At 38.4% G+C, this 70,495-nt stretch overlaps 3 protein-coding genes across 3 annotated transcripts; 2 read left to right on the plus strand and 1 right to left on the minus strand.

The window, feature by feature from the left end:
- Nucleotides 1-44,520: 44,520 nt before the first annotated feature.
- Nucleotides 44,521-47,816, plus strand: LOC143594597 (la-related protein 1C-like). The gene is made up of 6 exons (XM_077073863.1): nt 44,521-44,995; nt 45,218-45,803; nt 45,874-46,018; nt 46,118-46,208; nt 47,117-47,188; nt 47,256-47,816. The coding sequence occupies exons 1-6, from the start codon at nt 44,564-44,566 to the stop codon at nt 47,520-47,522; spliced, it is 1,593 nt and encodes a 530-aa protein (XP_076929978.1). The 5' UTR covers nt 44,521-44,563; the 3' UTR covers nt 47,523-47,816.
- Nucleotides 47,817-48,939: 1,123 nt separating this feature from the next.
- On the minus strand, nt 48,940-51,638 carry LOC143594595 (protein MID1-COMPLEMENTING ACTIVITY 1-like). Its single transcript, XM_077073861.1, has 5 exons — nt 51,164-51,638; nt 49,811-50,246; nt 49,665-49,736; nt 49,453-49,559; nt 48,940-49,366 (listed from the first exon to the last, which is right to left on the minus strand). The coding sequence occupies exons 1-5, from the start codon at nt 51,572-51,574 to the stop codon at nt 49,127-49,129; spliced, it is 1,266 nt and encodes a 421-aa protein (XP_076929976.1). The 5' UTR covers nt 51,575-51,638; the 3' UTR covers nt 48,940-49,126.
- Nucleotides 51,639-67,104: 15,466 nt separating this feature from the next.
- Nucleotides 67,105-69,320, plus strand: LOC143594596 (F-box protein At4g35930-like). Its single transcript, XM_077073862.1, has 5 exons — nt 67,105-67,119; nt 67,646-68,105; nt 68,197-68,271; nt 68,376-68,485; nt 68,572-69,320. The coding sequence occupies exons 2-5, from the start codon at nt 67,713-67,715 to the stop codon at nt 68,837-68,839; spliced, it is 846 nt and encodes a 281-aa protein (XP_076929977.1). The 5' UTR covers nt 67,105-67,119; nt 67,646-67,712; the 3' UTR covers nt 68,840-69,320.
- Nucleotides 69,321-70,495: the final 1,175 nt, after the last annotated feature.

The raw sequence follows: 70,495 nt of genomic DNA on the forward strand, positions 1-70,495 counted from the left end.
TCCTCAGTCGAGCTTTCATCACTCACTTCTTTCTTTTTCGGTTCTTTTTCTTTCTTACTTTTTTTCTTTTCCGTTTCCTTTTTCGATTCTTTCTTTGATTCTCTTTTCGAAGTAGCAGATTCACTTTTACTTCGACTTGTTCTTTTGTTGGAATGCGAGGCAGTACGACTTTGATCATGCTTCAATATTTCATAGATTGGATTCACAGCCTCTTTTATTAGATCGCGATACCAAGCACATAGTTTTGTGGTATGGCTTGTATATTTTCCGTAGTTACTTTTTCTTGCATGATTTCTTCGATTGTCTTTCCTTTATTGTTTACTTGTGTTTCTTGATTACTATTTGCTTTAGACATGCTGTTACATGAATAAAACAAAATTTCAGAAAAGACACACTTTATATTACATTTATTTATCTTACAAGAAAAATATCATAACAACTACTACATAGCTATGAGTTCTAATCCTTAATCCATTTTGTAACAAGATTTTTCATCTTGTCACACTTCTTGACAATCTTTCTCCCTATTCTCTTTTTGTCCACTTTCTCGTTTCTCAACTCATCCATCACCGAATTTGGCGGGTTCGGATATCCCGTTGGTGCGGATGCGGCTGGAAAGAGATAAGCATTCTCTTGTGGATAGAGATGCGGGTTAGCAACGTATGCATGCATTTCTTCATCAGGGATGTTGTTGGTGTAAAACTCCTCGATGAGATTTGCCTCCTCCCGAATCTCTTTTGCTTGCTGGGAGATCGATGGTATTGATCTCTTATAATATGGAAAATAAGGATATTGATTCTCCTCATCTTCTTCCTTGGAATCCTCCACTTCCTCGGGATCTTCCTCAGATTCATAAGGATTCTTGATTGGCGATTGAACTGATCTCTTTTTGTATGGTAAGATGACCCTCATCTTTGGCTTTCGACTTGGTTCAGCTATAGTCGGTGGGATTTGGTATTGATAACCCAATGGTGGTGATCCGAATTGCCATCTCCTTTGATCAGAGTGACAATTCATCCAGCTTGATGATTCCGATTCAGTTTCTTGTTTGATTTTACTCTGTACCTCCTGTTCCTCGGAAGGATGGTATATTGGAATGTCGGAGGAGTAATACTGGGGAACGCTGTCCTCGGTATTGTCGGAGATTTCGATTGGACATTGTTGACTTCCTGGGAGATACACAGGTTGGCTCCCGTACGGTAACACCGGATTGATTGGTTGATCACGATTGAAAAGGCTAGTGTAGTAACTATTGCTACTTTCCATATCGGATGGTTCGTGAATGATTTTCGGTACTGATCGTATGGCTACTCGGTGTCAACGACCAAAGTAGTTAATATAAGACATCTGCATTTTAGTTAGATTATGGATAGGAGGTTTACCAATCCTATCTTATCCCTACGAATAGTAATAATGATGATAATAATAATGGTTAAAGCCTAGGTACTAATGTTTAATACCTAATTCGCTGAAACCGATGGCTCTGATACCAACCTATCACACCCCGACTTAGGGCCTAGGCGTGTGACCACAAGTTGGTACCTGTTTTGTAAATATATCAGAGTTTATGGTTAATTTTGGCGGAAGACTTTAGGTTGAATATAATATTAATTTACATTGAAAATTTACTCGGGAATTAAATACCCGAGTATTGGTTTACAAAAGATATGTTTTTATATTACAAGGATTTTATATAAAAAACGGAGCCATCTTGTACGCACTTCTATCTTCAATAAGACTCCAATCCTTGCTAATGCTACTTATGCTTAATTACCTGCAATGGGTTGGAAAAATACGTCATCTATATGCTGGTGAACACGTATGACTCAATAAAACATTTGAATGACAATATAATACAAATATAGTTTTCTCTACAAGTTCAGCAGAAGCATTTCTACTTCTGGTCTATGTGCCACTGCCCTACACACACAATTGTTCTCGAGCCACATAGACCTTTTCCGGGAGATAATGATGATAATAATAATGGATAAAGCCTAGGTACTAAAGTTTAATACCTAATTCGCTGAAACCGATGGCTCTGATACCAACCTGTCACACCCCGACTTAGGGCCTTGGCGTGTAACCACAAGTTGGTACCTGTTTTGTAAATATATCAGAGTTTATGGTTAATTTTGGCGGAAGACTTTAGGTTGAATATAATATTAATTTACATTGAAAATTTACTCGGGAATTAAATACCTGAGTATTGGTTTACAAAAGATATGTTTTTATATTACAAGGATTTTATATCAAAAACGGAGCCATATTGTACGCACTTCTATCTTCAATAAGACTCCAATCCTTGCTAATGCTACTTATGCTTAATTACCTGCAATGGGTTGGAAAAATACGTCAGCCATATGCTGGTGAACACATATGACTCAATAAAACATTTGAATGACAATATAATACAAATATATTTTTCTCTACAAGCTCAGCAGAAGCATTTCTACTTCTAGTCTATGTACCACTACCCTACACAAACAATTGTTCCCGAGCCACATAGCCCTTTTCCAGGAGACTAGTTATGACCATTAGCCCGCGGCCACGTGGCCTTAGAATGATTAGGCTGAACGGTTATGTTTGGATCCAGACACATGTGTATTCGGTCTGAGTTGACTTTATTTTCTATCTTGTATTATAAAGTTTTAGAGATTACTCGATCTCATGTAGACATTGTTTGACTCATTAAGACAAACACCCGTTCGTCTTATTCAGTATAAATATATTTTGACTGATTAAAAAGGTTTGAACGTATTCACCTGTACCGTCGGTGTTTGAAAACCTTGACTGATTGATTGATCGACTATGAATGATATTAACCTATACATAAATAGGTTCGTATGAATGTTTTGAATGATGTTAAGCTATGATTGTAAGCTTAACCTTGAAATCGTTTATCTTTGATTGTGAATGAAAACACTTAGTTTTATGTGACGTTTGATATAGCATGCTTTGGCCTAATAGGTTCTATCATGTTAGTAAGTTTCTCCAGGTAAGTAAACGGGTCCCTCGGTTGATTGGGATTTATGCGAATTACTTTTTCTTAGGCAAGAAACTTACTACTAATGATACCCCCCTTCCAGTTACTACATGCCTGTCAAAATATATCTTTCGTTTAACATTACTTCATCATGAAGTAACGTTTATGAAAACATGATTGTGAATGAATGTTTGTAAAATACGATCAAGGTTAAAGGCCATAGCCTCGATTGATAGTCTAAGCTATAATTCAAATAACTTAAACATAACTCCTACCTTAGATTGGATGCTTAGAATTGTTGGGTTTTATACAAGGTTATCAAAGTTTCAAGTTAACCATTTTAACATGAAAACGCAACGGAAGCTTAGATTTTGAAACTTGTTAATGAACATACCATTATGTTAAAACTAAAACCCGAAGCCAAGGATCAAAATTACAAGAACAAGATGCTCACAAAATGTAAATTGTACCTTCTTATACCTTATGAGAAGATGTAGGTGGATGAAGAAGATGATGTCTTCAAATGGCAAGGTTGCAAAGGAGAAACCCTCAAGCTTTTGATACCCAAGCTTTTAAACAACAACACCAACTTGTTGCTAGGATTAGAACACTTGAATCAAGCTCACAAAACACCCCTTTTCTTTGGCCAAAGTGGCCGTGAGTTTTGGAGAGGAAGAGAGAGTTTTTTTTTGCTTGTTTTCAACACTTGAAATTCAAAATGGAAGATACCCAAATGCATGTCTTGTGAATGGAGGATGATAAAGTGGTCAACAAAGCTTTTGATTGGACCAAAACCTCCACCCACATGGGGTGGCCGGTTTTATTATTTATTTATTTTTTTTTTTTTTTTTTTGTGTTTTGATTTAACCATTTAAAACATCTCCATTTATTTTATAAAACTCATTTTTATAAAATGTACATACATTTATATAATTATTTAACCAATTAAATAATTAATTTATATATAAACAAATTATCCAGATAATTTATTTAAATCCTCAAGTGTGTTTGTTTAGAAAACCAATTTTCTAAACATGTAGTGTTCGGTATTCGTTTAAATGATCAAATCATTAAAAGAATACATTTGGTGTTGTCTAGCTTGTTATTGGGTATGACCCGACTTGGATCAAACACAGTTAGCCACATTAGTATAAGTATGTGTCTCGGGCATACGTAATTCCAACAATCTCCCACTTGCACGAGATACATAGAAAATTAATGCAAGTGGTAAATACCGCCTAACAACAGTTCACCACCCCTAACGTGTTTGACGAAGTGCCATTCAATAACATCATCCCTTCAAGTTCCTTACTTGATATGATTTAGGTGAATCTATCATTATATCCCTTTGTTACTAGATGTCATGTTGGATCTAAGAGACATAGGCGATCATTCTCTTTACAATTCAACTTTATCAGGCCTTAGACATCTAAACTCTCAACACATAAGAGGAACAAAATCCATCTTGACTGTATACGCCTCTCACTATCACTTTCATACTCCACCTGAGCTCATCCTTATGTACCATCTTTTACGAATAGCGAAGGGGAGAGTCAAAGTGTAATACTCGGTGAAAATCAAGACCCAATATACATCTCAGGTCTAAGGATAATATGAAATTCTCCTTTACTCAAGATTACTAATGATCAAGTCAATCGACTCCATGTAGTAATATTGAGAGCGGGTCAGTCCAATATTTGTATCCCACAAATATCTATGAACTTTGGCAGCAAACCTATGCTCCATATTCATTCCTTATGAATATCCACCAATCCTAGTTCATAATAGTCTTGCTTCATATTTGTTCCCACAAATGTGATCGACTACGGACTTTTAGAATAAGATAACTTATTCATGGATTTAAACATGCAAAATTAGAATTTAACTCAAGATTCCATAATCATATAAAAGAGTTAAATTACAAAAGTCTTTTAAACGTAAATACAAAATAGATCAAATCCAATTACTAGAATATCGAAGTCCTAAGCCACTCGCATGACGCTCATGTTTCGGTCTTTCTAGGAGCTTCGTGAATGGATCCGCAAGATTTTGATCAGTTCCAACTTTGCGAATACATATCTTTCCTTTTTCAACTTCATCCCTTATGTAGTTGAATCTCCGCTCTATGTGCCTTGTCTTTTGGTGCGAACGAGGTTCCTTGATTTGTGCAATCGCACCCTCGTTGTCACAAAAGATTTCTAGGGGGTCTTGAATGGTAGAGACCACCCCTAGATCAGTAATGAATTTCTTCAACCATGCAGCTTCCTGAGCTGCCAATGAAGCGGCGATGTATTCTGATTCTGTAGTGGACAATGCTACCACTTCCTGTTTTGAGCTCTTCCAAGAGACAGCTCCTCCATTAAGAGTGAACACATACCCAGATTGTGATCGAGAATCATCTCGATCAGTTTGGAAGCTCGCATCCGTGTAACCTTTTATAGCGAGTTCCTCCTCACCAGATCCATATATCAGAAACATATCCTTAGTTCTCCTAAGGTATTTCAATATGCTCTTAACAGCCATCCAATGACTGTTTCCTGGATTCTGTTGGTATCTGCTTGTCATGCTCAAAGCGCATGACACATCCGGTCTAGTACATATCATCGCATACATGATGGATCCTATAGCAGAAGCATATGGGATTTGTTTCATCATCTCTTGCTCACCCTTTGAGCTTGGACATTGAGCTGAACTCAATATGGTCCCTCTTTGAATAGGTACAAAACCTTTCTTGGAGTTTTCCATCTTGAACCTTTTCAAGATCTTATCAATGTATGTACTTTGGTTCAAACCTATCAAGCGCCTTGACCTATCCCTATAGATCTTTATTCCCAAAATATAGGCAGCTTCACCAAGATCCTTGATGGAAAATCTACTTCCAAGCCAAGCCTTAACGCTTTCCATGGTTGGAATGTCATTTCCAAATAGTAGAATGTCATCGACATACAATACTAAGAAGGTAATTATACTCCCACTAGCCTTTTTATACACACAAGCCTCATCAGCGTTCTTGATGAATCCAAAATTTTTGATTTCTTCATCAAAACGATGATTCCAAGTTCTAGATGCTTGTTTCAATCCATAGATTGATTTCTTTAACTTGCATACTTTATTAGGATGTTTCGGATCGACAAAACCTTCAGGCTGAACCATATAGACATCTTCCTCAAGATATCCATTTAGGAAAGCGGTCTTGACATCCATTTGCCAGATTTCATAATCATAATGTGCAGCTATGGCAAATAATATCCTAATAGACTTTAGCATTGCCACAGGCGAAAAAGTTTCATCATAATCAACCCCTTGAGTTTGAGTGAAACCTTTAGCTACAAGTCTCGCTTTATAAGTATCCAAGTTTCCATGCATATCCGTTTTTCTTTTGAAAACCCACTTACTTCCAACAGCTTTGGAGTTGAGTGGTGGTTCAACCAATTCCCAAACTTGGTTGTCATACATGGATTGCATCTCAACGTTCATGGCTTCAAGCCATTTGTCACAATCATTCTTGGACATTGCATCACGGTATGTGGTTGGTTCATCCGAATCTACCACGTAGCAACCTTCTACAAAAAATCCATACCTTTCAGGTGGATTGCTAACTCTACCAGATCTGCGAACGTTTTGTGTGTTTTGATCAACCACTTGATCACTTTCAACAACCTCTTGTTGAGTGCTAGTATCAACCAATTGTGTATCATCTTGTGATTCTTGATCCTCATCAAATTTCACTGTTCTACTATTAGTTCCTTCCTCAAGGAACTTAGTTTCCAAGAACTTACCCTTTCGAGCAATAATAACATTTTGCTCACTAGGGTCGTAAAAGTAATATCCTATATCATCTTTAGGATAACCTATAAAGATACATTTAGTGGATCGGACTTCTAATTTGTTTGGGGTGTATTGCTTTACATAAGCTTCACAACCCCAAACTTTTAAGAATGATAGCGATGGAGCCTTTCCATGCCATATTTCAAAAGGTGTCTTCTCCACTTTCTTGGTTGGAGCCATATTCAATATGCGAACAGCGGAAAGTAAAGCATAGCCCCAAAATGATAGAGGTAAAGTGCTTCTAGCCATCATCGATCGAACCATATCTAATAGGGTACGATTTCTCCTTTCAGACACACCATTATGTTGTGGTGTTCCAGGTGGAGTAAGTTGTGAAATAATTCCACAACTCTTAAGATGATCTTGAAAAACACCACTTAGGTATTCACCTCCTCTATCACTACGAAGTACTTTGATTGTGGTCTTGAGTTGTCTTTCTACTTCAGTTTTGAAGTCTTTGAACATTTCAAAAGCTTCATCTTTGTGTTTCATCAAGTACACATAACCATATCGACTATAATCGTCAATAAAGGTAATGAAGTATCTTTCACCATTCCTAGTCATTGGTCTAAAAGGACCACATACATCCGAATGTATGATACCCAATAATTCTTTTGACCTTTCAAAAGTTTTATTAAAGGGTTGCTTTGTCATTTTGCCTTGTAAACAAGATTCACATACATCAAATGAATCATACTCATTTGTTTCTAGAATACCACTCTTGCGAAGAGTTTGCATGCGATTCTTGCTTATATGTCCAAGGCGACAATGCCAAAGATAGGAATCACCCAAGTCCTTCTTGAGTTTCTTGGTGTTGACATTGTACATTGAACTACTATGTGACGTACCAATTTGATCTATTTCATATATACCATTTATGGGTATAGCTTTAAAATAAAATATGCCATTCATCAAAACATGAATATCATAATCAATAAATTTAAGATCAAAGCCACATTGTTTTAAAAGGGACACGGAAATAATGTTTCTTCTTAACTTAGGAGCATACAAAACATTCTTCAAAATTACTTCCAAACCACTTGGAAGCTTTAACAAGTAGTCTCCTTGGGCTTGGACTTCAACTCTTGCTCCATTGCCCATAAAGAGACTAATGTCCCCTTTGTTGAGTTGTTTACTTCTTTTGAACCCCTGCAACAAATTGCAAATGTGAGTTCCACATCCGGTATCAAGTACCCATGTATTTGAAGAAATAACATTTAGTTCAATATGTATAGTAAAGATAATACCTGAGGTATGCCCCGCATCCCTCTTATCTTTTAACGCATTGAGATAGGTCGGACAATTCCTTTTCCAATGACCTATCTCTCCACACTCAAAGCATGGATCTTGCGCCGCAACCTTTTGCTTCTTTTCCTTCGGTTTGGTGGGCGTGATGGCTTTCCTCTTTCCCTTTCCTTGGACGTGGCCCTTGCCCTTAGCAACACTTGCTTTGGGGTTGGAGTTATGTCCCTTTTTTCCTTCATTGATTGTTAGAACGGGTAAAACCCTTTTACCCATTCCCGCTTCGGCCGTTCTTAGCATTGCGTGAAGCTCACCAATGCTTTTGTCCCACCCATTCATGTTATAATTCATGACAAAGGTTTCAAACCTTTTGGTCAAAGAGTTGAGGATCAAATCCGTAGCCAACTCATTAGACACGGGACAATTCAACCTACGAAGCTTTTCGATGTAGCTTTTCATCTTTAGGACATAAGATGAGACGCTTTGGGTTTCCTCCATACGACATGCATGAAACGCTCGAACCGTTTCGAAACGTTCCGCTCTAGCTTGTTGAAGGAACATTTCCTTCAATTGAGTTATCATGTCGTATGCCCCATGATGCTCGAAATCCTTTTGGATTTCGGGAATCATAGTCGCTAACATGAGGCAAGAGGCTTGCACCGAATCTTTGGTGTAGTTGACCCAATCGTTATAAGCCTCCTCATCTTCCACGTTAGGCTCGTCGGGAATGGGATCGTCTAAGACATATGATATCTCTTCTTGCTTGAGAACTATTCTCAAGTTGCGATACCAATCCATAAAGTTATTATGGTTTAGACGATCCTTTTCAAGGATGGTTCTTAAGGATAGGTTACGGGTGTTATGGGTAGAGGTGTTTGCATTGTTAGCGGCCATCTACAAAATTTAACAAAGTTCTATTTAGTATTATAATCAATTTAATTATTAATACCCTTTTATTCCAGATTTTAAAATAATAATTAAATTCTAGAATCCAACGATAAATCAAATTTCGGTTAGGTGACCTTTATCCCGTTATTTGATTTAACAAGGTAGTCAATCTTGACAATTGCAACCCTTTGCAACTTCTAGAGGTATGGGACCATTCGAAATCCTTATTTCGTGTTGGCATGTTTATCCCATCAACACCATTGGACCCCATGCTTAGGTGACCTTTATCACATGGTTTCCAATTCAAGTCGTCCTACTTGTATAAATATGTAAGATTAACATACAAGTGGTTAGGTGACCTTTATCCCACAAATATGTTAATATTACCCTAAGTATATTAGTTTGCTCAAAATGGTTAGGTGACCTTTATCCCATTTAAAGTTCCCTAATACGTTAAGTGTCATACAAAAGGATGGTGTTAGACTTGTTTCCTTGGTAATTATGAAAAAGGGATTTTTAAGTTTTCCAATATTCTAGTTTGAAAAACATTATGCCATATCCTAACATGCATTTAGTAATATGGCGATTTTGAAAACCAATTTTCAAGGTTCAAGTTATAATAAAACCAATTTTATTATATGTGAGTAATCGCTTAGTTTTAATAAACCCATTTAATTAAACTAATTGACGCGATATTACCAAATATATATTAGAACCCGTTTCATGCTTGTTGTCGTTCCTATGTGACGGTTTGGATATCCTAATATCTATCAACCACACATTACATAAAGTAAAACAAACAACCAAGCATACATATGCAAAATATAGTCATAACCGAGAACCGCTAAGTTTGACCATACTTGTTAGCCGAAACAAGTATAGGTCATAAGTCACACCTAAGGGACAAAACATGACACAAGGATGGAATGTTGACTCCCACTTGACCTTGCATCCAAATGCTTCAAGTATCCTTTCCAAGTTGTTGTGTTCTTGTTGGGCTTGTTAATGGGCTCCAAACTTCCAAAAGTCTTCTTGGGCCCAAGAGTGAAATTTATGGGCCTAATGGGCTTGAATCCCATGATGGGCCGGTGAGGCCCAACAAGCCCAAAATTTCGGTCCAAGGCCCAAATCCACCAATTCTTGCATCTTCAATTTTTACAAAATGTATCCTAATACATATTTTTCTAAAAAAAAGAAAAATGCAACTAATCTATTTATTACATACCAATTTATGAATAAATAAATTACACAAGCCTAAGATTATGAATTATTACAACCATATTGAATAATAAACATAATCAACATACACAAACAACAATCAACACATCCAAGGTCTAGGTTTCGGTTATGACACAATCAAACATACCAAATGTTCTAAGCATGCAACCTAAGCAACCAATGCCCAAATACCCCCAAAACAAAATCGCCCCCCCCCCCCCAAGAGGCTACGGCCAAATTTTTTTTATTTTTTTTTTTTATATATTCAACATCCAAATGTTAATAATGGTTTCCTAAGATCTTTCCATGCATGTCAAGATCTTACAAAACCATGAGGGGTAAAATCCACCAAATTTTCGGACTTCCCTTTTCACCCATGAAAATCCGAAATTTATGAATATGTAAGGAGCATAAGTCCTTGTAACCGGCTCTTGATGCCATTGTTGGGTTTTATACAAGGTTATCAAAGTTTCAAGTTAACCATTTTAACATGAAAACGCAACGGAAGCTTAGATTTTGAAACTTGTTAATGAACATACCATTATGTTAAAACTAAAACCCGAAGCCAAGGATCAAAATTACAAGAACAAGATGCTCACAAAATGTAAATTGTACCTTCTTATACCTTATGAGAAGATGTAGGTGGATGAAGAAGATGATGTCTTCAAATGGCAAGGTTGCAAAGGAGAAACCCTCAAGCTTTTGATACCCAAGCTTTTAAACAACAACACCAACTTGTTGCTAGGATTAGAACACTTGAATCAAGCTCACAAAACACCCCTTTTCTTTTGCCAAAGTGGCCGTGAGTTTTGGAGAGGAAGAGAGAGTTTTTTTTTGCTTGTTTTCAACACTTGAAATTCAAAATGGAAGATACCCAAATGCATGTCTTGTGAATGGAGGATGATAAAGTGGTCAACAAAGCTTTTGATTGGACCAAAACCTCCACCCACATGGGGTGGCCGGTTTTATTATTTATTTATTTATTTTTTTTTTTTTTTGTGTTTTGATTTAACCATTTAAAACATCTCCATTTATTTTATAAAACTCATTTTTATAAAATGTACATACATTTATATAATTATTTAACCAATTAAATAATTAATTTATATATAAACAAATTATCCAGATAATTTATTTAAATCCTCAAGTGTGTTTGTTTAGAAAACCAATTTTCTAAACATGTAGTGTTCGGTATTCGTTTAAATGATCAAATCATTAAAAGAATACATTTGGTGTTGTCTAGCTTGTTATTGGGTATGACCCGACTTGGATCAAACACAGTTAGCCACATTAGTATAAGTATGTGTCTCGGGCATACGTAATTCCAACAAGAATGATAACACAATAATGCAGGACTTGATCTACTCGCTTATATGATTGCTAGCTTAATTCCAACTTCGTTTCTTGCACGTATTACGAGAAAATGGCACGTCGGCTTGTCACGGCTATTGGGCACGCCTCCCTATGTTAACTATGTGAGAATGGAGGTGAGTTTGGGATGAATGGGTTTCATACCCGTCCTCCCCTTTTATAGCCGTTTTTGAACCCTATCGCGATACGCGATAGGTCCCTAGTGGCCCATCGCGTATCGCGACGCCGCCATTTTACACCGCCTTATGCGGTGATGACACGTGGCCTGTCATATTGTGCCACGTGTCGACATGGTGTTCAACACGTGTCTGGTGACTCACCAAGCTCATTGCGCTATGCGATGGGTTGATTGTTACCCCGTCGCGTATCGCGTTGGAAACAAATTTTCAGAATTTGCACTTTTGGTCCCTGTACTTCCTAAGTTATTACCTTTAAGCTTAAATTTAAGAAGGTAAAAGACGCGGTGTTACACTTTAGATTCTTTCAGATCCGAATTATAACCAAATTTAATAAAAATACCCCTTATGCCTTAGGGTGTTTTGTGATTAGAGAGACCGGGAGGTGATTTAATCTTTGGGTACCTTAGCATTGTTAGGTAAGGTGAGACCGGGAGGTGATCTGAACCATTAAACCGTTGAGCTTACATGATATTTAGGGTTCTTAGGTATTGTTGGTAAGACCGGGAGGTGATCTAGCTTACTATAGTTACTCCATAAATTTCATATTTTTAGAATACGGTACCAATCATAAATCCAATTCTGAGAGTTTTCGAGTTGACTAGTAGGATTCCGTACCTAGGTAGTTATTTCCCCTATTGAGTTCTAGTTCTATTTGTCCGTGTCTAGTTTAGGGTAAGTATTATTTATTTTATATTATTTGATATTTGTTAATAAAAAAAAGACAAAAATTAATTAAATCTATTTATTTAAGTTATTAGTTAGAGTGTAGATTAGGTGTCACTAGTGTCCTTTGGGTTCGATATCTGCACTTCGTTAGGCTTTACTACAGTCGATAGGTACACTTGTCTGTCTAGTGGTCTAGCATTAGGATAGTCTAGATTTATAAATTTAAAACTAGAGTGTCTAAGTTAGGTTAGTATTTTTAATAGACCGTTCAGCACATCAACTATCGCGTTCATCCACCTGCTGCTGGAGAGCAATCTGGTTTTCTTCAGCCTTTTTCTTGGCCTCTTCCTTCGCCATTGCTTCTATGGCTTCCAAGTCGTCCCATGCGTCATTCATACCTCGCCAGTCTCGATATATTTCAAGACTGGTAGAGATGGAATTCGCTAGGGTACAGGCATATGAGTTCACTAGCTCAGAGCGAGGGCGCCCACGTTGACGTTCCCTCTCCGCGGGAGGAATTCCTTGCAGCAGATACTCATGACATACGTCAGTATCTGCAAACGTGGAATCCTGAAGCAACGACCATGGCGGGCGATATACCAGAGGATCCTTCTCGTGATGGGATGTAGAAGCATAAGGACCACTGGTTACGGCACTTGGTCCATCTTGATTCGCCACGTGAGAAGGAGAGTCAGGAGGTGAAGAGATGATGGGCTCTTCAAAGCTGATAGGAGCCCCGATTTTGTTCGTCCTTTCCAGGAGGCGTGTCCTCAAGGATGATGGGATCCTTATCACCCTTTGACGGCGATACAGGTGGTGTCGTCACCTCCCGGTCTGATCGGTTCTTTGCATGCTTTTCTGAAAATATCTATAGATCAAATCACTTCATCAGTAAATCTTTGTCGCATAAAACAAACAATTAACAGTTTGTAAACATTATGAATGTTACCTGAAATAACCCTCGTGGACGCAAGTTGGTGGACGAGATCACCCAGCTTCACCCTCGTGTGTTTCTTGGGAGAAGCGGGTTTAGACAATTTAGACTTGCCTTTCCCGGCTGGTTTCGAAGCACCCGCATCATCAGCCTGATGCTCATCCTCATCAGTAGCAACATCTTTACCAGTGTCAGGGTTTTGTTTCCGCTTGTGAGTTAGACCTACAGTTGCACGCAGAACATTCTCGGCATCTATAGTATTGATAGATAACTCTTCTTCTTCACCACGGGGTAGTGACTCCTCACTAGAAGAAAAAAGTACTATCACCCCCGCTAGAAGTGAGTGTAGTAATTGGACGAGGTTTCAAAACTCCCTCACCTTTCGCGACAATCTCCTCACCTTTGGCAAACATTTCCTCGGAGACTACAGCCTCTTGGCGGAGGGTGGTAGAAAACAAAAAGTTGTTGCGGGTGTTTTCGAGGATAGGCTCGTCCTTTGGATCTATGGGACGGCGCACCATAAGACCATCCTCATGATCCAGCAGTGAGCTAAAGATTGATCCCTCATCTGTACAATCAAACAGTCAATACCTAAGCAGAACCTCAGAGAATAAGTAAATACTTACTCTTGTTTGGTTTCTCATATAATGTTTCCAAGTCAGGAAAAGGCCATAGACGGCTCATCTTGGCACCCACCAGCGCTCCCTCGTGTATCGAACGCATGGGAGTAGGAGTGCGGGTCAAGGTCGGGAACCATGGAACATTCAACTGGGTGGAGGCATGAACCACGGGCATCGTGGCGTCTGATTTCCTGTAGGTCATCCCGAATGGTTGGGCGTCTTCCCGAATCTAGAAACATTTTGGCCGCCATTCATGAAGGCTCCGGTACCATTCGGTACCAATAACGCCTTTTTCGGTGGTGGCCTAGCTATACCACCGGCCATGGCTAATCATCTTGTAGAAGACGGCGAACCAGCCAACCAATGGCTCCAAATTATGAGCCTGACAGCAGAATTCTAAATGTCGAGTTCTCAACATCCCAAAAGGATGGACTTATGATAGATGGACTCTGTATGCCGTCAAGACGGCCTCAACAAACTTCGTTACAGGAAATCGAAGATTCCTGTCGTGAAGTGATCTGCATACACAACCATTTTGTTGGCCGGAGGCTGATCGGCGGTAGAACCTTTCGCCGGATATTCTGGCTCCTATTCCGATGCTAAGCCATAGACATTTACGATGTCTTGGAAATCCCTTTCCTTCCAATGAATAACGACATTTTCAATAGAAGGCGTGCTTTTCTTCTCCCTAGCCATTATATCAATTAGTAATGTTCGCAAGGAATAGATCTGTGAATCGAGAGAAAGTTCAAAGGAGAGAAAAATTAGAAAAGGATAAGAATGAAATTGGGCGAAAGGTTGTCCTATTTATACACATTGCAATTAATGTGATGGATAGATTTCTAGTGGACATAGAAAATGGTGGTCCAACCAGAGGATGACACGTCAGGCGGGAAAGACGAAAAAGAAAAAAGAGACTACAGAAAGACGTCATACACGTCTTATCATTTGTCTTGCGACAGTTCTTTTTCCGCCACGTCATCACTTCATCCCCACTTGCAATTCCAAAATATCTCAAACTAAAATATCCTAAGTGCAACACAATACAGATTTCACAAATGACGGATAACTTCTTTTTATTCGTAGTAAAAGGAAATTACAAGGAAATCAAAAAACAAATTACAAATTATGTAAACTATTCTAAGAAGCAGGGGCGGATGCATCCCCCTACTCTTGGGTTTTTGGTGAGGAAGAAGGCATTGACGGAGCGTCTTCCGACTCTTCCTCCAAGAATTCCTTTAGACGGGCCACACCATCACTCGTCGCCGCGAACTCTAGAAGCATGCCCTGAAGAGGGAATAACAGATTGTCATATTCATCCAGGCGCATGTCATATTCCATTTGAACATTAAGGCCATGTAACGGGTGCTCCTCAATTGGACGGCCAGCCTGATCATATTGTTATACTTCATTAAAGCCCATCAGGTGGCCAGATTGGAAAGAGGCACTGAGAAGGAAGGCGAGACTATCCGTTAACTCAGTCCCTTCTTTAATATGTTTGATGACCTGTCACAAACGGAGACACTTATAAAAATTGATAGCATGATCAAGATAAAAGAAAATAATAAAAAGAAAAAGAGGGAGCAACGTACCGAGTTGAGGCCCTGTCCCAGTAACCATCGCCGTTCCCTTTCAGCCCGCTCCGTCCTTTCCTGGAGCTCGTGGAACCCGTCAGCTATTTTTTGTTTGTCATTTAAATATTCAGCTGCACGGGCTTCCGCTTCCTCATGCGCGTGCAGAAGCGAGTCATATGCGGATTGCATATTGGTAGCTCTCTTCTCCATTCCTTCTGCGACTTAGACTCTTCCTCAAGGTCCTGAATAATGGCACCTTGGCGAGTCACCTGGGCCTCCAGTGCAGAGTTAGCATCAAGAGCCTTGGCCAAATCCTCCTTTTTCTTTTGAGCTTCATCTCTTGCAGCTTGAAGAAGGTCATTTTTCTTTTGACAAGACTCTTTCCACTGGCGAGCTGCAACAGCTTGCCTATCTTTCTCAGCCTTCAAAGCAATTTCGGCATCAGATAACTTCCACTTAGCAGTGTTAGCCGCAAGACGATACTCGTCAGCTTCTTTCCTAGCCTCGTCAGTGGATCGAGTCATCTCGCCCCATCTCTCCCCCATGGACCGCCATTCCCGCAAAATTTCTTATCTAGTAGCCATTGTGTTGGCTAGAGACGAATAATAATTCATGTAATGATCATGTCGGGAACGACCACGCTAAAAGGTCCATTCAGCGGGAGGAACACATTGGCTAACGAAGGTAGCACAAGTGTTAGGATCCATGAAGCAAGACCCTTTCATGACATTCCAATGAGGAATATGGAAATGGTCATCATCCCTCGGATTGGATTCCCCATAGTAGTCAAAACTTGATTGAGGGCGTATCGGGGTCTAATGGGGTGGAGAAGGAAGAGGTGACGATTGATATGGCGCGTCATGTGCCACCAGTCCTTCAGTGGCTTGGACTGTCTCCTGCCTCCTAGATCCGGAAGCGTCACTAGATGTGACGGTTGTTGATGCTTTCGTGATCTCTGGAGGAGGAAGCGGTGTTTCCTCAATCTCCAGTGGAGGAGACGGCGGCTTCTCCGTCTCCAACGGCATGGATGATTGTTTCTCCATCTCGGGAGGAGGAGATGGTGCCTTCTCCGTCTCTGGCGGCGGGGATGGTGGTTTCTTGAATAATGTACCCCACCCGCAGCCCCAATTGGTTCTGCACTTGGAAAAAATAAACAGTTTGGCAGATTTTAAAATCTAACAGAAAGGTAGAGTGTTCAGGAAGACTTACGGGACATTTCCTTGATGCGATCACCAAGCTTGACCCTTTGTTTTTCGGACGATGGGTCCTAGCTTTCTTCGTCGCTGGTCCTCCCTCGGCATCCACGTGGCTTCCGCCCGTATCACTTGCTTGGGAGAACTGAAGCTTCCTCTTCTTCTCCAACTCTGCCAACGCATGCGAGACATATGAGATTTCAGAAGCATCATCAGAGTCATGTTCCTCCTAAGGTGTTGACTCCTCACTCGAGGATAGGAGTACAACCACCCCATAAGAGGTAATGACATTAAGCGGACGATAGTTAAGGATGTGCACACCTGTTTGGAAGATAGCTTCCGAGACCATAGATACCGCGCACACCTTATTCAGAAAGAGGATTTAATTCCAGGTCCTGTCCAGAATAGGTAAGACTTGCGCGTCTTTGATACGCTTTTGAGGACAGCCCTTGTCGTCATAAAGAGCATTAAGCATAGTCCCTTGACCTGAAACATACACAATAAAACTTCAAAATAGAGTTTTTACAGAAAGCTAAAGTCACAAGGACAACAAGACTTACTTTCATCCACATTCATGAAGAATGGCTCCATGTCAGGATACGGCCACAGGCAGCTCATACCCGCCCACACTAAGGCTCCTTCCGGAAGGGCCCGCATTGGTGTCGGTTTAGACATTAGGATGCGGAACCATTCTTGGCCGTGAAGCCGTGACAACATCCGGCAGAGCCTCATTGGCCGGACGATAGACCATAGTGACCGGAACAACATATTCTGAAATCCAAAAGAACTTGGTTCGCCATTTTTGGGCGCCACCGGATGGTCCAATTCCGATAACTCTTTCGGGTATCGAAACGCATTTAAACCATTCACCACGATTGGTCACCCGGTAAAAGACCGGGAACCGGTCAATTCGTGGCACCATCCCATTCGCCTTACACACGAATTCTAAATGTCGAATTCGTGTAAGAGCGAGTGGATGTAATTGGGATAGATGGATCCCATAAATGCTGAAGACCTTCATAAGGAACTTGGTTATCAGAAACCGAAGATTCCCATGGGTAAAAAACTTTGCATAGACTGCCATCTTTCTGGCAGGAGGCCTGCTAGTAACAGATCAGGCGACGGGGAATTCCGGACCCCATTCTGACGGAATTCCATAAGTATGAATTAGCGTTTCATACTTAGAGATATCCCAGTCAATCCCCACGGTATTAATGTCAGGCTTCAAACTCTTATCACCAGCCATCGGTCCGGGAAAGCAACGAGCAATTTTGAAGAATATCAAAGGTCAAATCGAAAGTTCTTTAGTAAGAAAGATGAAGAGAAAATGAGAAGTCGAAAGCAATAAAACTTCAAAAAGAAGATAACTTCCACTATTTATACCCATCGCAATTAATGAGATGGGATACGAACAGTGGAAAGAGAAAGACGTCATCCACTCAGAAGACGCCACATCACGCGGGAAAACCAAAAAAAGTGAAAAAGGTACACAGTCGTGTACAGTGACAGCCGGCATTAATGTCTCGTCACCTGTTCACGCGACTGCAAGTTGTCAAAATTTCATTTTCATCATTATACCCACCACAACAGAAGATTTTTCTACCAAAACTTCAAAATTCAAAAAACCCCCAAATATATCTTAAGTCTAAAATTTTACCCGCATACAAATTTACACGGAAGAAACAATGGACCGGGGGAGACTTATAGAGGTAGGGTACCAAAAAGACCCAAATACCCTTAAGTATCACCCGCGGGTCAGATAGAAGCACCTCATATGACACCCGCGGGACATATGGATCACCCGCATAACTCACTGAAGGAAGAACAACAATACATCTTAGAACCATGCGCGGAAGCATCCAGGAACCCTCAGAAGTCATCCGCAGGGTAACATATTCACCCGCCAGGATGGCCGGAAGGCAATGCCATAGGACAGCTGTAATTAACTAATTACCTTCTAGAAGATTTTCCAAGATCCTTTCTTGAAGAATACGTGACCCATCAATCAATGAATGAAGGACAGCTGGCCAGGTTGTTATAACCGTGCACATGGCCGGGGTTATCTCGTCCTATCATAAAGAGACACGTGTCCAGGTTGTTATAAACATGCACATGGGACGTATAGCTCAACCTACCATATGAGGGCACGTGTCCAAACGGTTATGAGAAATCTTCTAGAACGGGACAGCTGGCCCAATCACATTCCCACACTCTTCGGCTATAAATACCATCACAATCAGCATGAGGTATTCATTCACTCCCCACTATCTACTTAAATTACTTAAGTACTTTCTCTCTATTAGAACTGTACTTATTCTCACGCCGTAGGGTGGTTACGGGAAGACCCCTCCTCTTTTCCTTCCCGTAACGGCACACGATGCTTGTTTTGCAGGTTTCTGTCACTGGACTTCCGGAGGTTGTGCTCATATCGTAGTTGGTTGTACTTGTATCCTACCCTATGGACTCATTAGATCCAGGACCCGTTAAGGGGATTGGATCGATGTTTCTTCAGATAACTCATTGTTTATAGTATTTCGCTTAATTATCAAAGGTTGTAGATTTTCATCAATTAACCATGTTTTATTATTCTATGCTTTTGTTTAACCCAGTTTGAGTGTTGGGAATATTAAGTATCATCCTCATGTAAGCCCTTACATATCTATCACTGAGAGGGACGTTAGTGAAGCATGGGTTCTATTTATATTTCACACGTACATATATAATAGGCAACTATAAAAATCTAGACGTTTTTTCACCGTAACTATATTTTTTAATTTTATATCTTCAAAAATTAGATAAAAATAATACAAAGAAAGTTAGCACTTGCACAATGGAAATGGGAGAATGTTATACATGATAAATCCTTATTTATCAAAAGCGGTAAGCGCAATCAAGTCGCATAGTCATCGTCTAGGTCCTAGGCGCAAAAAGAGTGGGGGCCTTAGAAAACAAAACGCAATAATAAAAACAATAAAATATATTTGTAATAGATATATAAAACTATTATTACTCCCTAAGTATAATTAAAATACAATACAATTAACAATTAAAAACATTTAACCAATACAAAATAACTAAAACCTTTTAAAATAATGATTATTTAAATATATGTAGCTTAACTATAATATACAAAACAACTTAATAGAGCTGGCATATCGTGTATACCCGTACACAATAAAACACGAATACAAAATGTGTATACTTATAAACGACGCGAAAACTTATTGTGTACCTGTATATCCTAAACACGAACACAAACCTGTTTCTACCTGATATACACGATAAGAGTTGGTTAGAAACACATATTTGACAACCTGTTTAGTGAAACAACAGTAGAAGAGGGAATGTTCGTAAGTGGTGAGTGGTGAAGGCTGGGAAACAAAGAGTAAGAATGTTTTAGGAATTTAGGGTTTATGATAACTTATAATTATATACATACATAATATATATATATATATAGGGAGAGGATCATGAGAGAACTCCATTTTATGGAGAGAACTAGAGAACTAATAATGAAGTATTTTTAATTTAATTAAAAAAAATATTTTTAAAATTTTTTTTCTTTCATCCTTCTTATATGTTGTTATTCTTCACCACAAAAAAAAAACTAAAAAAAATAAAAAAAAATTAACGAGTAATGCATATATGCAATACACCGACTTTTTTATAATGCATATGTGCTATAGTGTGCATTTTGATATTTGAAATAATGTTGAATAGCATATATATAGTTGTTTGTATTGTTTATTTGCAATAGTGTTATATTATATACAAAAGTTAAAAAAAAATCGATATATTGCATATGTGCATTAGTGTTGTATTACATATATGCGATAATGTGTTTTGCATACAATTATTAGTATCATATTTGCATATATTCAAAAGTGTGTATTGAATAATGCAATTTTGTTGTATTATATGCAATAAAACACTATTGTATATATGCAATAGCCATTAGTGCACATATGCACTACAGTACTACACCGACAAGTTTTTTTTTTAAGGGTCAATATCATCTTATTAGAATGAGGAAAGAAAAAAATCACAAAATATTTTTTTTAAATAGTTAAAAATAATTCTTTACTAGTTCTCTAGTTCTCTCTTTAAGAGGAGTTCTCTCTAGATCCCACCCCTATATATATATATATATATATATATATATATATATATATATATATAATTATAAAAATCTAACCAGGTACTTAACATGTACTTAACAGGTAAACATGTATTTTACCTGTTTGGTACAAGAAACATGTTAAGGCGTTACTTGTTACATGTTAAAGTCATGTAGGTATGTGTCGTACATTTTTGTCTCGTGCACAAATTGTCAGCCCTAATACTTAATACAAAATCAAGGATTATAGATGATATTGGAGTAAATTACGTGTAACATCCCAAAATTTCAAAAATGATAATTAATATATTATTTCTTACGATAGACAGGTTTACTTGAGTTGATAAAGAAATAATGAAATATTAAAGATGGAAAGGTATTAGGCTAATTAGATAAAATAAATCATGGACTAAAAAGGAAAGATGGACCTTAGGTCCATGGGCTTGAGGGAGTATAAATACCCCCTTAAAGCCTAATTCTTTCCATTTTCATCCATCTTATCCATAATATTCCCTACACACCATAAAACACACACTTAAGCCAAATACACCTCCCTAGCCGTCGGCCACCATCCGAACCCAAAACCAAGCATCATAGCATAGGATCTTCGATCATACAAGTGAGCCGACAAGTCCAAGATCGCGTATCAAGCTAGCAGTGACCTTGAAAACGTCTAAAGGTATGTTCTTGACGTTTAAAGGTTACATTTTTGTGAACGGTTTGTCATGAAACTTAACCCTAGAGTAGATAGGGTCTAGATGTTTCATAAAAATGCAAACTTGATGATTAAAATGGACTTAATGAACTATGGTTAGATACGGTTCATAAACAAACCCTAGATCTAGCCTATAACATTTTAAATCTATAAAGGTTTAAGCTTTATACCTAAAACGGGTCGAATCTAGGTGATGTATTAATATTAGGTGTAAAACGGTTAGGGAAAATGGAAAAAAGGTGGTTAAAAGTTATGATATAGACTGTTAGCAGTTAACCGGGCTAGGAAAGAAATGAAAAAGACAGAAAATGGGAAATGGAGGCATCATACATGGGTTTTCGGTCAAACTGAGTTTTCGGTTAAGCTCTCGGTCAACCCAAGGTCTCGGTCAAACACGGGTTCTCGGTCAACCATGTTCTCGGTCATGAGTTGGGTTCTCTACCTTGGGTTCTCGGCCACATCGTTTATGTTGGGCTTTAGACCTGAACCCAGTTAGGCCCAGATAATGGACAGTTGGGCCTGACTAAACCAAGTCCACAAGCTGCCAAGCCCATATCCTAATTAAAACAAAACTAGCCCATCATCATGAACTAAACAAACAAGCCCAACTTAGAAAATTCGTTGGTTAACTAAAATACCGACTTAATTAATTATATCGTTAATTAACAAATACATATTTAACAGTTACTCGGGCTCAGTTAAAGAAGGGAATACGATTAACGGCGAGCGTAACAAGATCCAGGTGAGTTTCTAGCCTCATTCATTGTTATGTTTTCGGGGTTGTGTGCATACTCGATGTGATTTGTTAATACACTTAGCTTAAGTGTTAAGTGTATGCCTATTATGATATATGTGAAAGTTATGAAAGAATGCTTGACGGTACATGAACGATCTTCTGATATTGCATTTACTGTCAGGAGATAGTTAGATAATGTGATTATTTATATATGTTGTATGTATGATGTATGTATGAAAGAAAATATGTAAATTTATAAAAGAAAAGGAAAGTATGATATGAAGGAATTGACGGTGAGGGTAGCAGACCCTAATAATATATGTGAAGGAGGGTGGCAGACCCTAATAATATCTGTGAAGGAGGGTGGCAGACCCTAATAATATCGGTGAGGTTATAGGGCGAGAGGCTCTTTAAGGGTGGCAGACCCTAATAATATTTGTGAGGTTATAGGGCGAAAGGCTCTTTAAAATGTTTAAGTATTGTCACACCCCCCATCTTGGGCCTAGGAGTGCGACCGAGTAGTTGGTACCACATTTTTCAATAAATCAGAGTTGTGTTATATTATCGGGAGACTTATAAAACTTGTGAATTAAAGTTGCAATATTACAAAAGACGGGATTATAAAAGATTCCCGTTTAAGTTCAAAAGATTACTTGTTTTATCATTACAAAACCACCAATTATATTTTTGAATTTATACAAAACAAAATCCGAGCCATCGGATATTCATAGCACTTCGGCATTCCAAGCGCTATCCTTGTTCACCTGCAAAATGTAAATAAAATACGTCAGCAACGAATGCTGGTGAACACGCTGACGCAAAAATACTTTCTTTTACTTTATTACCCCTCGAGACTACGCCTGCCTCGGCCCATCGTGGCTTAGAAATAACAAAGTCAAATCGCATTTATAAATTCAAGTCTCTACTCTAGGTCACCTCAGCAAACACCGCAGCGTTCGACTTAGTTAAGTACCCGTAAGTATACACAATGATCGTACTTCCCGCGGGAAAGCGTCCTACGATCAGGGTGGTGCGATGTGCCCATCGCGTACTACCACATATGTAAGGATCCGGACACACGTATACCACAGCCTGAGGGCTAGATTTATACTTTCATTTATAATGGTTTTAGGGACACGTAGTCCCTTGTAATCATTTTCATATAACATGTTTGACTCATTTTGAAACAAGTTTAAAAGTTTGGGGGCGTATTCGCCTTTTCGCTTTGGGATCGGCTTCACTCACCGTCCGAGGGTCTTTCCCTTTTTATCTCGCACCTATAGTACGAGTATAAATATTTGTTAGTCGGATATACAATCCGGCTTAAGACCTTTAGTCTTATTTTATAACTCTACCTCGATGAACCTTTAGTTCATAAATCTCTTTTACTTGAAACCCTTTAGTTTAAAAGTAATTATAAACCTTTAGTTTATTTATAAAAACCCGACGTTTCTTCTTCTCAAGGAAACGTATTCTTTTCTTTTTATTATTTAAGAATACTCATTATTGCTTAAATAATAATTTCATAACAAAGAATATACATATATACTTACACTCATATATACATATTTACAATTCAATCTTATTTTCTTTTCTTTGTTATGTTTATTTCTCTTTTATCGAGGCATCGATTCTAACCTCGACTTAAGGCTTAAGCCTTTAATATAATATTATATTATATTCATTTGCCGTTACCCTAACCTTTTTGGGGTTTAGAAACTCTAGGAACTTGAGCAGCACTCCAACGCCGCTTCACTTTCTCGATCAACTTTGGCACATCAACAATAACACCAATCTTCGAAAATTGGTGACACGCCTTTCGAGAACAAACACCTTCCTTGGTCGTATGCGGGTGGAGGGTGGCACAAACTTCGAGGTAACGTCGACACGGAAATCGAGGATCGGGACACGGAAATCGAGGTATTATGGCACGTTTTTTGAGGTGGATCGAGGGTCGGAATTTCAGAGTAGAGAGAGAGTTGAGAGAAGATTGTATGTGTATTTTTAGTGTGAAAATATGAAGACCCGAGGCTGCTATTTATAGGAAAAATTCTGGTACGCGACGGCCTCCTGGGCCCCGTCGCGTAGCGCGACGTAGACCTACGCAGTCACAATGTAGGTTTGCCACGTGGCACCACGTGGCAGCCGTTGTGCCACGTGTGGGCACGTGGCGGACGTCATGCCACGTGTGGCCACGTGTCGGGACACGCGACAGAAGGTGTGCCACGTGTGGACACATGGCAGAGCTGGTGCCAGAGGTGTCAGGCCATGTCATCGCGATACGCGATGACGTAGGTTAACAGCGATACGCATCGCTGTTGACCTCTTCTAGAAGCTTTGACCAAGCCTCATCGCGGTACGCGATGAGCTTGTCTTTTGCCCCGTCGCGTATCGCGATAGGACAAGAAAACAGAATCTTCGTTTTAAACCCTAAGGTTTGGAAATTTAGCAAATTTGGTCCCTTAACTTTGGAAAGTTTATAATTTGAACTCGAAATTTTCATAATGTTACTTCCTCCCCACCTTGAAATAAATCTCGTCCTCGAGATTGCTTTACAAGAACAAATGGGGGTATTTCTTTCTCATTTCCGTTTCGAGTTCCCATGTATATTCGGGCCCTCTACGCGAGTCCCATTTAACTTTCACAATTTTCAATGTTCTTCTTTCCACCTTCTTTGTTTTCGAATCTTCTATTTGAATTGGACGTTCTACAAATTTTAAATTTTCGTTTATTTCGACGTCTTTTAAAGGCACTGCTAAAAATTCATCGGTTAGACATTTACGCAGATTCGAAACATGGAATACATCATGTATCCCTTGCATTTCCTCGGGCAGTCGCAACCGATATGCAACAGTGCCGATTCGTTCAAGTACGTCAAAGGGTCCAACGAATCGAGGACTTAATTTTCCTTTCTTTCCGAAGCGCACGACGCCTCTCCAAGGCGAAACTTTCAATAATACTTTGTCACCAACATTGAACTCCAATTGGCTTACGACGGACATCGGCGTGACTCTTTTGGCGATCACGTGCCGTCTTAAGTCGTTCTCGGATTTGAAGGATTTTGTTGGTGGTTTCTTGGACTATCTCGGGTCCAGACAATTGATTATCTCCGATTTCAGACTAACACACATGCGTCCTACATTTTCGACCATATAACGCCTCGAATGGTGCGGCTTGAATACTTGTGTGATAGCTATTATTATACAAGAACTCCATTAGGGGTAAGTGGTCATCCCAAATTCCACCTAAATCAATCACACAAGCTCGGAGCATGTCTTCCAACGTTTGGATAGTCCTTTCGCTTTGCCCATCGGTTTGCGGATGATAGGCGGTGCTAAGGTTTAGTTTTGTACCGAGTGCTTGTTGGAAGCTTTTCCATAAATGAGACGTAAAACGACTGTCTCGATCAGAGATTATAGATAGCGGTACTCCATGCAAAGCAACAATGGTGTTTACATAGATACGCGCTAATCTATCCATAGAGTATGATTCATTGATGGGTATAAAATGCGCGGACTTTGTTAGGCGGTCCACAATTACCCAAATAACATTATGTTGACGAGTCGTTTTAGGGAGTTTGGTAATAAAATCCATGATTATTAACTCCCACTTCCATTCGGGAAGTTCAGGTTGCTGAAGCAATCCCGAAGGCTTTTGGTGTTCAGCCTTGACTTTCAAACATGTTAAACATTTCGCCACATGCGAAGCGACATCCCTTTTCATCCCATTCCACCAATAGTTTGATTTGAGGTTATGGTACATTTTGTCGCTCCCGGGATGCATCATATACTTGGATTTGTGAGCCTCATTTAGAATTTTCTCACGCAAGTCCCCAACGATTGGTACCCAAATTCAATTGCTGAGTCTAAGGATACCATCGTCACCCTTGACAAGCGAGTCCATGGTGCCGTTACGCTTTTCGTCAGAGATTTGGTTTTCATTGATCGCTTGAGTTTGGGCAGATTTGATTTGTTCGAGGAGATCAACTTGGAGTTCTAGCCTCATGGCTTGGACTCTCTTTGGCTTTTAATGTTCCTTACGACTTAAGGCGTCAGCCACGACGTTGACTTTGCCTTCATGGTAAACAATCTCACAATCATAATCATTGAGTGTTTCCATCCATCGCCTTTGGCGCATGTTAAGCTCTTTTTGATCGAAGATGTGCTTTAGCCTTTTGTGATCAGTGTACACGGTAAATCTTACTCCATAGAGATAGTGCCTCCATATATTAAGTGCAAAGATTATGGCGCCTAACTCTAGATCGTGAGTCGTGTAATTCTTCTCGTGTACCTTAAGTTGACGAGAGGCGTAAGCGATTACTTTCTTGCGTTGCATTCGTACGCATCCCAAGCCGGAATGAAAGCGACACTAAATACCACAAAATCCGCAGTACCTTTTTGCAAGGCCAGGATAGGTGCTTGGGTGAGGTTCTGTTTGAGTAGACCAAACGCCTCTTGTTGCTTTGTTCCCCATTCATATTTGATGTTCGTGCGAGTTAAGGAGGTTAGGGGAACATAGATTCGGCTAAAGTTTTCAATAAACCTACGGTAATAGCCGGCCAAACCTAAGAAACTTCTGACTTCGGTTGGCGATTTTGGGATCTCCCACTTAGAGATAGCTTCAATCTTAGCGGGATCGACTTGAATACCGTTGACGTTGATGATTTGACCAAGAAATTGTACCTCGTGCAACCAGAACTCGCATTTCGAGAACTTGGCGTACGACTTCTCGTTTCTAAGAATTTCAAGCAACATTCGGAGGTGGACTTCATGATCAGCCTTAGACTTAGAATAAATAAATATATCTTCGATGAATACGATAACAAATTTATCTAACTAAGGCTTACAAATTTGGTTCATCATGTCCATGAACGCGGCTGGCGCATTAGTGAGTCCGAATGGCATAACGGTGAACTCATAATGGCCATACCTTGTTCGGAAGGTGGTTTTAGGAATATCCTCGGATTGGACTTTGAGTTGGTGATAGCCGGAACGAATATCAATTTTGGAAAAGAAGCTAGCACCTTGAAGTTGGTCGAAAAGATCATCGATTAGGGGGGAGTGGATAACGGTTCTTGATTGTGACCTTGTTCAAGGCACGATAATCGATACACATACGCATGGAACCATCCTTCTTCTTGACAAACAGGATTGGTGCTCCCCAAGGTGACGAACTCGGTTGAATGAAACCTTTCTCCAGTAGCTCATCGAGTTGTTTCTTTAACTCCTTCATTTCAGTCGGCGCTAAGCGATACGGAGCTTTGGCGATTGGAGCGGTGCCAGGAATAAGATCAATCCTAAACTCTACTTCACGGTCGGGAGGGATTCCGGGAAGTTCATCAGGAAAGATATCGGAAAAGTCGGAGACTATAGGTACGTCCTTTTTCTCCTTTGGCTTAGATTATTTAGTGACGTAGGCCATGAATGCTAAGAATCCTTGATTTAAACATTTGCTAGCCCTAATCATGGAAATTATGCAAACTTGGCCCGCGTCTTTGTCCCCTTCAATTCGAATGGTTCGTTTATCTGGGGCTTGAAGTTCAATGGTTTTGCTGTTGCAGATGATACGAGCATGGTTATTGGATAACCAATCCATACCAAGTACAATATCAAAACCATCGAGTTCCATAGGTAAGAGTCGGATAGGCAGGATACAACCAGCTAAATGAATTTTTCCGTTTTCAAGGGCTTCAGAGATCTTAACGATTTAGCCACTAGCAGTCTCGACGCTTAGAGTTTTATCTAACTTTGTTAAAGGTTCGTTTAATAGACTACAAAAGCTATAATCTATAAAACTTAAATTGGCACCCGAATCAAATAAAACTCTAGCATAGGTATCGTTGACTAAAAACGTACCGGTAATGGTTTCCGGCATGTCAGCGGCCTTCTTTGTGTCGAGTGCGAAGACTCGCGCGTTTCCCTTTTCGTTCTGGCCACTTCCACCCGCACCACCAGTCGCGGGTTTGCTCTTTGGGCATTCGAAGCTAAGATGGCCCATCTCTTTACAATTAAAGCACGTCATCTTCTTTTTCCAGCAATCCGCAGCCGCATGACCCGTACGGTTACATAATTCATAGACTTTAGGAGGAGGAGCGAAGTTGCATCGACCTTTGTGATACCTCCTGCAGGTCTTGCATGGCGTGGCATTGGGATTGAATCGACTTTGGTGTTGGTTTACGCCTTTGCCTTTGAAGTTGGTGCTTCCTCCAGATCTCCCTTGGGTAGTTGTTGGTGTAATCTTCTTATCTTCTTCTTTGTTGCGGATCATTCCGCCCATCAGATAACCAGCTAACTCCATCGCGGAGTCAGCGGTTTGAGGTAAGTGAGACCTCACCATATCGCGGATTTCCCGCGGCAGTCCCCAAATGTATAGGGTAACCTTGCTGGATTCCGGATTCACCAGCTGGGGAACCAGACGACAATATTTGTGAAACTTGGTGTTGTATTCACGAAGGTTCGTCCCCACGACCTTAAGATTTAGAAATTTAGTTTGGATCTGATCGGTTTCGTGCATGGGACAAAACTTTCCCATCAATAAAGCCTTGAACTCATCCCAATTTAATTTATACATCACCTCTCTCCCTTTACTCATAAGCATAGTATTCCACCACTCGAGCGCCTCTCCCTTAAACATAAGTGCGGAATATTGGATCTTCTCCTCATCAGAACACTTGCTTGTTATAACAATTGTCTCCATCTCCTCAAGCCATCTCACGGTTGTGATGACTCCTTTATCACTATGGATTTCCTTCGGTCCATAGTATTTTAAATCTTTAAACGAACATCCCCCAATCTTGAGCTTCTAAAACTCTTGCCTAACACTTCCATCAACATTCGATTCATAAACACTTTCTTCGTCATGAGTCGGTTTTGGACGGGATTTTACGGATTTTCGGGAAATATTAACATATTTCTGTGATAGATTAACAGATAGGGAATGTTTGGATTGCCTAGATTGGGATCTAGCTTCGGATTCTTCCCTAACAGCGTCCTTTACCATCTTTTGTATTAAATTTTTATATTTTTTGGGGATTTCTTCTTCTTGATTACCCACGGGGTCTTTCCCCTTTTCTTTTCTTATTTCTTTCTCTTTTTCTTTTCTAGCATTATCGTTGTTGTTGCTTTGTTCAGACATGTTTCTTTTTCAATAATTCTTTTATATCTGAAATTTTAACAATGTTTCCCTTATTAAACACATACATTTTTATTCCACACTTATATATATATCTCGAGAGGATATATATATAATTTATTATACAACACACACACATATATATATATCACATTATATATATATATATATATATATATATATTGATAGCCCTATCATTACACAAAGACATCTATACGTCTTTTATTACACGATTATTCACATAACACATACATGACATTAACACACACATAGTCTTCTTGCTGCATCCATTATCAACACTGCTTCAATCCTTCGAAAACTTCTTCACAACCTTCGTTAATTTTTTGCACTTGTGAAGGAGCGTCTTTCCTATTTTCTTCCTTTTCTTTTCTTCTTCAGCCACCTTCTTTCTCCAATCATCTGTCTCATGCAGAGCGCGGTCCAAGTGTTCTTCATACGACTGTGGGACCTTATCGGGGTATCCATATTTTGGAGGTGGGTCACGTTAACCCAATGTCACCATTTCATAGTGATTCAGCAGTTCTGGATACGGAACGTCGGTCATGTCGGATGAAAGGTAAAAGAAAGCTTTAGCAGCTTGGTTCTGTTCTCGGATCTCATCAGCTTGCTCTTGAATTGATGGAATTTCTCCTTGGAATGGTGGGAAGCTTGATGAAGCTTGGTTCCTGAGAGCTTCGAGATATTGGACATATTGATCCACAGAACCGTAGCTCAGGTTTTGGGAAGTGAGTGATCCATCCATTGATGTTGATATCTCATTGGGGTTATCGGATGCTCTTCTTCCGGCTCAGACTCTTTCTCGGGATCCTCCTCTTCTTCGGGATCCTCCTCTTCTTCTGGTTCCTCTTCTTCTATAGGTTCTTCCTCTTCTTCAGGTTCTTCCTCCTCCATCTGTTGGGTAGTCTCGTTGATCATCGGGGGCATTTTGAACTTTCTTAGGGCAACATTACCCTCATCTTGGGCTTGCGGGACGGCCCTTCGCCATTGTTGGGTTGAGAGTTGACTTCATTAAGAGTGGAGCTTCCTGTATGCCACCTTCGTTGATCAGAGTGGCATTGCATCCAGTCGGAGGATGGGGATCTTGATTCTTCTTTTATTGGTCGGTTTGAGAGGAAGGTATAGGACGGGTGTGGATTTAGTAGGTATCCGGTTGGGTAGTACTACGACATTTGTGATGGTTGGTATGTGGGGATTTCCAAGGGATGGTACGTTGGTACTTCAGTGGGTTGATGCATAGGTATTGTTGGTGGATGGTAACTTGAGTGCCTTGGTGGTTCGATTCTTTTTGGTGGACTATCGGGAACGTCTATTGGATAGTGTCTACTCCCGGGGTAGTACACAGGTTTGGTTAGATCATGCTCTACATCTTGGTCAAAGTAGGCTTCATAGTAACCATCACTCATGTTGTCCTCAGGAAAAGGTTCGGCAATTCCAGCCTCCTTTGCCTTGCGCACAAAGTTTGCCATCATATTCTTGAATGACATCTAACAAGTTGGGTGGTTTAGAATGATGAGGGAAAGAAAATATTACCAGCCTATCTTATCCCTAATACAAATAATCAATTAATTCCTATGCTTGGATCGAAGCTTGGGTATTGTTTTATGATACCTAATTCGCTAAGATCGATGGCTCTGATACCAACCTTGTCACATCTCCATCTTGGGCCTAGGAGTGCGACCCAATAGTTGGTACCACATTTGTCAATAAATCAGAGTTGTGTTATATTTTCGGGAGACTTACCACATTCATTGTTATGTTTTCGGGGTTGTGTGCATACTCGATGTGATTTGTTAATACACTTAGCTTAAGTGTTAAGTGTATGCCTATTATGATATATGTGAAAGTTATGAAAGAATGCTTGACGGTACATGAACGATCTTCTGATATTGCATTTACTGTCAGGAGATAGTTAGATAATGTGATTATTTATATATGTTGTATGTATGATGTATGTATGATGTATGTATGAAAGAAAATATGTAAATTTATAAAAGAAAAGGAAAGTATGATATGAAGGAATTGACGGTGAGGGTAGCAGACCCTAATAATATCTGTGAAGGAGGGTGGCAGACCCTAATAATATATGTGAAGGAGGGTGGCAGACCCTAATAATATCGGTGAGGTTATAGGGCGAGAGGCTCTTTAAGGGTGGCAGACCCTAATAATATTTGTGAGGTTATAGGGCGAAAGGCTCTTTAAAATGTTTAAGTATTGTCACACCCCCATCTTGGGCCTAGGAGTGCGACCGAGTAGTTGGTACCACATTTTTCAATAAATCAGAGTTGTGTTATATTATCGGGAGACTTATAAAACTTGTGAATTAAAGTTGCAATATTACAAAAGACGGGATTATAAAAGATTCCCGTTTAAGTTCAAAAGATTACTTGTTTTATCATTACAAAACCACCAATTATATTTTTGAATTTATACAAAACAAAATCCGAGCCATCGGATATTCATAGCACTTCGGCATTCCAAGCGCTATCCTTGTTCACCTGCAAAATGTAAATAAAATACGTCAGCAACGAATGCTGGTGAACACGCTGACGCAAAAATACTTTCTTTTACTTTATTACCCCTCGAGACTCGCCTGCCTCGGCCCATCGTGGCTTAGAAATAACAAAGTCAAATCGCATTTATAAATTCAAGTCTCTACTCTAGGTCACCTCAGCAAACACCGCAGCGTTCGACTTAGTTAAGTACCCGTAAGTATACACAATGATCGTACTTCCCGCGGGAAAGCGTCCTACGATCAGGGTGGTGCGATGTGCCCATCGCGTACTACCACATATGTAAGGATCCGGACACACGTATACCACAGCCTGAGGGCTAGGTTTATACTTTCATTTATAATGGTTTTAGGGACACGTAGTCCCTTGTAATCATTTTCATATAACATGTTTGACTCATTTTGAAACAAGTTTAAAATTTTGGGGGCGTATTCGCCTTTTCGCTTTGGGATCGGCTTCACTCACCGTCCGAGGGTCTTTCCCTTTTTATCTCGCACCTATAGTACGAGTATAAACATTTGTTAGTCGGATATACAATCCGGCTTAAGACCTTTAGTCTTATTTTATAACTCTACCTCGATGAACCTTTAGTTCATAAATCTCTTTTACTTGAAACCCTTTAGTTTAAAAGTAATTATAAACCTTTAGTTTATTTATAAAAACCCGACGTTTCTTCTTCTCAAAGAAACGTATTCTTTTCTTTTTATTATTTAAGAATACTCATTATTTCTTAAATAATAATTTCATAACAAATAATATACATATATACTTACACACATATATACATATTTACAATTCAATCTTATTTTCTTTTCTTTGTTATGTTTATTTCTCTTTTATCGAGGCATCGAGTCTAACCTCGACTTAAGGCTTAAGCCATTAATATAATATTATATTATATTCATTTGTCGTTACCCTAACCTTTTTGGCGTTTAGAAACTCTAGGAACTTGAGCAGCACTCCAACGCCGCTTCACTTTCTCGATCAACTTTGGCACATCAACAATAACACCAATCTTCGAAAATTGGTGACACGCCTTTCGAGAACAAACACCTTCCTTGGTCGTATGCGGGTGGAGGGTGGCACAAACTTCGAGGTAACGTCGACAAGGAAATCGAGGATCAGGACACGGAAATCGAGGTATTATGGCACGTTTTTTGAGGTGGATCGAGGGTCGGAATTTCAGAGTTTAGAGAGAGAGTAGAGAGAAGATTGTATGTGTATTTTTGGTGTGAAAATATGAAGACCTGAGGCTGCTATTAAAGGCAAAATTCTGGAACCCGTCGCGGTACGCGACGGCCTCCTGGGCACCCGTCGCGTAGCGCGACGTAGACCTGCGCAGTCACAATGTATGTTTGTCGCGTGGCATCATGTGGCAGCCGGTGTACCACGTGTGGGCACGTGGCGGACGTCATGCCACGTGTGGCCACGTGTCGGGACACGCGGCAGAAGGTGTGCCACGTGTGGACACGTGGCAGAGCTGGTGCTAGAGGTGTCAAGCCACGTCATCGCGATATGCGATGACGTAGGTTAACAGCGATCCCAACAGCGATCGCGTATCGCTGTTGACCTCTTCTAGAAGCGTTGACCAAACCCCATCGCGGTAGGCGATGGTTTTGTCTTTTGCCCCGTCGCGTATCGTGATAGGACAAGAAAACAGAATCTTCGTTTTAAACCCTAAGGTTTGGAAATTTGGCAAATTTGGTCCCTTAACTTTGAAAAGTTTATAATTTGAACTCAAAATTTTCATAATGTTACAAGTATGTATGTAAAGAAAGATAAAATATGAAGTATGAAAGAAAGAAAGTATGAAAGTAAGAATGAAAGTATATACTTACGTATGTATGAAAGAAAGTAAAGAAGGTTAAGTATGTAATATAAGAATGTATTGTATGTTACCTGTTTTAACTAGAACTCACCCAGCGTAGCTGACTTTTAGTATGCACGCAGGTGAATAGGTTGAGACAATTAGCTTAAGGAGGACACATGGCAGGATTGGACGAGGCTGGCATCTGAAGATTTTGTTATGATGTTTTATTTATATGTTTTACGTTATGTTTTAAAGGACAAATTATGGATACTTGTACTGAATGGTTAACCATTTAATATTCCGTGAAAGATTTAATTAACTCTGATATTTGGAACTGTGCTTATGAGTAAATCTAACGTCCAAAGTGAGGCACCAGTAACGGGGCTTTACATTACGTAAGTTGACCTAATTTTTAGGTGATTCTTATCAATCAGTTATTGATTTATAAAAAGAAATCAGAAAAAACCTAAAACAAATCAAAAAAATCAAAAATTTCTCCTATATATGCGCCTTCAGCATTAAGAAGCGGGAAACCACCGGTTCGCATAAAAATTGCGCCTAGGCGTGCCCTTTAATCGCTTTTAAGGATTTAATTACAATAGAGAGGTGGATAAACGGGCAACAAGCTGGGCCGTCACCCCCTTTTGAATGGCAAACCCGATCATATTAAAAACAAAGTTACAATTCTTTTGCGTCGATAAGTTACTGTGCAAGACCCGTTGAACTCTTTTAAGAAATGTGATAGCTTCGGGTTATATTTTATTACATCAAAACTATCTATAATGTTAGAAGAATGGTAATATTTTAAAATTTTCAATTATAATTGTTGGTATGTATGAATCTGTCACCACCAAATAACCTACACCTATAAACGTATATTTTTTATTGGCATATTTTATTTTAATAATATCATTTTTTACTGCTAAAGTTAGCTAATAATAACTCACCTCAAAAAATTATTGTCGCACGTACCACCTTTCGCCCACTTTTTCTCATTGGACCACTTTTAAGAAAAGAAGAAAAAAAAAACTTAACGGAACTATTCTCCTTTAAGTTTTTGTTTGGGAAGTTTAAAATTGTTCGATTTAAAGATATACATTATAGATGTATTGCTCCGAATGAGGTTTATTTACATAGTACTTTGAGCATGTTTATCAAAATTGTTATCACCCAAACAATAAGACAGAATTACAAATTTTGTCCTTTAAACAAAGCCAATTTACGGTTCGTTTCCGTTATTTAGTTTCTTTGCATGCGGTGTACTTTAAACTTTTTTTTCTACACGTTATGTCCTTTATACTAACAGGGTTAGAAAAACTCAGTAAAATAATGTCACATGAGGCGCATGTGAGGGCATATTTGTCTTTTCGTCTATACCTGCAAACAAAAATCCTTTATCAGTGGTTTCCCCCACCCTTAATCGATTCATTTTACGGTGATCCTTCAAAAACCCCTATATCCGAAATAAAAAACCCTAATTGAATGCTTTAATTTAACAACATTCTCCTATCAGAAACTAAAAACCTAAATGGATGATCCTCGGTACTTCATCCGTGAAGCTTTTGAACAATCGGATGCTGAGAAGTTTTATGATAAGTTCAAATTTTAGGGTTTATAATCGGGTTTATTTAACTAGCAACTGTTTAATCTTTTACGTGTAGTAAGTAATCAGCATTTGTTCTCGATCAAGTTGCACCATGGTGGTACTTTCACCATATTTCCTAGACGGGTTTATAACAGAGCCGTTGCTCATTTTGTTGAAATGCTAGATATTGACAAGTTTTCTGTTCACGAGCTTGATGGAATCTTGGGTCAATTTGACTATCCAACAAATAAGGTCAGATTCTACCATTATGTAGTATCAGGTTCAGAATTGGATTGGGGGCTTAGAGCTTTGGGAAGTGAAGATGATGTTAGGGGATTTGCTAAGTATATTGGAGCTTGTAATCAGTTAATGAATGTGTATGTTGAGCATGAGTACACCTCTGTACACACATACTTATGCCCACCCTCAAAGTTTACCACTGAAGAGATAACATATGAGAAGTTTCTTTCAAGTGAGGTAGTACTAGATAAAGCAAACTCAGCTAAGAAAATGTTGTTGTTGGAATGGCAAGATAGCACAAATGAGGTTGTTGTTCAAAAGGTTGTTGTGGAACAAGACAAATAGGATGCAAATGAGAATGTTCAACAAGAGAATAATGTTGGTGTTGTTGAACAACAAAACCAAATTGATTTATGTCATGAGGATCCAGAATTTGACCCTTTGTTTGGAGAAAATGCTTTTTGTGTGCAACCTACAAATGATGTGGAGATCGATTACAATGGTGATGGAGGTGGAGGTGGAGGTGGAGGTGGAGGTGGAGATGGAGGTGGAGATGGAGATAGTGAAGAATCTTCAATTTCAGATGATGAAAGTGGAGATGATATTGGAGATAATGGTGGAGAAGATATTGATGAATCTTCAAGTTCAGATGAAAGTGGAACTAATTATAGTAGGGATTCTAATTTTGAAATGAGAGATGAGTATTCTGATGTGATGAACATGTAGAGGTTTGTCCAGTTAAGAAATCACAGAATGTGAAGACATCTAAGAACTATAAGAAATCTAAGAATGTTAAGAAAACTAAGGAGGGTGATGAAGATTCAGAAAGTGATTCACATAGTGATTTCAACTATGAAGATGGTGACACAGATGATGTAGATGTAGATATGAGGGATTTCAGATTGCATAATGATTTTGAAGTTGAACAGCAGGATGCAATTGGTAATTTAGAGGGTTTGGACATTGAAATGGATGATGTTATGTTGGATAATGATAGGTTGTATATAGAAAAACAAGGAAATGAGAGGGACATGGATTATCTTTTCCATGTGGGACAAGTTTTGGTACAAAAGCAGAGGTGAAGGATATGATCAAGGCACATGCAGTTGAAACAAGAAGACAAATTAGGATAAGAAAAGATGATTTGATAAGGGTGGGGGCAGTGATTGAAGGGGATATGGAAGATGGGTCCCACATGTTGCTGATTAATGTTATTTGGCTACTGTTTGACTTTTTTTGTAGCTTTTAAGTTGTTGACTTAATGGATGTTTTAAGTTGTCATCTGACTAATGTTTTATGGATGTGTAATGGTTGTTGAATTTTTATAGTTGTTTAATGGCAAGTAGCTTTTAATATGGTTGTTCATCATTTAAGTTGGTTGTTGTTTGCATTTATGATTGTTGGTAATATTTTTATGGTTGTGTAGATGGCTTGGACATATTTTCCCTTGGATCAGATTTTACTTATTTATGACATATTTGCCCTTGGATCAAATTTTACTTATTTATGACATATTTGCCCTTGGATCAGATTTTAGTTATTTATGACATATTTTCCATTGGATCAGATTTGTATTATTATGTGAATATGTGCATATGGATGTGCATATTGTGCAGATGGCTTGGACATATTGTGCAGATGGCTTGTGCAGATGGACTGTTTGTGTAGTTTGTGCATAATGGACCTGCATATTGTGACTGTTTGGATCATACTTTGTGTAACATTCTTTAATTTCAAACCCAAAAACCCGACTCGTTTTATTATTCGATGTGATTCGGTTAGTTATACATATAATCATATGTTACATATTTCATATGTAATAGTTTTTCTTTCCTAAAGTTATTTAATAATATTAATCATTACTAATATATATATATATATATATATATATATATATATATATTATAACACTCATAATTTTTTTTATTCAAATATCACATAATTAACATTATTTATGTATAATCAAAGTACATCCTTTTAATTTAGTTATTTCACATTTATTTTTACCTAAAGTTATTTATTTTTTAAAAAATGTAAAATATCTTCTTACACCATTTAAGTTTTGGTCAAACCTTTTTCCCCAAAGCACTCTTCTAATCAATTTTTTCATTAAAATATTCTTAAGAGTAACCTCCTCATTTTAGTATAAATAGAAACCCACTCCCACCCCTTTCATTTTTGGCACCACTATTTGAAAAGTTCAAAAGAATTATATCTTTATTTTTTTTTATTTCAAATGTAGGATTTTAATTATTCAAGTCTTCTTCATCTTATTTCTATTTATTTTAATTCTTGTTCATACTAATTAATCAAATGGTCACATGACCATAACACAATCATGTCTATGAATCCACATAATCCATACACCATGGTGTATAGGGTGGATGAGACAAAGAACACAAGGAGATGATCGATTACACCAAGTTCACACTTGAAACGTTCTTACATCTTTATTTATTTGTTTTGAATCTTTATTATTTTATTCAAATGACCCAAGGATTTTTTATGATATATGCTCATAAATGTTATATAATCTTATCCGAAAGAGTCCATAATTTTATTTCATCAAAATCCTGATCGAAATCGTTAAAATATTGCTTCTAGCAATATTTCAGTTTTGACATTAGATATAGCTGTCAAAGAAATAGGCATATCTTGTTCATAACAAACTGAAAAAGTGCAATACCAGATTCTGTGATACACTTCATTGAAATACAGTTCTAATAACTATTTTTACGCATTTTAATTCATTCGTATGAATTCACAATAATATTTTATAAACAGTGCGCAGATTCGTACCCTCTGATTTACATGGCTGTTTTGGTCTATTTAGGTTACGAATTTGTAAAACTTTTCTGAATGAAAGTTGTTCAAACATTCTCATTTAGTAGACTGGAAAGTTTTGCTTTAAAATTAAATTGTTTGATATTTTAAATACCTTAAACAAAACAGAACAGTTTCCTGTCCAAAAACTGATTTTGTATTTCATCTTCCTTTTTGATTTTTTCCTTGTTTTTATCTTATTATTTTATTCATTTGATTTAGTATTCTTTAAACTTTACAATCCCCTTAGTTAGTCTTTGATTATTATATTTTGTTTATTTATAGTTTGTGAGGTTCGATCGATCATTTTCTTTAACGTGCTTTTGGTTGTCATTTCAAGTTTAGCTTTAATCTCAAAAGTGAGTTTATCGCACCCCCTTTTTACTCTTTTACTACTTTTTGGGGTATCATATATATCATATCCAAATTACAATTTCGTTTATTCAATATTTACAAACTACAATTCGTTACATGAACTTGTGTGTTTACTTGTTACTTGCTCAAAGATTACTTGCTCATGGTATCTCAATAAGTACGATCATACGCCCCCCCTTTGCGCTCAAGACATTTGTTGTTATGAGTGGAAAAGAGCCTCATTATCCGAGTACGTTGGTGCACAACCCCAACTGGAAAGGACCTTACTTGCGCTTATCTGAGTACGTTGGTGCACAATCCCAACTGGAAAGGACTTTACTTGCTCATTTACATTTGTTCATGGAATTGTATGATTTTTATGTACTTATATCAAACTTGTGTGAACTCACCAACTATTCATTTAGTTGACATTATTTTATATATATGCTACAGGTACATCTATTCGAAGTTGACACAACAAGAAGGCACTAGAACTTAGGTTATATTGATAAATGGACAAGTTGTTAATTGTTCTTGTATTTTTTTTGTATTTTTCTTGTATTTCTTGTTACAAACTTGTGTACTTGATGTTTAAATTAATTAATGATAATATTGTCACTTAATAGTGTCACATGTGTTTTGAGCAATCTGTACGTCACACTTAGACGTTTCCGCTTTAGCCGGGGTGTTACACTTTGTCAACAAATTATTCAACACACTTGAACACATTATTCAACACCCTATTTAGCATTAACACATTACATCCATTACAACATACTACTGATGATACATTACCAAATTACATCCAAAATAAAGTCAAAATACAAATAGTCAACAACTTCATCTTCCTGCTTGTTCTTTATAGCTACATTTTCATTGCAATTACAGTTGCAATGAAATATGACCCAACTAATGACCAATCTCTTCCTCATAATTCTTGTTTGTTCTTTATAACTCTCTAAACTTTGTTCAACATTGTTTTTCGACTTCAACAAGCCTAGGATAATCTCCATTTCCCGTTCACATATTGGTGGGTCACGACATCCAAGAAAGGGGCCATCCAATGTCTGGAAAAGAGAAGAAAGATGAAGGATAAACGATTCACTGGAACTTAAATCGAATTACAAACTTACCATGTCTGTACAAGAGAAAAAGCGACGACCAGGATTTCTATCTGTCCATGAAGTTCGAACAACAACTACCTTGCCACAAACACAGTAAGTCATCCTCAATTGAGCCCTAGTATTTGAATTTTGCATCGAGCCCTAATTGATTTGAAGCCCTAATCGGGGAGGGTGGGGTGGGTTAAAAGAGGGGGAAACCACTGATAAAGGGTTTTTGTTTGCAGGTATAGACGAAAAGACAAATATGCCCTCACATGCGCCTCACGTGAGATTATTTAACTGAGTTTTTCTAACTCAGTTAGCGTAAAGGACATAACATGCAGAAAAAAAATGTTAAAGTATACCGCCTGCAAAGAAACTAAATAAAGGACACGAACCGTAAATTGGCTTTGTTTAAAGGACAAAATTTGTAATTCTATCAACAATAAATATAGAGTATAGCCCATCTTAGTCGAAGCCAAAAGTTAAAACTACAGCTAAAATAATGTTAAAAGCGACAACCATAGTTCATCTACGTCGAAACCAATATAACAAATACAACAAAAACAAAATCCTTAAAATAACTTAAAACAAAAAATAAGCCCAAACACCAACTATAGCCTATGTAGCTCCAAAACATTATAAAACACAACTACTTAAATTAAGATAAGAAATTATATATTCAAAATAATATTTACAAAAAAAAACTAAATAATCATACGTAACACGCTGGCTAAAAGCTAGTAATATAATATTTCTCAAAGAACACCTCATTAATTCCCCAAACGACAACGTTTCATTCACTTAAAGAACCCAGTTAGTTGCATATACTATTTTCATATTAATTGTTATGATTTTGATTAGGGGTGGCAAAACAAACCAAAATGGATTGTTTTGGGTCAATATGGATAATTTTTAAAATTGGAATGGGTTAGGATGGATCAAAAGAATTTTCCAATGAAGTCAATATGGGTTGGGGAAATGCTAGTGACTTTTGATTATGGGTTAGAATGGACTAAAACAAGCTTAATCCAATTTTATTTTAAACAAAACCCACGAAACTGAATAGAAACCGAGAAATCGAAACCAAAATCATTGAAACCGAACAGATAGCAAAACCGACCGAAATGAAAAAAAACAAAACCGAACCAAAAAATCAAACCTGAACCGGTACAAAACCGCTTTTTTTATTTTATTAAATTTTATTAATGAGGATGACAGGGGAAACATTTGAGTTATTTTACATTTTGCGCTTTTTATTTATATTTGAGTTTTTATTTTTTTATTAATTTTTTTGAGGGGTTTTTATACCCTTTGTATTTTAACACACTTGGGTCAAAAAGGTTTTTCCGGCGACCTGCAACTAACGACATTAGGATTATATTAGTCACAGACAGTTGGAAACAAATACGTTAAAAGTTGGGAGTGCAGAAGCCAATTCATTAGTTGAGACCGACAACGACCAAAAGATAATAATTGGGATTAAGAAAAACCAATATACCTTATTTATATTTTACACTTAACATATTTTTGGTCAATCTGATTAAGAACTCTATGTGTTATTTTACACTTTATATCTTTTTGGTCAAAACTGAATTTTATGTTTTTATATATGTGTTACCGGACAAAGCCTCTTGGGCTCAAGAAAAGAGTTACAATGTTTAGAGGGTAAAATTAGGTTTCGTTAAAGATGAAATAATTTTAAACTATTCGGGCCCTTTCTAATTTACATATTAATATATAAAATATCAACATCAAACTATCTCTTGTGATGCTCTTTGATATTGGTTATATCTCCCTATTCAAATTAAGTAAAATAACTTTGATCTCTTGTTATGTTTTGATTAATTTTCACAATTTTTATTCCTTTAAAACTAAGATTTTAATTAATTTTAATAGATCAATAATTATTCATTTTCCTTTTACACATTATTTATATTATATCTCTACATTTTTATAAAAATAAATATTAACATATTTTTTTACTATATATTCCAAAATACTTGGTGAAATCCAAAAATTAACAACAAACAATGTTTGTCAAAAATTGAAAAGAATATAATTTTAAATGTCATCATTAATATCTATGTATATCGTAGAAGATTATAAAGAAAAAACAAAACTCAAATATGCTTTCATTTTACAAAAAAAAATAATCATTAAATTATAAATATATTTTTAAAAGTCGATCATTGTTTTTTTAAATCAACCCATTTATCTATTATTATTATTATTGTTGTTGTTGTTGTTATAAATTATCATATAAATTTATAAATTATAAATATATGTTTGAAATATATCCATTTATTTTTCGGTTAATTTAGTAAACTATATATATGTTAAAATGTAATGATAGTATATAACAATCACTTTCAGACATAATAAAGTTTATCATATTTAATGTCTTAGTTTTTTTATCAATGATTGTTTGGGGTTTTTTGAGGAACTTAAATTTGATTTTTATTGGTCAAAAGTTGGTAAATAGATTGTTTGGTACAAATTAACTACATTTATGTTAAAATTTGTTACGAGTCAAAAATGGGATATGTAGGTATTCTATAAAAGTTTGAGAATGTAAATAGACTTATTGTCAAATTTATTACGGATTCAATGTGTTGACTTGACAATGTCAAACGGATGAAAGTTATAAATTTAAACATGATTCGCATTTCAAATTTTTAAATGGCATATTTGGAAATAATTAAAAGCTACGGAATTTTGCAAATTGACTATTGTTTCTTTGAATATTTAAATTTTAGAAAAGATTGCGACAATTTTGCATATTGACCTATCAATGCTTCTAACTTTTATTAAATTTAAAATATTTGTGTCAACATTAACCTTTCCTTCAATTGTGATCTGAACGTTGTATGGGAAGTATGTTATGCAAAACTATATTCAAATGAAGCAAAATATTCACAAAATTGAATGGGTTAACATGTTGTTTTTATGTTGTCATTATGACAAAGTCGAGAAGCCCCCTGAAACTTATCAAAATCTTTTTCATGGTTTAACTTAAAAAACGTTGTTCTTGAAAAACATCCATCGCACTTTCATGTTCTCATTTCCTTCGATGGGTGGTAAATTAATAAATATATCAATAAAGGTAACGCTCATTCTGTATTTAGACTGAGGATTAGAACTATTATCGTATAAATAATCTTATTTTCTAAATTGGTTCATAACAAAAAAAATTTTAATTATACATTAATGACACTAAGGATGAAATTTTCAATAGAAAGAGCGCTACCCGGGTAAGTTTTTGCACGTGTATTTTTTTATTAAGTTCATTAAAATAATCAATTTGTGATATTAATAAAATCAGTTTATGTGCACATAGTATAGTTACAAGCATAAATATAATAATTTTTTTCATATATATAATATAATTATTTGTTTTATTTGTAATTTTATAATTTAATTCATCCATCATTATGAATGCTTTAATTCAAATGAATTACAATTTAACATGAATACACACAAATAGACATGAAAAACTCTTACAAGAAAAATAATAACTAATAACATAACAGTTAGGTGGTAAACCAACTGATCATGGATCTTGATAGTGTTTAATTTATTTCTGTTCAACAATGAATGCTACTACAACTAGGACTCTAGATATATGTACTTTTAATTGTATATAATGGTTTTGGACATGTGTTTTATTGGTGGCGTGTGCCAACTTTTAGTCATCAATAAATCACTTTTCTTATTTTATAAAATAATATTCATTCAACTACTCTTTCGATTTCACATACCCAAAACTTTTGTTTTCAATACGATCGATTTTAATATTAAATAGGGTTTGCAACATAGTTTTTTACCCGTTTTCCTCCCACTTTGGTGTAGGAATGAGTTTGGGATAGTACCAGTATCGATCCCGAAATCCTGAACTCGAAAAATCGAAAATATTTGGTACCGGTACCAGTACCGAAATGTTCGGTTCGGTACCGCTACAGTACATGTATTTTGTACAAAATTCAGAAAATACCGATATCATACCAAACTGTATCGGTATCGGTATTATACCGACAAAAAAAACTCAAAAAACTTGGTAATTGAATAAGTTGGGTTTAGAAAGGATTTTGTAATACAAGCTTTTTTCTTGTATTCAAGTACTAATCTACTATAAATAAAGTTACATTACATATAACAAAGAATCGAGGACTGAATATGCTATAACCGAAACTACAAGGGTACATTCAAGCAATCCTCACACACCTAAAATTCCAAGCAAAGCTAATCTCACAGCCACCAAATCCCACATTCCACGAAAATACCCTCGGATCCTAACCATCACATGTAAAAACACCCACGGTAAAAAGGGCATAATGGACATTTCACGTGGAGTTACCAAAGAGATAGAGATAAAGATAAAGACACAGGTCCTTTGTATGTGCGTCTGAAGAAACAAAACCAAACCAAACCAGCCTCCTTCCGTCCGTGCTGTTTATTGTTTGTTTGTCTGTGTGTGTTTGATCGGATCATCTGTGCTCTGCTGCTGATCCATCCGTCAAACCAATAATAATATTATCATTGGAACAACAACACTATCATCAAACCCTATAACATTATTAGTTGTATTTAATCATCTCCCAATTTTGATCGATCGTGTGTGTTGGGGTTTTGATCGATAAACTTATTTGATTACAAGAAAACCCTAATTTCAGTGTTTATTTGTTTAATAATAATTTGTTTGAAATAAAAAACCAAAACCCTATGGCTGCTACCAACGTTCAATCTGGCGATGGTGGGTTACCTAGCCCTAATTTGCAGCGAGGGTTTACATCGCCCTGGACTCAGATTGTCCGTGGTGAGTCCGAACCCGTGACGGCGGGTCCGGAGCATGTTGGTGATGCTATTGCTATGCCTGATTGGTCTCTGGTTAAGGCGGTGCCGGAGGTGGGTGGTTTTGGTGATGATTTGGGTACTGAGGGTCAGGCTAATGGTTCTGATAATAGTGGTGGTGGTGGTAATAAGAAGCCTGTGTGGAATAGGCCTTCGAATGGAGTTGTGGATGCTGTTGCTGTTAGTCCGGTTATGGGTGCAGCTTGGCCTGCGCTTGGTGAGTCGACTAAGCCCACGCTTAAGTCGTCATCCTCGGAGTCGTTGAAAGCGCTTTCGGATGGTTCCTTGCCCCCTGCATTACAGGTAGAAGCACTTTTATTATTCTTAGTAATTAGTTATCGGTTACGCTCTGATTGATTGTTTAATTTGTATGAATTTGTCAAATTGAAGGTTTTAATATATTGTTACATAGTTGCGTATATGAATAATGATAAGGGCTGATTCGTATAGGAGGTTTTCACTTTTATTTTAGATATGATGACTTGTATACGCCTCTTGTTTGTATATACCTTTGTTGCATTGTAGGTTACAGGAAGCTCTTCACCGTCACATAAACAGGCAGCTGCAAGTAACTTCAACTCTACTTCAACTCCAAACCATGTGGCACCATCAAGGCAGAAGTCAATGAAGCGAGGTGGTGGTAATGGCAACTCTAGTGCGAATGCATCAGCTAACGGTGTGGTTGATCAACCGACTCCACCAATAAGTCAAGATTCAGTGGTGGAGCAGCCGCATAATACATCTGGGAAGCCGGGAAATGCTACTGAACAGGCTTCTCCAAAAGACCATGCACATAAAGACTCACAAAAAGGAGGGTTTGGGTCACAATCTCACGGTGGTAATGATCACCACCATCAAAGGGGTAATAGAAGAGGAAATAATGGTGGTTCGTATCATCATAACTATGGAGGGAAACGAGACCATGATCATGGGAACTCGGAATGGAATCAACACAGTAGAAGCTTTAATAACAGAGATGCACATATGCAACCTCAGAGAGGTTTTTCAAGGGGTTATGTACGACCCTCTGTACATACTTCTGCTCCATTTATTCCTCCGTCAATTCATTTGCCAGTAGTACCACCTTTTGGCAACAACATGATGTACCCTGGTGAGGTTTTCTGTTATCAGTTAGTATGATACAAACTTTATGGTTTTACATGATGTTTATTATCTTGCAGATGTGGCATCTTCTTTAATGTATATGTCTGGTCCACCTCCACCAGCAATGCCTTTTGGTGCACCGATACAGCCTCAAGTGTACTATGCTGGCCATGATCCCTTGTTGTATGCTAATATAGTGAAGCAAATTGATTACTATTTCAGGTACATTGTTTTTAATTTACAAAATAGATTGTGGTTTTTGGATACTACTAGAAACTTTACATTGGTGTTGAGGATTTAACGGCTAGTGTTTGACTGCAGTAATGAGAACTTGGTCAGAGATACATACTTGAGGCGGAACATGGATGAACAGGGTTGGGTTTCTGTTGGCTTGATAGCTGGCTTTAAAAAAGTGAGTATTTAAGAATAATACAGTTTATTTTTTTACTTTATTGTTGAATCTTTTTTTTTCATTTTTAGTCCATATTATTGCAACTTTTACAATATTAAACATGTGCGCATCTTGCATTGAAACATCACTGTATGTTTGGGCAGAATATGTTTTTTAAATCTCATATTACGTAAATATTGAAGTTTATCAGTCTTGGATGGACGTAATTTTTGTGGGTTTTTGTTCAAATACTTTATACTTCATTTCTCTACCAGCAAGTACAAATCGTGTTCATGTATTAATTGATTGATGGATTAAAATATAGCATGGTTTTATATTGCTTCGACACTTAAATGCTCTATGTGACTTTATTTCACAACCATGTTCGAATATTAAATAGTCTTTATACTAGTGATTACAATGAGTGTGTAAACAATCTAATGTTTTTTTTTTGGAAGTGAAATTGACTTTGAATATATCTTGTGGCACCATGACTGTCGAACTGCCTTGTTTTTCTAAATCTATTCAATACACAATTAGATTAATATGCTCCTATAGTTTGTATGTGTGCTAATGCAAACTACATAATTAAACTCAACAGACCACATCAATGTCATTCTTCTGATCTTCTCATCAAAGTCAAATGCATAGTCAATGTGTAAGCCCTTTTGTTATGCAAAGATATTATGCAGCTAATTTGTTTTGCTTACATAATTTCCTTTGCAAGTTAGATATATAGTTGTTTCTCTTTCCGTAAACAATAGGGTTTCATTGATGGGTCTCTTTTATTCTTGTCTGCTTTTTAACAGTTTTTCTTTAGTTAATACTGATGGCTAAATTCAATGTCTTAAATAACTTCTTTTGCCACCATGATTGTGATATCACTGTGCTATTATACATCTTATGACATGATGTTTTGCCTTTTACAGGTTTCTTATTTGACGGATAATGTCCAACTAATATTAGATGCTATGCGAGCTTCAGCTGTTGTGGAAGTACAGGTAAGGATTGTTAGATTATTATGAATCGTATTCAAAACTGTATGTTCTAACATACCCTACCTTGTAGGGTGACAAGATACGGAGGCGAAATGATTGGATGAAATGGATAATGCCTGCTGCATCTGGCCAATACTCAAATCCATCAAGCCCTCAGACCAACCATGAAGGGTTGGTGTCACAAATTCAGGGTCTTTCACTGCATGGGCCCACTTCAAGAAATCAGGTTCATGAGACTTATTTTAGCAGGTCAAGTTCTGGGGAATTTACTGGAGGGGAGGAGAACGTTGGTGTGGCTAGTCAACAGGCTCGTTTTGACCATGCAACTGCGGCTTGAAGGGTTTATCAACTAAAACTCATGTTTTGAAAAGAGTGGGTGGACCTCAATTATGATGATGTGGGCTTTTATCTTTGATTCCCATGGAAACGATGTTTTGAGAGGCAAATGAACAGATCAAAAAAAAAATTAAAAACTTGAAAACCAAAAAAAAGAGAAAAGAACAGAAAAAAAGAAAAGTAAAGACTTCTAATAATGACTGGAAGAAACACCAAAAGGATAGTATTATGACAGTAGTAATTAGGGGTTTGTTGGATTGAAAATTATACTTTAATGTTTTGAAATTATCTGTCTTATGGTTGTTGGTTTGTGTTTTGACTTGATGACGATCCTGGGGAAGAGTTTTGTGATTTACTATACTTCCCCAACACTCCCAGTCTCTTTATTGATTATGTGCTTTATAATGTGTCCTTTTAAGTTCCATTGACTATGATAGTAATATAGTATGATACCTTCGGTCTTGCGTGCTGCAGGAGAAGATGGATGCTGTTAGTGTTGTGTTATTTGACTTCTGTGTCTCAGAATTGAAACTGGTTATACAGCATAACATTGGCAATTGCATCATCTTGATGATAGCTTACTTACAATTAATAACTTGGGCTCTTTTGAGTAACTCCAACCTTTTTAATAAAGGTGGAAAAGGCCTTAAAATACCAAAGCGCCCTTGGCGTAGGTGTATCAAGGTGGTATAGGATTCAAGTCACTTGATTGTGAAAAAGTGTCTAATTTAGGAGTTAAGCTTAGAGACTAGAGAAGGTGTGAGTTGGATAAGTTGCTTATAGAAGTGGTTTTCATGTAGGCTAGCAAATGTATGGATAGATGGCTTCTGCCATTGCTGAGAACAACTCTGCTTTATTTTGATTATGTTGTTTATTTTAAGAACTTAGGCTCGTTTAAGGTAAGTCGCAGTTTCAGAGATTATTAAACTAAACTACAAACTTATGCTTGTTTGAGGTTTAACGCGTAGTTTCAGAGTTTATTCACAAACTTATGCTTGTTCAAGGTTTAAGGCGTAGTTTCAGACCAAACGGATGTTATACTTACGGTTCTCATGCTCTTACATTCTCAATGTTGGCATGATTTGGCTTATTATAACTAGCATTCTTTTTATAGGTAGAGTAACATCTTTACTTTCTCAGTCAAGCTATCATTTTGCGTATTAGGCCCTGATAGAATCAGCAAGGATTAGAATTTGATTAAATATTAAACAGAATTCGTAATGAAATAAATAATCTCAAACAATTACTGCTTAAACAGTTCAACATTCTTATCAATAATTCAATCAAAGAAATTAAAATCTTTAAGTCACTCACCCCTAAATCACTACCGCAAAGACTATTGAGTGTTGACCAACTTTTGTATGAAATGTACTTTTATTCTTATTCAAAATTGTTAGTCCACTAAGAAGGTTGGCAAGACAACTTTACAAAAGGAAACCATGAAGGAATATTGAACCACTAAACAATCTCTCTGTGTATATTATTTGTTCCACGCTGTCAAATGTGTGACTTTTAGGCTGTAGATAATGTAGTCATACTCAACCAAGTTGTCAACTGTGTAGAACTTAATTATATAATCTTAAAGCCCATGTGAATTGATATGTCCTATTCATTTATGGGTTCCATGTATTGAAAGGGCGGTGCACTCATTTTCGACTTCTCACCTGCATAAATCCAGTATCCATTACATAAATGATCAAAACTTGAAGAATGTGGTATAATGTTAAAACTTAGGGGAAAGACATGCATACCGTGAATTTCTCTAATCTTGACTTCTCGTAACTCTTGTACAAGTGCGCAACAACAGCACATTAGATGAGAAAGAAAGTCATCACACCACCCTCCCTGTTTAAACAGATCAAACATGTCTCTATAAGTTTATATTAATGAAATATAAATTCATAAAGGCATATTCTTCTAACTTTGCATACCGTAATATTCAAAGTCTTTCGAAGCTTCCTTCTTATGCAACAAGTGTAACAACAACATGATAATATAAGAGAATAAGCCATGAGGTCATTGCAGGCCTCTGCAGAAGCTGTGCTCAATACAAACACCAACACGTTTATCGTCATTAAATAAACAAACACGCAAAAACCATAATGATCACATAAAGTCATCTAGATTCTAAACACATTCTTACTTGTGTGTCGGCCTGTTGCCACAGTAGCAAGTTTCGAAACTGCGCCACAAGGAAACAAGAAAGTCTTCAAGCCTGTACAAATACAATGTAAAATACATTAGCATAACAGTTTAGTAAGACTCGTATTATTATGCTGCAAAACATACACATCAATGGCTCTGAACAGCAACCAAGTAGATCAGAATGCCATTCTTCGTCTCGGTCTGATCCTCTCTCTTTTCGGTTTTCTTTATAGTTGCTAAAATCTGAATCTATTTTCTTGGTACTTTTGTTTGGTGGGTCCTTTTTTGATTCAGATTTTGAAGCAACAACTTCTGTAACCTCAATAAGATGTTGGATTACTTGGCATTGGCCTACATCTAAGTTAGCCTGCGAATGTTCTAATTCGACGTGAAGTTTTTCACTTTCTTTTTGGATAGCTTTATTGAATGGCAAATGTGGGTAGCTACAAGAAAGTGATTTCTTTAACACGTCTGCATCGGTATCTGAAGGTACCGGCTTCATAATCACATCTTGCACCTTTCTGTCTTCATCATCTAGCGTGTACTCCCGTTGGTCCATTTCAATATATTCCAATCTTTCCTGGTTACGATAAAAGGCAAAAATCTTTTTAAGAGAATAGAATCTATAAAAGTCATATAATTTGGGTGACCAAGATTGTTCTCTCTCTCAAAAAGGCTCAAACTTTATGAAAATTTCAATGTACGGAAATATATTGCGTGTCGTAAGTTTGACCATATTGACCTTTTTTTTCTGACAACATCTTAAAAGGTTTTTGAATATACAACTAATAGAAAGGTTAATATCATAAAATCCGTTATATTTTCTAAATTTTCATGAAAAAGTCAACGTAATTTAGACATATAAAAGTCCCGACATATGTTAAAAGTTCCTAAAAAAGCAACTTGACACAATTTTGATATATTAAAGTACCTATACTTGTCTAAAATGCATGTACTTGTTAAAATAATGACTCGTTACCCTTTGAATTCATTAAAATAAGATTACATTTAACTTTTTGTGTAAAAAAGAATGTTCCTTCATCAAACCTTGACAAATTTAAGAGATAACATGTCATTATTTTAATTAATTTTTTCACAGATACATCATTCGAGACAAGTGTAAAGACTTTAATGGGTTGAATAACTTTTTCATGTTTAATTTTTTATTTTTTCGCACGTGCATGACTTTTATTTGCTAAAATGTTGTAACATTTTATGAAAAATGAGAAAAGTTAACTAGTTTATATCACCCATAGAATATAAAGAAGTAACTTAATTCGGGTTACCAAGATTATTTTCACTCAAAAGAAGACTCAAGACTTCATAAAAATTTCAATGTACGGTCAAAATGATGATGTGACATCCGGCTCGTCGTAACTTTGACCGTGTTGACCTTTTTTTCTAACACGACATCTAGAAAAGTTCATGAATATGCAATTAACAGAAACACAAAAATGTCAAAAATGTTTCCACAGTTAAAAAGTGTATGAATCATACCCTGACCCGAGCACTGTCGACTAGAGTAATAAGCGGGATGATCTTCAAATATCTATCTATTTCATTTTGAGCCTTTCTAAACTGGTAAACAATGTTCCATCCGTTAGCAAGCAAGTACAGATAGCTTCTGTCTTGACAACTGTTGACCAAAATATAAGACCTTCTTAATGCATCCTCAAGTTGCTCCAACGGTTCACGAGTTTCGGGGTACTTCTTAAGTTCTGAAAGCTTAAGTTGTTGCAACAGATTTCCAATCAACTTTAAATGGTTAGCAAACTGCCTGCAGTTTTTCTTGTGCATTCGGGCTGTATTAGCCGCCTGCACGATTAGCCCGATTAACTTCCCTGCATCTAGCCCGGTTAACTGGGCCACACTTGCAATCTCCCCAAAATGTTCCCATGCTGCTGCCATTTAACTACCTGTATTTATGCAACTGATTTCAGAAACTATGGTTTAGGGGGTGTTTTGACACTGTGTTTCGAAAGTGATTATGATTTTTTTTATTTTATTTTTCATGTTTTTATTATTATTTTTTAAAACGGCTAACTCACACACGAAAATGATTATGTGATATGGACTAATCAGAATAAGATAACTAATTATTTTGAGTGATTTTAACATGTAAAAATGGTTCATAAATTACTAAATGATTCGTTGATTGTTTTGGTTATAACGTCTAAATAATCAGAATCGTTTAAAATGAAATGCCAAACATTAAATTTAACTAGTTCTAATACAGTTATGCTATACCAAAGATCAACTACAATAAGCAAAAGCTTAGTATACTATATTTATCAGATAAGAGCTATATAATAGTGACACATAAGAAACTAACAAACTTCACAAATGAAAGGACCTAAATACCCCTGCAACGGTAACGAAAAAATTTGAATCGGTTTACCTTCTAGTTGGATTGCTAGTGTTATGCTAAGAACCTTTATCTGCTTGATGTAATGTGTCTAGTTATAAAGAAAGACTTGAAGCAGACTGCAATGGCCACCTTCATGCAACTTTTTGTTGGAATAATTGATCGGATGTGAAGAATCGGTCGGCTTCTTCGTGATGATATTATATGATCAAAATAATATAGCACTGGTTTTTCTGTGTTGGTTTATTTCATCTTCACCGAGATATATACGTTACACAACTGGAGCAGCCTGCCTTTATATCCAAATAATGTCTACTTAATATATATGTGTATGGTTTTATATTTGATATATTTCAAATGCCTTTTAATACTTCTTTTAATCACGGGTATTGGTGTACACCTTATTTTAATATTGTGACACTATACTAAAATATTGTGTTAATCTACAACTTACAAGAATATTTGATTGTGATAAACTGATAATACCAACTATGTAACTTTTAACAATGTCATTTTAAAGAATAAAAATTTTATTTGTTCAAAACAAATTTAGATGATATTTTGATCTAGAATTAAATCATACACATCCCAAGTTGTATCAAACGTTTACTAGAATGTATATCGCGTTTAAGATTTTATTCAACGTGTCATGTGTCTTGTCATGTGTCAACAAGGAACACTACTATATGATGGTTTTTAAACTTTTAATCTTGTATTATAACGTCTTTAAGTAACAAGTAATTAACGGTGGATTATAACTAATTATTCAGAATGCAATGGATTCTTTTATTTGACAGTCATAAATAAAGTATAAACTATATTTGTTTAAAATTGTTTAAGATTATACTTTGTGAAGAAACACTAACCGGACCCCGGGCAGATTACTGGTAACCTGGGGGTTAGATAGATGTTTCCCACGAGGGGTTAGACCCTTGGAAGATGGTTCTTCTGATAACCTGCAAAACAGACACCGTGAGCTCGTCACTGAGAAGGGGGGGGGGGGGGGGTTCCTCCTTGTGACCACCCTCCGGCGTGAGAATCAGACTAGATTGCTCTTTAAATATAAAAGTATATTAAGAGATTGCTAGAGCAGATATCAGGTATATTATGATGATAATGTGATAATGTAATGTTCAGATGATCATACCATTTGGGGTATTTATAGCCGAAGGTAGGTTTCCAAGGAGGTATGGCCGGCTGCTACAGTGTTCCTGTTCATCAACAGTAGCCTACGTACGTGCCCTGTTGGTAGTTGGTGGGTAAGCAGCGGCTGATAGTGACCAGGCCTGCTGTGTACTATTCCCTTTCCACCAACTGCCGGCTACGCACGTGGTATGACAGTAGTTGGTGAGTAGGCAGCGGCTAATAGTGATACAGTACAGGAGCATGCTGCTCGCCATACTGTATCAGTGAGCTGTCGTATCTCTGATCAGATCTTTCGCCCATACCTCGTCAGGTACAGTAAAAGATCCTTCAGTATACGAACTGGCTTATTTGGGCGGGAGTATTCCCCCTCCCGCCTCTGTGCGGGATTGCTCCCGGCTTGGCTCATTCCTTCAGGTGACACTGAATGATCGAGAGCTAAGTGCCTTGTGCGTGTAGCCATGCTGCGCGGGTGGCCTTCCCTAATGGCTTGTATCCGAGGCTGCGGGGACAGGCGGAGTCCTTCACCATTGGGAGGCATTTCCTGCGGGACCAGCTTGCGTACTGCGCGTAAGGACGTCACGTCTCTGAGCATGGTTGGTCCTGCGGATCCAGTTGGTCTCTGCGCAGACGTCCCTGTTTAAGGTGAGTCTTGCGGGTCCAACTGGGCTCTGCTGGGACCTACCTCTTCAAGTCCCCCCAGTCCAATGTTCTTCTCCTGAGTGTTTAATAAAGTGAGGTGAACTTTTGGACTTGAGCAAAGGGTTTTGAGAAGGGTTTTGTAAGGTTTTCCATGGGGATTCTTTCCGCGGAAGTCCTTGTCACTTGCAGAAATGCCCGAGTTTCCTGCTTGGTCTTTGGGTATGATGCGGGTAGGTCTGTAACCTCCTCGCAAGTCAGGAGCATTGAGTCCCAGTTGTATGGATTTTCCATGAGGTTTTGGTAGTTTTGAACATAGTGATCAATTATGTTAAGACCACCAATTCCATCCTGGAGCTTCAAACAACGTAGTTCTCGACGTTCCCGCTATGCGGGGATGTTATTTCCGTTTCCGCAAGCATTGCCCAGAAGATCCTTCTTGGTTTCAATTCCCAGCGGAGCGCTAGGTATGTGAAGGGTTTTGCCTTAACACTGTACCTGCGCTCGTCTTACGGTTACTTTACTTCCAAGGTATTCCTGGCGTCAATTCCCTGCGGGTGCTAGGTATGTGAAGGGTTTTGCCTGAACACTGTACCCGCAGCCGTCTTATAGTTACTTGGTTGCCGAGGTACTTGGCTTCAATTCCCTGTGGGTGCTAGGTATGTGAAGGGTTTTGCCTTTACACTGTACCCGCATCCGTCTTACGGTTACTTGTTTGCCAAGGTTTATTTGGCTTCAATTCCCTGCGGGTGCTAGGTATGTGAAGGGTTTTGCCTTTACACTGTACCCGCATCCGTCTTACGGTTACTTGTTTGCCAAGGTTTATTTGGCTTCAATTCCCTGCGGGTGCTAGGTATGTGAAGGGTTTTACCTTTACACTGTACCCGCATCCGTCTTACGGTTACTTGTTGGCCAAGGTTTATTTGGCTTCAATTCCCTGCGGGTGCTAGGTATGTGAAGGGTTTTGCCTTTACACTGTACCCGCATCCGTCTTACGGTTACTTGTTTGCCAAGGGGTAAGGGGTATTTTCCCGCTTACTTTTTAATATTTTCAAATTTTTGAATTTTGAAATTCGAAGAGTTGGTGAAAAGATAAGAACAGTCCAAATCTCTGAAACGTCGTGCGACGGTTTCTTCTGACTGTGTCAGGACGTGCAGGAAGTTATGGTGACGTGACAGAACATGGTCATTCCAGTCGCTTTTTCAGGCGCGTGGGCGCGATTTTTCGGGCGCGTGGCCGCGAAATTACCGGCATACGTCCTTTCAACAGCTGTTGCCAGCTTGGTTTTTGCCACGTGTCATAGTTTCATTGCACATTCGATTTCTCTCTCCTCCGCATTAATTTCACCGCATTAATTGCGATTACTATATAAAGGGGGAGAGGGTTACTTTGCAATTCACACTTTTCACTCTTCTCTTCATCTTTAAGGCGATTTCCGGCGAATACTCCTTTATTCAATCGAGCATTCTCTCGAAATCGTTCTCTTCTTTCTCTGCAAGATGTCTTCTCGTGATGCTGAAGCTATAGCTGACGACAGGGGTACTGCTGGCGAGTGCCAGTGTGCTCTGCCCGGCGATCAGTACCGGTATGTTGTCAGGAAGTTCATGCTCGATCATCTCGAGCCTGAGTTTCCTGAATCCCACCAGACCGTGTATGATGCCCCCAGAGGCAAGATCGGGGTTTATGCTGCATTTTTTGTCTATGGGAATCTTAGATTCCCGTTGACAAAATTTGTTTACCGTGTCCTTGAGAGGCACGGTGTTCATTTGACCGAGCTGCACCCCATGGCGATCGCCAAGATTCGCCATTTTGAGTGGGTGTGCCGGATCTTGGGCATCGAGCCCCATGTGGACCGCCTGATGACCTTCTATACCTGGAGGTGCATCCAGGGGTGGTACACCTTGACGACCCGTATTAAGGGTCTGAAGATTTGCGACACCGAGCGCAGTCTTCGCGCGTGGAAGCAGGAATTCTTCTACATTTCTGCCCGCGCCATCCCCCTTGCCATGAAGTTTAAAAATGGCCAAGCGATACCGAGCTTTCACGCCCCCAACTACCAGGAGGCGGAATGGTTTTCGAAGATATCCCGGATCCAATCTCCGGTTTACCGGTTTGCGGAGTCCGGGATGGTCATGTTAGGGATGAGCCGGGTGTGGAAGGATGCGTCTCAGGTTCCCATCCTTCTCGAATACGGTTTGAACTCTATTCCCTATGGTATGTCTTGTCTTTCTTTTTGATACAAGTTTGTCTTCTAACTGTTTCTTTTCTTTCAGAGGGAAATAATTTGGAGTCGCTTCTGTTCCCGCGGGAAACCGACGGTCCCGCGCGGATGGGTACTCGTGCTCTGGACGAGGGCGAGTTGCCCATCCTGGAGCAAACGGCGGATCGTTTTGTGGAGGTCTATCCGCTGGGCCACGAGATCCTGAGCCACCGGCGGCCAGGTAAGGCGAAATTCTTTCCTCAATCTCTCAATGCTGTACCCGCTGTTGGAATTCTTGACCTGTCTTCTTCTGAGGAATCCTCAGATGCTCCTCCATTGGTGCGGAAGAAGAAAGCTGCTGCCGGCGGGAAAGGGAAGGAGAAGGCCTCCACGGCTGGTCCGGTGGTTCTATCTGACTCGGAGTCAGATAGTGAAGAGGTGGCGGGGAAGCCCGGTGGTGAGAAGACCACTGTTCCGGAGGCTACGACCGTTACCTCCGGAGAACCAACGAAGACGACGGTGACCGGTACCAAGAGGCCGGCTCCATCGGGTTCCTCCCCGCCCGTCCGTACGTTCAGGGTCAAGAAAACCCGTAAGTACAATCATAATGTCTTTGCAGATTTATTACTTCTTAAATTTATCTAACACTTTCTTCTTTGTGCAGGCGTGGATGTTGACGCATTCCGGGGTGAAGCGCAGGGGAGTACCTCCCCGCCAATGACGGTAGGCTCGGTCAGCCTTCCTGAGGCGTCGACCCAGGCGCCTGCGCCTGCATCCGCTGGTCCAGTTGCTCGTTCCTTTGAGCCAACTGTTCCGGCCGAGATGACGTCACCGCCGGCCGTGAGTGCGATTTTTACAGCATCCTTCACGGAGCCGGCGGTTACTGCTGCTGCTGAGGAGGCGGCGACCGCGGCGGCGACCACAACGGCGACCACGGCGGCTGCCACCATGCCCGCGCCACCGGCACCTACGACCGGACCATCATGTACGCGCAGGGCTTCCCGCCGATCTTTGCCCCCTTCCCGTCTGCCTGACCTGTTGGATGGATTTCCTTTAGGTTCAGGTGATGGGTTTGGCGGCTATCCCTGTCATTGACCCTACAGGTGCGTAGGGTTCCTTTCTTTTTCCCTTATGTTTTTTATCATCTTTTCCTTACTGCCTTTGTTTCTTTTGCAGTGTCGGATTCCAATGAAGTGTATGTTCCGCGATGGAACATACGCCGAGGAACAACCCTTCGTACCCCTGTGGAGTGCGTGGACTGGGCTCGCCACGCTGCTCCTCATGGTGCGTTGGGGGAAGCCATGGCTAGCTACCAGGAGGGTAGGCTAACCAATGAGCTTCGGGTTCTCCAAGCCCGGATGCAGCCGCGCGTCGAGCTGCTTTGTCGTGAAAACGACAAGTTGAAAGCAGCTCGCGCCAAGGACGTATCTGAGGCGCGTGCTCTCCGGGAGGAGAACCAACAGCTGGCGGCAGCTGCCGCCGACAAGGAGAAGGCCTTCAAGGCCCTCGAGGTTGAAGTTCAGGCGCGACTCGAGGCCCGCTCCAAGGCTGCCCAAGCTGTGAATGAACAGCTTCGGCTGGCCAGGGAGACTGCGCGAAACGCAACCGAGAGGGCTGCCAAGGCTGAAGCCGTTGCTGAGCCTTTGCGTGTGGAGAATGAGGAGCTCAAGGCCAAATTAGAGGCTCTCCAACGCGCTCATGATGCCTTGGCAATGGAAGATGCCAAGAAACTCCAGGAAATCTTGGACCAAAGAGGGGTGCTTGACCACACCGAGCGGAAGCTTAAGGGCGTCGAAGAGGCTGCCGCAAAGGAAGTTTTACTTGCCAACCTTAACAAGAGCGAAGCCGAACGCGCCCATAACGAAGCTCAAGCTGCCCTCCAATGGCTTCTTCGAGAAGCGTTGCCTCAGGTATGTTTAGCTTTATCTTCTCGCTTTTCTTTTGTAAGAAAAGGTTCTAATACTTGTATTTTTTCTTTGTAGGTTGTGCGTCGGGTCTTTTCAGAGACCTCTTACGATGATGCTATGACCGCAACCCTCAACGCTTCTCATGAGGATGGGGAAAAGGCCGGCTTCCTGCTTGGTCTAGGGTTTGTTGAGAAAGGCGTCCCGCCTTCCAACTTCCCTTTGTTCGATGTGGATACCGAAGCCATTTATGACCAAGCATTGAACCAATACGCCGCCTTCCCGCATCCAGTGGTGGAAAAGGTGGACGAAGTAGCTGCTGCTGATGATGGGTTAGCTGTCCTCAAAGCGTTCCTCGAACCACCCCGTTCTTCTGACGGAGCGGGTCCAACTGGAAGCGGCCCTGAAGCTTGATCCTGAAGATCCCTTCCCATTGCTAAGACTTGTATAGTTTTATTCTTTTAGGCGGGTAGTTACCCGGCCATTCTTGTAATATATTCTTGAAATATTAATCTTTTTGCGTATAAGATTGTTATTTCCTTCTTTGGGTTCCTTGCTTTATAAACTTATGACTTGCATACTTAGTTTAAATTAGCAATTTTCCAAGTGTTTAGAATAAGAACCTTTGAACGTGGTTGGTAATGGGTTAAAGTTTCGCTTCCTCCTTCGTGATTGTGCGGGTAGAACCGTCACTTGCACTTGGTAGGATGGCTAAACTTTAACCTTCATCTGACCTGCGTGTAGGTTTTCCTTTTCGAAATTTCTAAGGCATTAAGATAAGTTAACCTTTGAACGTGGTTGATAATAGGAAGTCTTGCTTCCTCTTTCGTGATTGTGCGGGTAGAACCGTCACTTGCACTTAGTAAGATGGCAAAACTTTACCCTTATCTGACCTGCGTGTAGGTTTTTCTCACCTTTTGAGGATAAGTTAACCTTTGAACGTGGTTGATAACAGGAAGTCTTGCTTCCTCTTTCGTGATTGTGCGGGTAGAACCGTCACTTGCACTTAGTAGGATGGCAAAACTTTACCCTTATCTGACCTGCGTGTAGGTTTTCCTTATCCTTTTTAAGAATTTTGTTTTGAACCGTTCGACGCGCGGTTGTCGATAGGTTAGTGTTCGGTTTCCTTTCATGATTCATGCGGATAGACTGGCACTTTCATTTAATAGGATAATTGAACTCTTCCCCTTCAACTGACCTGCGTGAAGGTTTGTCAAGTTATTGGGTTCGTGCGGGTAGGACCGCCTTCCCACGCAACGACTTCACGTAATGTGAACGCCGTCACCAGTGTTGCATAGTTTAACCGTTCGACGCGCGGTTGTTGATAGGTTATTATTCAGTTTCCTTTAATGATTCATGCGGATAGACCGGCACTTTCATTTTTGGGTGCTGAACTTTTTCCCAAACTGACCTGCGTGAAGGTTTGTCACGTTATTGGGTTCGTGCGGGTAGGACCGCCTTCCCATGCAATGACTTCACGTAATTATGCGGTGAAAACCGGCATATTAGTGTTCAGAAAAGTATGAATGTAAAATCATCAGCTTCGATGTTCTTAAAGAGAATCATTTCCATTAGAAGTGGCTCTTGGCATTTTCTTTACAAATTGGAATTGATTTACATGCAGACTGTGTAAATGAGCTCCCTTCCATGTTGGGATGGGAGTGCCATCGAGCCGATACGCACCTGGTTCGGGATCTCGTTCTTTACGCAGCATGTAGTCTCGATTTTGAAGCTGGAATTGATTCGTGTCTTCCCCAGCTGAGGTTCTATACGCACCCGCCTGCTCAGCCTTTATTGTGCCACGAGGTGCGCGAGCGTCCCATCTCTGACAAATGCTTCGACCATGTCCTTTACGTCTATGCATTCTTCAGTGTTGTGGCCTTTTGTCTTATGGAAGTCACAGTATTTGCTCCGATCAGCATCGTGACGATGTCGGATTATTGGAGGCTTTGGCCATGGGAGCTCTTCAGTGGCGAATATCTCAGTGACGCTTTTGGTGAATGGCGTCCATCTGGAGTTCCGGTGCGACTGTACATTATCCCTTCCGCCCACTCGATGTTGCAAGCCGGATGAGGTGTCAAAGTTTACCCTTGACTGCCAAATGCCTAGCTTTCGCTTTTTATTTAGTCTGGCGGTGAGGACGTTGTCTTCTCTCGTCTTCTGAGTGTAGAGGTTTGTGCTCTGTGGGAGATCTCTACCCAGTTGCTTCTCTGTTTCCGCATAGCGTTTTGCTGCTGTCATGATGCCATCCCATGTGGATGGCATGCCATCTTTACCCGTTAGGGTGCGGATGAGCTCTGGGTCATGTGCGCCCTGGATGAAGGCAGCGCGAACAAGATCTTCGCTGATATTGCCCAAACTTAGCTTCTTTGAGTTGAAGCGAGTGATGAAGTTTGGCAGAGATTCATCTTCCTCTCGTAAGCATTTGAGGATTGTCCATTGCTCCTCGGTATACTTCCGTTGCTGGCTGAAGTGTTGGCTAAACTTCTGTTGGAAGTCTGCCCAGTCGTAGATGTGGTTGACCGGTAGACGATCAAACCAAGCTCTAGCAGCCCCAACAAGCGTCATTTGGAACATGTAGCACCACGTGGGTTCCGTCCAATTGCTGACGGTTGCCCCCGCTATGAACCTGTTCAAATGATCGTCTGGATCAGATAAACCGTCATATGTGCCTATGTTAGGCATTTGTTTGGCACTCTTTGGGGCGATTGCTTCCGCAATGTCCCTTGCAAACTTGGACGTTCCTGCATTCGCAACGTTTGGTCTGAACGTTTTGGAGAAGTCTCGTGGACTTTCACCTGCGCTTTTTGGTTTGAAGGCTTGTCCAAAATGCCTTTTCGGTTGGGATTCCGTTTCCTTACGCTTCCCTTTTGCCCTATGGCGAGGGTTCGCGTCGGAGTCGGATTCCTCCGAGTCATCCTCCCAGTATTCGAATTCGTCGGCCTGTTGCACGGAACGCAAGCGTTCGTCCAACTCAGCCTGGAATTCCTTTTGTCGTGCCTCCGCCCATGCCTTAACTTCATCGAGAGTCTGGCGGGGGAGTCTTCGTTTCTCAAACTGGGTATCGGTGGATCCCAGTAGTTGATCATTTACTGCACTTGCCCCAGCTTTGGTAAGTGGGGTAGTGTTCGTAAAATTTACTTCACTTGCCCCGGCTTCGGTAGCCGGGGTAGTGTTTGTAAAAACTGTGTTGCCGGTATTCCCCCCAGTAGCTGGGGTTGTGGTTACCGGAATTTCTCTAACCATCTTTGTAAAAGTTTGAAAAAACTGGAGAAAATTGTAGTTCTAGCTTTATGCACGGATGGCGCCAATGAAGAAACACTAACCGGACCCCGGGCAGATTACTGGTAACCTGGGGGTTAGATAGATGTTTCTCACGAGGGGTTAGACCCTTGGAAGATGGTTCTTCTGATAACCTGCAAAACAGACACCGTGAGCTCGTCACTGAGAAGGGGGGGGGGGTTCCTCCTTGTGACCACCCTCCGGCGTGAGAATCAGACTAGATTGCTCTTTAAATATAAAAGTATATTAAGAGATTGCTAGAGCAGATATCAGGTATATTATGATGATAATGTGATAATGTAATGTTCAGATGATCATACCATTTGGGGTATTTATAGCCGAAGGTAGGTTTCCAAGGAGGTATGGCCGGCTGCTACAGTGTTCCTGTTCATCAACAGTAGCCTACGTACGTGCCCTGTTGGTAGTTGGTGGGTAGGCAGCGGCTGATAGTGACCAGGCCTGCTGTGTACTATTCCCTTTCCACCAACTGCCGGCTACGCACGTGGTATGACAGTAGTTGGTGAGTAGGCAGCGGCTAATAGTGATACAGTACAGGAGCATGCTGCTCGCCATACTGTATCAGTGAGCTGTCGTATCTCTGATCAGATCTTTCGCCCATACCTCGTCAGGTACAGTAAAAGATCCTTCAGTATACGGACTGGCTTATTTGGGCGGGAGTATTCCCCCTCCCGCCTCTGTGCGGGATTGCTCCCTGCTTGGCTCATTCCTTCAGGTGACACTGAATGATCGAGAGCTAAGTGCCTTGTGCGTGTAGCCATGCTGCGCGGGTGGCCTTCCCTAATGGCTTGTATCCGAGGCTGCGGGGACAGGCGGAGTCCTTCACCATTGGGAGGCATTTCCTGCGGGACCAGCTTGCGTACTGCGCGTAAGGACGTCACGTCTCTGAGCATGGTTGGTCCTGCGGATCCAGTTGGTCTCTGCGCAGACGTCCCTGTTTAAGGTGAGTCTTGCGAGTCCAACTGGGCTCTGCTGGGACCTACCTCTTCACTTTGGTAGTTAGAACCTTTTCATGCCTTTAGTTAAAATAATTATGTTGTCAAGCACTCAAGCACATAGCACATGGAACCAACCAATTTAATTGATTCACGAGCACACATACTTTTACTTAATTTTTTATGGTAAACTAGTACATTAATCAAGTGTAAATTAGCGTTTGGTATATATTAGTGTCACGAACCGTTATTGTGACTGACCCATGGTTGTGACCAGTTTACGATCAAATTTATTGTGGTCTTAAGTGTGTGATAATGATCTTAGTTTTGTAATTACTTGTAGATTGTTTTGCTCTGGTGCCCTTGTGTTTTCCATATCGGTTGTTAAGTTGTAGCGCATTGAGCATACTATATGCTAATATGTGTATCTCCGACATTTTTAAAAAAAGTTACTTATTTATAAAAACATGATAGACCCGAATGACTAGGGTGACGAGTAACCCACTTGAAAGGTACCTTGTCACTGATCCTCGTATGTTCATAATGAGAAAGGTAAATATGTAAATGTAACAAGCTACACCATGGTAGTGAAAGAAGTATCAAAAGTATATTAATTATGTTAGAATCTGTTAGCATATTTTGATCCAAGGAACCTAACATGATTTATCAAATTTAGACGTTTGGTTATAAATTATAGAAATATATTATTCTATTTTTTTTCTACATAGCTTATTATTCTATGTTTTTTCTACATAGCTTTTTTTTCTACATAACCTTTTCTTTATAAATAAAAAAAGAATTTAACAACTAGGAAACAAAATTATCGTATGGTTGAACTCATGGGTGGAGTCCCATTTCAACTTTCAAGAGCATGATAAAATATTTTAATGAGTAGTTTAATGTTACTTTATTATGTTTTTTATAATAATAATAATAATAACAATAATGTTACTTTATTTTGTTTTTTTACAAAAGCAACTTATGTGTTATAAATCTTTATAATTTATAAGTAATCAGTCATATCACTAACCCTTAAAAAGATACATGTTATCAGGGGCGTAGCTTTAGTTGGGCCAGGGGTGGCCCGGCCCCCTCCGTTTTTTCGCTCGATGGTGTAAAGTAATCCTTTTTCGGTCTATTTTTTATACATGGTGTAAATTTACCCGTTTTCGACCGAAATTTTGAGCTCGACCCCCTCAGTTTTTTTGCTCGGTAGTGTAATATATCCACTTTTTGCCAGGAAATTTTTATATATAGTATAAATTTATCCGTTTCCGATCGAAATTTTGAGCCCGGACTCCTTTCTTTCACTCGGCAATGTAAATTATTCTTTTTCAGCCGAAAATTTTTATACATGGTATAAATTCACCCATTTCCGACCGAAATAAAATCAACAGAGCCTAGAGATTGAGACCGACGTATTCATCAATGTGAATAATGAAAGCATGTAAACGAATCGAACAAACACAAACAATGGCATATTCGTGTTCGTTCATTTAACTTTAAACGAATACGAACACTTAATCGAACAAATATTTATGTTCCTTTTCGTTTATTTAAAAAAAGAATATTTGTGTTCGTTCATATTCATTTGTTTATAATTTAATTTAATTGAACATAACTGAACAAAGATAAACGAACATAAATAAATATAGATGAACAAATGTAAGTAAACACAACAACATAAACGAACATAAATGAAAACATTTCAATGAACACAAATTAAAAAAAATATAAAACATTTAATTAAATGACTCATCCAGATAATAATTAATTATTTTATATTAATACATATAAGAACATGAATAAACAAACATAAATAAACGAACATAAACGAACGTTCATGAACATAAATGAACGAACGGAACATGTGTTCATGTTCGTTCGTTTAATTAAACGAACACAAATTTTTTGTTCGTGTTCGTTCGTTTAATAAATAAACGAACATAAACGAACTTCCCGCCGAACAGTTCACCGAACGTTCGGTTCGTTTACAGGCCTAGTTATTTTGTTTATTTTTTAAATGCATAATCAATAATGATGTTAGCGTAATATATAACTAGGCTATAAACCCGTGCATTACAAAACTTCCCGGTGGCTTTATATCATATAACCATGGGTAACAAATACATGATTAATCAATATTTGAGATATTTGAGTATCAACTGTTAAAAAATACATTATTATTTGTTTAATCTACCTTATCATTGACAACACAAATTTTAATATCATTTTATAAAATAATTAATTAGAAACGAAATTACAGAGCATGCTAATTGCTAAACGACACAATTCTCGTAATCATGCCTGGTTGGTTGGTTATACTCATGGGTGGAATACCATTTGGCCATTTCACGGGTATGTTTTAATGGATAGTTTAAGGTTGCTTTGTTTTGCCTTTTATTATTTTAATGTTAAAGCTAGTAATAACAATAATAAGAGCCAATTGTATAAGCAATCATACTGGTTTCTTATAACTATGGTTTTAGTTTTTGTAATTTATAAATTATCTGGATACTTACTTTTGAAACTTATAAGCATAATTTGTAGATTTAATAGCTAAGTAATTATTGGTAACTAGTTCTGTAATAAGTTACACATATAGTAATTACCTATACACTGGATTACTTCTTAAAATTGAAACTAGTTCTATAACACTTAGGCTATGTGTAGTGGAGGGCTACAAATGGGAGCGAATTGTGACACGTGGCGTCTAGTCAGCAATGAGTGAAAATTTGTTTTTGGGTTGTAATGGTGTAGGGGCTATAAATTGGGCCTATAATATTTTTTATTATTATTTTCTTTTTATAATTAAACTAATCAAATACAAACCAATTTCTTCAAATAATTAAATAAAAATGCATTAAAATTAAAAAGAAATACATAACTAAAAATATAAAAAAAACATATAGCTCGGTTGGCGTATATGTTTAGGTTCGGGTCGAGAAATTGAAACGGATAGCTCGGTTGGTTTAGGTTCATCGGGTTCCATTGTAAGATCACGTTCGTTTGTGTTGACAAACTTTATTTTATGGCTTTTTATTACTATATACTTATATGCTCAAACTTATGAATTGCTCACCAACCTTTGTGTTGACAAACTTTATTTTATGAAATGTTACAGGTTTGACTTTTGTTGACTCGAGGACTTGATGACAACGTTACCAAGACTATTAGGATATTAGTAAAACGAACAATATAATTGCTACTTGTATTCAACTTATTTGTGTGGACGAGATGTGTTGTTTATTGATACGTTGAAATAAAACGAGTTAATTAAATATTGTCACTTTAAATAGTGTCTTGTGTATTTGGGCAATCGGTTGCACCCCGGCATGTTCCGCCGCCTTTGGTCGGGGTGTGACACCTTACAGGAAAAGTAGTGCTTTTATTATTTTATTATATTTTGTTAACATGTTTTATAATAGTTTATTAGTAACCTAACTCGTGCTAATTTTAAAATGCATTTCTTTATGAATAACCGGTTATTATTTTTTTATATAACAAACTAACCTTGCTCTTAAATTTAAACTTCCGTACGGAACATGAACCCTTGATCTCTCATCACTTGAGTTTGACTTTCGTCCACCACGGAACATGAACCCTCGATCTCTCATCACCTGAGTATGAAAGCCATTGTTCAACACTTTGATACTATTGGGCGGAAGCCTATTTCTACATGATTAATTATCTAAAGATGTTTTAATATTTAAACAAATATGTAAAACGAATAAACCCTTTCATAATTTTATTAAAAGCTCAGGTCCCACTTTTACAAGCTAATTCAGATCATTTAATATTATATAATACACTTAACTATAATCATATAGCTTTGCTTTACTTTTTTATAGTAGAATCCACATATAAAATTTCTAAAATTTAAACTATTTACAAAACTTCTAAAATATATCAAAGTATATTAGCTTTAAATAATCCGAATTATCACATTCGGTCGTTGTCGATTCCAACTAATAAAATGGTTGATGACGGCTCTTCCTTTTATTATTTTTTCTACCAACGAACCCTAACATCATTTGTTTGTTTATGACGCGGCACGTTAGTGTGTCAAAACTTGCTTATGTGACATATAAATAGCATGCTTATGTGACAAATTGCACCATCACCACCACCACCATAGGGGTGTTTATACTTGTTTTCTTAACCCTTAGCCAAATCATTAGTAACAATGCGGAATCTATATAAACAAGATATAATATTAAATTGAGCCAAATCCCAAATAACGAGTTTGTTTTAGTTTAAGCTTATTAGACTTTTTAATCCATCATGTTCTAGTTAAATACATGATGAGTCTATTAACCGCTTAAAACGACTTTGAAACTACACAAACTATAGAATTTGTTATCATATGTATTGTTAGCATTGGTTCACAATCAGGTTTTCACTTCTTGAACGCAATTTGAGATTTTAATCAGTCCTGTTTCTCTTTAACGACTTAGTTGTTTCGGTTACATTTGGGTTGCTAGCTTATTTATTCGTATGCATTATTATGACACCCATGGTCAAAAGATTGACCGTAAAACAATTGACCAAAATGTTTGAACAAAAGTTTCAACAAAATCGATTTATGATATTGACTGTTATTATTTCATAATGGATTCTTAATTATTAATTAAGAGTGCATGAACCAAGTCACTTTGATTTTTTCTTTCAACAGTACAATGGATAATAAATATTTTTAAAAAACATTGCCGTGAATTACGGCCGTATGATAGGCCCCGGTGGGACAGAATAAAAACTTTGGATTCTCCATGACTTACGTACACGTCTTCCCGCCACGTCACCATAAAGATCTACTGTTTTTATTTTATATATCATTTCCTAAAACAGAATATAAAAAAATATAAGAAATTTGGCGGCAATCAAGAATAAATTCAAATTACGGATTTAAAACCCTAGAAACCTTCATTTCCCCCAATTTGCTTACCTTCATCTACTCTCTCTACAGGTCAGTCTCTACTCTACTTGTTAATTAATGTTTGTTTCAGCTTTTAGTTTCTGGTTTTTTCGGTGTCGGTATCGATGCCGAGTTTCTGGAAAAGCGGGCACCGAATACCGTACTGAATCTATTGAGAACATGCGGTATTGTCGCTCGTTACAAAATGCTAATCTCTGTATGGTTTTGGTAAGGTAACGGTACTGAAATTATGGAAATTTGGGTAAATTGGATACATTACTGAACCCGGTTCGGTACAGTACCGATACTCTGTATAGAATTTTTTTAATATTAGGAGAAAAAGAAGTTCATTTATGTTAATACTATATAGACTGCGGACCGCACTAGTTTTATCGTGTATGATTTCAGCTTTAATTTTGCATATTTAAAATTGAATTTATGTATCCGAGTTTAGGAATATTATTTAGTGATCTGTGTGTTGATGTTGTTATTTACCTGTTTTGGAGTCTATTTATGATTTAGATATTATTATTATTATTATTGATTTCTGATGTTATTAATAATTACACTGGTTTAGGTGTAGCATTTGGTTCTAATGTTACTCGGCATTTGAGAAGCAGTAGAGGGAGCAAGCAGTAACTAGAATGGGCAAAGTGTCCCCTAAGGAGAAAACATCGAAGTCTTCAAAGCGGAAGAGGCGTATAAACAGTTCTAATAAGTATTTGAAGCCAGGTGCTCTTGCTCAGATTCGTAACAACAAGGTGTCAACTTCAAAGTCATGTATAGATATCGGGAAGAAAAAGATTGATGTTATGGATACAGAGAATACTCAGAGTGTTACTTTGTTTCATAATTATAATAATGCCAATGGCATCCCTATAATTTTGTCACCGGAAAAGTTCACATCTAGTCCTGTGGCTGGACCGCTTGATCTGATCAAGGAGAATAATTTACCAAGAACACCGACGATGCCACAACCTGTAGGAGATGAGTCAGTTTATGAATCCAGGCTTGAATCACTCCCTATGGAATTACTGGTAACACACGTTTTATCTTCGCTTTTATTAGCATATTTTTTTGGAGTAAAATTTGTTTACATTTATGACTCATTGTTGTATATTATTCAAGGTCAAGATAGTTTGTCACCTCCACCATGACCAGCTGAGAGCTGTTTTTCATGTCTCTGAAAGAGTCAGAAAAGCTGTGAGTTTTTCTATCCATTTCCTTTCTTTAATATTCGTCGCACCATGATTTAACGATTACAAGAAAGCTAAGTTTAAAAAGTGGTATGCATATTTGTTCATTAGGCTGTGATAGCTCGGCAATTTTATTTTAACTACACCACACCAGATAGGTCCCGGCAAGAAATGTTATGCATGGCAACACCACTACCTACTGAACGCTGGCCTTTCGTAAGGTAAAAATCTTAATTTTCAGTTTTGTAATGTTATCGTTTTGTTTGTTGATCTATTATCTAATGACATGATTTTCAATTTATTGTAGCAAGGGTGATGGTAGAAACAAAGATTTAAAACTTCCAAGCACACCCAAAGCACCTAGGCATGGACCTCGTCCTCCTTCCCGCCTAAAGCTAACCGAAATGCGTCAATTTGCAGCGGTTTTGTTTCAAGAATCTGCATTTCCTCCTAGGTATATTGTTCCATCTATAGTACCAAAACCAATCCGCAAACCATTTGCTTCCAACCGCGTGTTGTTCTATGATGAAGAGCTTGAGCTTTGCCAGGCTGTCGCTCAGAATAAACTTCGTTAGTTTTCGATTGAGTCATCCTTTTGTCATGTACAGTAGCACCCCACCTCCCCCGAGTCGTAGGATAGTTAAAGTATGGTAGTAAAATTTTGAGAATCTAAAGGGGACAGTCATCGCCTTGATGCAGTTCAACGAGTGGTAGAATACTATGGTTTATAATTGAATAATAATGTATAATATGTTTAGTGTTATGTTTTTGTATATATTGTGAGAGCACTTTGTTTTAAGATGTTGGTTTGTTTTGTCCGTATGAGACGTACATCTATAATACTATAAAGTTTTGCATGTGAAGTGTGTAGTTCACTAATGAAGTGAATCTGTAAGAAAATGATGGGGAGCTTGTATGGGTCACAAGAATGCTGTAATTTATCATAAATGATGTGTGTACTGGTTTTGTTTGTATAAGACATACTTCTATAATAATATAAAGTTTTGCATGTATACCGAACATGTAGGGTAGTTCATTAATGAAGTGAACCTGTATGAAAGTGATGGTGAGCTTGTATGGGTCACAAGGATTCCTTGATTGTTCATAAATGATGTGCACTGGTTTTGTTTGTGACATGGAGCTTCACATTTATGATTTATCACACCAAATCACAAGGCATCTTTTATGAAATGAAAGCATAAAAGAGAATGGAATTGGAAGATTTTAATCGAGAGTACGAGTTTTATCACTTTATGAACAACAGTAATCTCGTTTACAAGTGTTGTTTTTAATGTTATGTATAACATTTCCTTGACTTCATGTTAGTTTTTTAAACACAAACTACTGTAAATATACAGAGTGTTGAATGCTTTTGAAACCCTTGGAGTTTGAGGTAATTATGGGTTGGTTGATCTTGTCTTGCAATTCACAAGGGGTTCCCATTCTAAATTCTTCTAAGCAATTGTGAGATCTTTTAATATCTCACAAGCACGCCTTCTGTGGTGAAAGTACATCGATTATCGATTGCTTCAATTGCTTGTGTTCTTTCTTTGTATGACCTTCAACTTTGTATGACCCACACATGGTTAGTGTAACATACATAAGGCATTCATTAGGTTAACTAACCTAAATGGTCAATGTGACTTACATTTAGGAAAAACATTTTAGAATTGTCCACAATGTCAGCATGGCAGACTCATGAACATGGTACGTTTTTTGTTTCTCATTGTCTCGCAGAATAAGTTTATTGACTATGTGATTAATGTGAATGGCTCAAAAGCTTACTTGACGAAATCTATTAGCGATCAACACAAAATTCACCTTTTACACATTAAGCCATTTCAGTCTCACCAACATCCGACAAAAATATATATCAATCATTTTCTAACAAAATCTGGTACAAATTTCACCATCAAACTATACACTAGAGAGAAACTAGAGAGATAAAGAGATCAAAATTTTATAATATTAATTCATTCATAATTCATTAGCTGAAGTTGAAGTATATATAACCCCCCCCCCCCCCCCCCCAAACAAGTCACTCTAGCCACTAATGAAGAGGTGGAACAACTGATAGAGGTGTCGAAGACTGATAGCATGTTGTGGATGAGTTTGTATTCGGACAGCAAGTTCAAAGTTCGCTTAGTTCGGCATAAGATGTAACAATACACTAGCTTTTCCATACCTGCCTCCTCTGTAGCCTCCCAACGATGTTCTTATTACACTAGCTT

This window comes from Bidens hawaiensis, unplaced genomic scaffold (assembly GCF_021521415.1).
Source record: "Bidens hawaiensis isolate Kalapana, Puna unplaced genomic scaffold, B.hawaiensis_p1.1 tig00043994_1, whole genome shotgun sequence".
Classification (NCBI taxonomy): Eukaryota; Viridiplantae; Streptophyta; class Magnoliopsida; order Asterales; family Asteraceae; genus Bidens; species Bidens hawaiensis.

Bases quoted from the DNA above. Each gene is read 5' to 3' on its own strand.
- LOC143594596 (XM_077073862.1), top strand. From the start codon at position 67,713: ATGGGCAAAGTGTCCCCTAAGGAGAAAACATCGAAGTCTTCAAAGCGG. The intron at 68,272-68,375 runs GTGAGTTTTTCT...TTTGTTCATTAG, and splicing joins CTGAAAGAGTCAGAAAAGCT to GCTGTGATAGCTCGGCAATT. The intron at 68,486-68,571 runs GTAAAAATCTTA...AATTTATTGTAG, and splicing joins GAACGCTGGCCTTTCGTAAG to CAAGGGTGATGGTAGAAACA.
- LOC143594597 (XM_077073863.1), top strand. From the start codon at position 44,564: ATGGCTGCTACCAACGTTCAATCTGGCGATGGTGGGTTACCTAGCCCT. The intron at 46,019-46,117 runs GTACATTGTTTT...GTTTGACTGCAG, and splicing joins CAAATTGATTACTATTTCAG to TAATGAGAACTTGGTCAGAG. The intron at 47,189-47,255 runs GTAAGGATTGTT...CCTACCTTGTAG, and splicing joins CAGCTGTTGTGGAAGTACAG to GGTGACAAGATACGGAGGCG.
- LOC143594595 (XM_077073861.1), bottom strand. From the start codon at position 51,574: ATGGCAGCAGCATGGGAACATTTTGGGGAGATTGCAAGTGTGGCCCAG. The intron at 49,737-49,810 runs GTATGTTTTGCA...GTATTTGTACAG, and splicing joins CTGTTCAGAGCCATTGATGT to GCTTGAAGACTTTCTTGTTT. The intron at 49,560-49,664 runs GTAAGAATGTGT...TATTGAGCACAG, and splicing joins GGCAACAGGCCGACACACAA to CTTCTGCAGAGGCCTGCAAT.